The following is a 72,089-nucleotide window of genomic DNA, read 5'->3' on the forward strand; positions in this document are numbered from 1 at the left end:
ATTCCTGAAGGGTAATTATAGGAGCGAGAGGACGAGCTTCTCCGGCAGTATCCCGCGCTTCGAGACAGGTATGTTGTCTGATTTTGAGGGCAAAATCCTAAAAAGGTGGGATGAATGTAAGAACCCGCACCGTTAATTAAGGAAGTTAATTAATTAATTAATTAAGAGAAATTAGGAAATTATTCCATAATTGGCCCTAATAATAATTATGAGGCTTTAATGATTATAGTAAGTGAGTAATAATGCTGAAAGTCGTTTTTCGGACGAAAAGTGCAGATACCAGTTCTTCTACTCGGTATAAATGCGTACCGGTGAAGTATCCCAGAAAATTATGAAAAGTGTGTATATGCCACTAGATTAATATATAGGACTTGTAAAACAAGTTTCAAGTTAAAATAATGAGAACTGGTGCCAGAACTTATACTGGCTATGGAAAAGCGCGTACCAGAAAGGTGCCGCGAAAAGTAAAATAAAAATAGGATAAATCTTAGAAAATGAGTAGGTTCAGAATCCTAAGTTTGCGATTAAAATGCTAAGCATAGCTATTAGCGCTAATACAGTGTGATTAAAATTGATACCCCTATAAATTTGAGGGCACATGTCCCTAGGTCAGATTTTATTGCATGTTGCGCCTCCTTTCTGAAGCTGGTTGCCTCCCAAGCTTGTCACCTTCTCTTCTCCTCCATTTTTGTGAGCAAAGAGACCTTTTCTTCCTTTAAACCTTCACCTTTGTACTTTGAATTAGTGTGAAATGGTCTTTTGAGTGGGTGAGACTTCCCTTTTCTGAGTTCCAGCTTTTGAGTGTGAGGCGTAGGGGGCTGACTTGGTGGTTTGAGTAATGGGAAGCCTTTGTTCCTTGTTTGTTGAGCTACAAGGAGCCATCTTTGGTGAAAAAGAACCTTGCTTGCTTGTCATTTTCGTGTGCCTCGGGAGATAGAACCTTGCAGCTGTGTGGTGAGCTCCAAGAGCAACCTTTTCTAAGTTTTAAACCTTGGGTAAGCTTCCCCAACCTTGATCATGAGTTTTCTTGATGTAAAGGTGAATTTTTGGCATGTTAATGAGTTAAACAAGTAGGTAATCTGTATATGAACTTAAAATAGAATAAAAATGCATGCTTTAACGTTGGAATGGGTTAAAAACCCAACATTTGGAGTGATATCTCGAGAAATGCAGAAACTGCATTCTGTCGCGAAATATACGGATATAGATATCCGAATATTGATATACGGATATGATATCCGGATATGGGGTCTTGTGATATCCGAATATGGATATCCGGATATGATATCCGGATATGGGATACGCGGATATGGCCCCGACATATATCCGAATATTATGGGTTTTCGAAGAACAGTAGATGCACTGTTCATATAGAATGATGTTTGGGGTTTGTGGACCCTAGATTGGCTAAGTTGAACCTCTGTAATAATTAAACTAAGTCAGAATCTAAGTGATTAAGGGCTTGTGGCTTTGTGAGAAGCCTAAAGACATGAAACGTAAAATAAATGCGTTGTCTTTATGTCATGTGCGTGTAGAGTACGAATATTGATGTGATTATTGGTCCAAACATATTGTGATCTTGCTGTTTGTCGACTTTGAGCTTGTGTTGACTCTTGTTTTGGATAGCTAGCTTGCAAGGTAAGCTTTCGTGTCCTCGGATTGATCTGTTGTTTGTTCCACCGACCTCCATGGGAGGGTGGTTTATATGCATGGTGTGCTTTTATAAAAATGTTATATGCATTGATATATACCTGAGATATGTCAATATGTCTGTTGATTACTTACACAATCAGACTGCGACTCTGGTGTGTAAGGCATGTAGTATATGGAAGTGATGTTTTTTACTTACACAATCAGACAGCGACTCTGGTGTGTAAGGCATAAGACTGCGACTCTTATGTTTAGATGGGTCGCAGACGTGCATAATCCTTATCCTGTTCCCTAGCCCTTCGAACCGCATTTGCATACATCACATGATTACTGAGTTAAATGTTAGCTCGTTGAGCAAGAGATTATAATGCCATGAAATATATGCTTAACATGAACATGCATTGAAATTACTGTTTTGAACTTATATTATGCCTGTAAGTAAGCTTGGGGCGAAAGAGTCCTTAGGACCCTTTGTGTTACTGAGATTTCTTTTTAGAGATCTCACCCCACGTTTGGGACACATTTTTCAGGATCAGGTACCTCGGGGGTTAATACCTCGAGCGGCAGGAGGCTGGAGCTGAGTTGAGATTTATGCTTTTATGATGATATGCTTGGATGCTGACGTGTTTTACATTTATTATCATGTTATTGGATTTGAGACTCTGTTGGGATTTGTTGTCAAATTTGGTGAGCATGGGGATTGTCCATGCCACATTGATGTTAGTTATGCTTATAGTTTTGAGTTTTATAAACTATCGAGATGGTCCGGTCTACGTGTTGTAGTTTCGTGACTATAGATATAATTGTGTTATTTATGTTATGAGGTATTTCAGTTAGTTGTCTTTTGCAATTTACATACAGGCGATGTTTTATGAAATGAATTAAGTAATTCAACTTGGCTAATGATAATGACGTCATAATTGAACAGAAAAAGATATTTCACATTTTTAAATTAAGTGTGGCTTAATACGATGATATGATAACAACCGGATATATACGGGGTGTTACATAAAGCATTAGATAAGCCAAAAAATATAAAGAATTATCATAAGATGAAGGAGCAAGAAGGCTAGATAGAAGGAGAGAAGGTTGTTGTGGAAGATGATATTGAAGATCAACCGATTAAAGCTCAAGCTAAGAGTTTAGAATAGAATGCTACAGCAAACCAGAAACATTGTCAACCTGCTAAAAAAGTAAGTAGACTACCACCTCATTTCCCTCAAAGGCTTCAAAAGCAGCAAAATGACAAGCATATCGTATTAAGCGCAGTTACAATCACAGTTATTGAGTTAATTAAATTATGGGTAAACTTTTTCTTTTATTACATCTTTATCTTTAAACATTAACCATTTCTGTAATCAATTAAAAACAACATCGTAATTGTAAATGCAAAACTCGTGGAAGCATAAAACTTATTCCTTACAACCCCTCCAAGCAAGACCATTAACTCAGGGTTATAAAATCACTTATTTTCAAAATTTGCACAGTGAAAATTGATTACCATCCTTGAGGTAATCGATTACCAAAAGTTACTGTAGAAGTCAGTAGCTAATTTTTGGCTCCCCTGTTTTTTGTAATAGATTACCTTGCCATAGGTAATCGATTACTAAACTAGGTAATCGATTACTTATGCAAAAGTAATCGAATACTTTGATCACAGTGGCTTAATTTTTGCGTCCCCTGTTTCAGTTAATCGATTATCATCTAAAGGTAATCGATTACCCTACTGTAAAAATCATAGATGACAACTTTTTCATTTCAAAATGGACCAAGTGTTCTACTCCTAACACCTTAATACTCACTATACAACTTACACAAATACTAATGTAGGCTCTAGGTACTTCCATCATGCATAATCTTGTACCAATGCATCAATTACAATATTCATCATCTTACTTGCCAATTTGACTTCGTACGGCTCATTTACAACAAGTCTCCAAATGCCTCAAGATACCAAATGTGGCCATGGACAAGTCTCATGCTCACCAAAATAACAATATAAACAAGAGGCATGAAATATACATTCACTACAAAAGACTTAGAACATAGTCATGAACACCCAAAAGCATGGCAATATCAACATCCAATATGTTCATAACCTAAGTCCAAAATGTTAAACACTAAGCTATGTGCATCAAATGTAATCCTCCAAAATGCTATGTTCTCCATATGCTCACCATGATCGACTCCTCCACTAAGCAGGCCTCTTGCCCGAAGATCCTCCATGCTCACTATAACCTAAAATGATGTCCCCAAATGCGAGGTGAGATATACAAATATATCTCAGTAAACCAAGGGTACTAGAGGATCACTCCACCCCATGGCTCAATCAATGTGCATAAAATGATCATCATATAAAAATGAATAACATACAAAATCACATCACACTGGACTCACATCCAAGAACATCAACACAAGAATTTCGTTCAAGGACCCCATCATATAACTCCCGGGAAGCTTCCTGGTGCCTCTCCAATGGATGAGACGACCCCATGGCAAAACCCAACTGGAACTCTTCAAGAGACCTGTCCAGTGGAAGTCCCACGTTTGGATCATCCTGATACCGCTCCCAGAGACAGCCCCACGACAAAACACGACTGGAATCACCCAAAGGGATATCTCCAGCGGAAGTCCAAACCACACATATCTACTGGCCAGAGATCACAGATATGTCACACAACAATGTCCAAGCATGTCACACAATCAAGGCAATAATGCATGAACATACCATTTCACACAATTTCAAAGAGCACACAATCCAACCACTACCTTTCACTAGGTGTGGCAGAACACACAAGGGGATAAAACCCTAGTACCAAGAGTTTACCTCAAATCCGTAAGCAATACCCCCACAATGTAAGCTCCAAGCTTAATCCGCCTCTATCGAGTCCGTGAGAGGGAACCTTTAACGATCAAACAACAATGATCATCAATACAATTTCAACAATGATCAGCAATGCCCCACAATGATCATCACTTTCACAATACTAATACCCAAACCTATTCACTTAGGCCAAAGGGCTATTTTACATTTATTTTTTCTTAAACTTCCTTATAGGGAGAATTCCAACACACACATACATCCAATATTCTTCCTTCCAATTCCACTACATCACACCAACCCACCATCCATTCAAACACCATTCACAATCATACAACATCTATTATACTATTTTTATATCATCAAACCATACATAACCTCAATAGGTCGAATTTATGATGCCCACCAACCTAGGGGTATTCAATCCAATTTCACACTTCTATACATCATACAATCCTATAATTAACTCATACAATTACTCAACAACTCAATTATACAATCACCTAACCTATCAATTTCACAAAGTCTTGGATTTTCCACTTCAAATTTTCCTAAAGTTATCCATCAATTTCACCAATAATTTTTATGTTTTCTATCACATTAAATCATCATTCTAAGCCATTTTTATCTAATACATATTTTCAATTTGAGTTCTCTAACTATATCAACCCAATCATGCATCCCCTAGGTCATAATATTCAATCCAATTCAAAATCAAAGATTGAGGAAGAAAGCTTACCACCAATCAACTCCAAGGCAACCCAAGAATGAGTTTCAACCCTTGAACGGTCCAAAACCGCCACCAACCACCCCCAAACCAACCAAAATCGCCACCCCTCAAGGAAAATGATCTCCCTTTCTACTCAATTTCATGGCTCACTCAAGGAAGGAAAGATGTTCACAAGATGATTTGGAACAACTTTGATGTTTTACACTTTTGGATTTGAGTGGGTTTTGGTTGATTGAATATTTTGAACAAAACTTGCCCAAGCAACAATGGTGTCCGCGGGTTGTGTGGGAGGAAGGAGAGAGAAAGATAAAAAATTTGTGAAATTTGACTTTCTACCCACTTAAGTCATTTAAATGGGTCCCACATGTCACTTAACTTTCTTAAATCATCCATTATAACCCACAAATTCATAACCTACGTATTTTTCTCATTCACATCATATTTTTACTTCCTAAAAATACTGATCATATTTTTGCACTTATCGGTACAATTATACCGCATTATTTTTACATCGGTAAAATTACTATTCACCAAATATTCCAGAAACTTGTCTACCCACTTAATTTTTCATTTTGAATCCATTTTCAGTATTACTTTTCCCATTTGAAACCTTCTACTGAAATTTCCTTTCATAGGGTTACGTGTTTGGTAAATTACCATTTTACCCTTCTTATACAGTTTGACCATACTTTCAGGATTTTAGCTAATCCTATCCCTTAATCAATATTTTCATATATAATTATATATTTATGAAATATGAGGTGTTATACGTAACACCCCGTGTTAACCCAGTTTGTTAACATATCATCGTATTAAGCCACGCTTAATTTAAAAATGCGGAATATCTTTTTCTGTTCAATTATGACGTCATTATACTTAGCCAAGTTGATTACTTAATCATTTTCATAAAAACATCGCCTGTAGGATATTGCAAAAGACACTATCTACACTGAATAACCTCGTATCATAAAAATAGATGAGTTTCTACTCACGGATCTACAACACGTAGTCCGGAGAATATCCTGATAATTTAAACAACTCCAGCTAACCTAAAGAAAGTCAAGTCAATGTGGCATGGACAAATCCCATGCTCACCAAATAAGGCATACAAGCCCAACATAGTTGAAAGCTTTGACAAAACCCCAATTGTTGGGGTGAAGTTCGGTTGGAGCAATATGAAGGTGATTTAAGACACAGATTTGAAATTCAGATAAGGGAAACTGAATAACGAGTTTTGTGATCAAATCTCGATAAAAGAAGAAAAATGAAGGCCCATCTGAGTTTCCCCAGAGCAAACCGGTTCATTTTCCTGGGGAGGAATAATATAATAATCTTCCAGCCTGCCGACATTAAGCTCGGCTACATCCTCCTCACTCATATCGGAAGGTATTTAATACTTCATAGGTGACCAAGGATATTGAGATATTAAAGCGGCTGGAGGATGTTCAGAGTCCGGATCAACAGAGTGAGATTCCCCTATAATTTCTGAGGGAGATGAACCCATAAATACCTAAAACAAGGAAAGTCAAAATCAGAGAAAATGAATAGATATACCTGAATTAAAAGAGCTACTAGTTGAAGATTCACTAGTTGACTAACTTGAAGATTTGTCCGATATCGAAATCAAAAGATTAGCATCCCTGGGAGCTGGGTCTAATCTAGGAACATTTCTAAGGCGATAGCTTGACAAAGTGGACTCAGTTAAAGAGTCACAACCTCTTTCTCTAAATTTATGACTTAAGAACACATAAGAATAACATGGGTCACTTTGAGTACCCTTATTCGAAACTAGAGGTTTTGACATAATAGTTGAAGGAATTCCTTCATCTGAGCTTTGATGTGGAACACGGCTCAACGGAGTTAATCTCGGATTTTGAATTTGGTGGGGAATTTGTTTGTTCGGGATAGATCGACCTAAGCTCTTACTTCAAGGAAAAAATTGAGTGTTTGTGTTCAATCGACCTCGACGCTGGTTTTCGGAATTTTGTAATCTGAATCTTTTCATAGAATTTCCTCCATGATATCCATTAACCACAGCTTCACGTTTTCCTTCTTCAATTCTAGGTATTCCTCAAAACAAATACCGGAGTCTAGGGAAAATTCTTCTAAGAAACTCAACCTCATCCTCTTTCTTATCCTCATCACGGACAACATCCTGATTATTTTTCCTCCTTCTCATTTCTAACGAAGTTGAATATAACAACTAGCCTAATATTCCAGGGTAAAGGGGGAAAGGTAATATAGTGGAATACTACGAATACTATAGAAGTTCAAAGAAGTCCAACGAATAAAAGATAACATGAGGCAGAAAGCAGCAAGGGATTTAAGTTTCAGAATATGCAGGGAGCAGAGAGTATGTGAAGATTCAAGAATGCAAATTACTACAAATTCTTAAAACAGGCCAAAGACAAAGAAAGATTCAAAGGATCATGAAAGATACCTGAGTTCAAACTATTTAAAGTGTAATAAAGCACCTTGAATCGGATGACCTCTCATAAGTAAAAACGAAGAAAAACACACAAACCAGAATGAAGACTTCTCAGAAACGCAAATGAGATATCAATCTTTGAGTGGCAAAATGGGGGGGGGAATATGAATAGCAAAATGTAACCGCTGAAGTTTCGAGTAGCAAATGTCAGGGGCATAAGGGCCAATTCACCCTAAAAGTAATGATTAGATGGTTAAACGATTCTTGCATTTAATGCGCGCGAAATGAGAAGACGGCGTATGTTGGCTACAACACGCAAGCAAAATCAAAAGTCACCATATGTACGGGTCTCATCATTACTTGAACAGTATAAAGCCCTTATCTCATATTCATTATTTTCAAACAGACAAAGATTAACTCGGTTCATATGGAGTCAAAACATAAGAAATTATATAAAGACTAAGAACCGGGTTTCAAGAAAGACATTTTCTTGCATAACATAATAATGATAAGTCTTATAAGGGACAATTGAACCGGGGTTTCAATAAAGAGTTGAACCTGGGGGCAACTCATGATCAGAAAGTAAAGGTAATTCAAGGTTGACCATAACTTGGATCGAATTAATATAAATTATATCTTGGCAGTTTGGAGATTCAATTTGTTGAGATAATGAACAGATAAATTATCCCTTAGAATTAATATAACAAATCTGGAAACTCCTAAATGGGAATTCGGATAAGTATGGAAGCAGATCCGGATACTTCTTGATTAAAAAATTCGGACAATTTTTTATAAACCCGAATAGGCATAGAAACCTGTAGAAATACGGATAATTTTTAGAGCTATATACACCCGGCAGCCCGGACACCCAGACTGTCTATGTAAGAACCTACACCGTTAAATTAGAAAATTAAATTAATTAAATAAGAAATTAGGAAATAATTTCATAATTGACCCTAATAATTATTAGAAGGCTTAAATAATTATAGTAAGTCAATAATAATGTGGAAAGTCGCTTTTCTGATGAAAAGTGCAGATACCGGTTCTGCTCCACGGTATAAATGCGTCCCGATGAAGTATCCCAGAAAATTATAATAAGTGTGGGAATATTTCTAGAATAATATATAGGACTAGCATAACAAGTTTGGAGTCAAAATAATGAAAACTGGTGTCAGAACTAATACTGTCAGCGTGAAAACGCGTACCAAAAAAGTGTTACGAAAAATTAAAATTAAAATATAAAAAATCTTAGAAAAATGGCTAGGTTCAGAATATGAAGTTTGAGATTAAAATGATAAGCGTAGCTATTGACACTAATACTGCGCGATTAAACTTAAGTGCACCTATAAATAACAAGGGCACATGATCCTAGGTCAGAAAATCATAACTTGCGTGGATTTTTTCTGAGCTTCTTAAGGCCGCCCCTTCCTCCATCCTCTCCCCTCCATTGAAGCTCCAAGAGAGCACCTTTTCACTTAGTTCCTTCACCAAAGTTGCTTGTATGAGTGTGCTCTAGCCATAGGTGGGTAAAAGTCCAGTCATTTCTGAGTTGTGGGTGTTGTGGTGGTTGAGAGAGGTGCTGACTTTTAAGTTGTGAGGTGTGGGAGCCATCTCCATGCCATTTGAAGCTTCTAGGTGCCTTTTTGGTGGAGAAAAGACCAAGCTTTGGTTACCATTTTCGTGGCTTTGTAGAACCTGATTTTTGAGTCAGATTGGAGAGCTCCGAGAGCCTATTTTTCTGCTGAGTTTGAGCCTCCATAGGTATACCTTGAACATTCCCTTTGAAATTTCATGAAAATAGCTTGTTTGTGTCATGAAAAGAGATAACTTTAATCATTCAAGCTTAGGGTTGTTAATCTAGGGTTAATAAGTGATAATGAACATTTGTTTTGGGTCAAAACCGAACCTTGGATCAATGGGAGCCATTTGCACTTCGGATTATGCAGAAAAATTCTGCACAAAACAGTTCTACCCGCGTGGTAATCGATTACTTTTAGTTGGTAATTGATTACCCTGTTTTTGGTAATCGATTACCATGTTCAATAATCGATTACCATGTCCTTGGTAATCGATTACCCTCTGTGAAAATGACCAGAAACCAGTTTTATGCATGGGAAAGTCCCCAATTGGGCATGATGGCCTAGGAAGTTTGTGTTACTGTTGAGAAATAGTGATACCTTTAATAGAGGGACTTAATGCTTGATAATTATGAACTAGAAAAGATGTAAGCTTTCGTGTTATTGATGATATTTCTGATATAAACAAACTGTGATTGTGCTGTTTGGTGACCTTGGGCCAGTGTGGACTCTTGGTTTGGACGGATAGCTTGAGAGGTAAGCTTTCGTGTCCTCAGTTTAGCCATTATTGGTTCCACCATACCCCGTGGGGGAATGGTTTATACGCATGATGTGTTTTCATGTATTGATTTTGAAATACCGTTGAGCTATTATGTGCAAGTGCTTATAATATGCATGTGTTGTTCCACCTAGACGGTAAGCCTGTGTATGTAGTAGACATGCTGTAACACTCCGTGTATACCCGGTAATGTTATCATACTATCGTATTAAGCTGCGCTTAATTAAAAATGTAGAATATTCTTTTTCTTTTCAATTATGACGTCATTATCAATTACCAACTTGATTACTTAATCAATTTCATAAAATATCGCCTGAATGTAAAGTGCAATAAGACATCTACTGAAATACCTCAATATATAAATAAAGTAAGTATCTAAATCACAGATCTACATCACGTAGTCTGGAAAATATCCTGATACATTATTTCAACTCCAAATGAAACTAAGACATAACTAGTCTATGTGTCAAGGACAATCCTCATGCTCACCAAATCAACAGAGTCTCAACAAGATATTCATAAACATAAAATGAAGCTCAAAGCATAAAAGCAGCATGCATATCCAGCATCCAACAAGTCAGCATATAATATCATCAATATCTAACTCAGCTCCGGCCTCTTGCCGCCTGGGGCCTCAACCCCAACATTACCTGATTCTGAAATAAGCATTCCCCAAACGTGGGGTGAGACTACGTTCTCCAACACACAACAAATCACAATATGATTTAGGACCAGCAAGTATATCAACATACATAGCTCAAAAGCATTAACATAAAGACTATGTTCTCCTTTAACGATTTACGTCTTAAGGCTTCCAACAAAGCCACAAGCCCTTAATCACATGATTCTGACTTAATTCAATTAAAACAGAAGTTCAACTTCATCAATCTAGGGTCCACAAACCACCAGTAGCCCATAGTACTCAAAGCACAGCTACTGTTCTACAAAATTCCAGAATATCCGGATATTCCTCAGGGAGATATCCGGATATCCAATATCCGGATATCTCACTGTCAATATCTGGATATCCAATATCCGGATATCCAGATCCCCAATATCCGAATATGCATATCCGGATATCAATATCCAGATATTTCACGGGCAAATATCTAGAAATTTCGCGACAGAATGCAGTTTCTGCATTTTCGCGGAGATATCCTTCCAAGGTTGGGTTTTTACTGATTTTAGACACTTAAGCATGCATTTTAAAGTGTGTTAAGCATTTTCCAACATTAAGTTATCATCATTTAACCTTTACATGCATCAAGGTTCCATTTTTAAGCAAAAGAACTCAAGTTAAAGGATGATGATCATACCACAAGCTCAAAACAGAGAATGGAGATGCTCTTGGAGCTCTAACACAGCCCCTCAAGTCTGACTCAGAGATGTGCACGAAAATAGCACCACAAAGGTTGGTTCTTTAACACCAAAGGCCACCACTTGGACCTCCAAATGCCATGACAAGGCTTCTCTCAACCCAAAACCACCAAGTCAGAACCAAAGCTTACTCACACAGCCCCTCTAACTCGGAAAATGACCAACAATATAGTCCCCAAGGCTAACTCTCACCAAGTGTTTAGAATGATGAAATAGGAATCAAAGTTGAAGACTTGCTCAAGAAATGGTGAAGAAGGTCAAGGAGAGCATTTCTGGTTAGCTACCACAAAGAACTCACGCTCAAAGTCTGTTTTCTAGGGTTGTGTGCCCTTAAGAAGAGTATTTATAGCGGTTTAACAATAAAACACACAATATTAACTTTAATTGCTACCCTTAGAATTTTAATCCCAAACTTTGGATTCTTAACCTACTCAATTTTACAAGAATTATCATATTTTTGTTATATTTTTCGGAGCACCTTTCCAGTACGCGCTTTTCATAGCCAGTATCAGTTTCTGGCAGCAGTTCTCATTATATTGACTTGAAACTCATTTTAAAAGTCTTTCTTATTATTATAGTAATTATCATTAACTTATAATAATTTTCCAGGATAATTTTTCGGTACGCATTTATACCGACTAGCAGAGCCGGTATATGCACTTTTCTTCCGAAAAGCGACTTTCAGCATTCTTAATCACTTATCATAATTATTAAAGCCTCTTGATAATTATTAGGGTCAATTATGGAATCATTTCCTAATTTAACATAATTAATTACTTAATTTCCTTAATTAACGGTGCAGGTTCTTACATTCACCCCACATTTTTAGGATTTTGTCCTCAAAATCAGAAAACATACCTGCTCGAAACTCGAGGTACTGCCGGAGAAGCTCGTCCTCACGCTCCCAAGTACACTCCTCAGGTGTTCTTCTAGTCCATTGCACTTTGACCATCGGAATGATCTTGCTCCTCAGCTGCTTCTCGCCACGATCGAGAATCTTTAGTGGTCCGACGGGAGTTTTTAGGTTCTCCCGAACCTCCACATCATCAGGTTGCACCACGTGCGAAGGATCTGCTATGTACTTCCGAAGCTGAGACACGTGAAAAACGTCGTGGATGTTGGCCAAGTTCGGAGGCAAGGCAAGCCGGTAGGCAACAGGTCTTACTCTACCAAGAATCTAGTACGGCCCAATAAATCGCGGGCTCAGCTTCCTCACTCTGAGTGCCCGACCAACACCGGTGACAAGTGAAAGTCTCACAAACACGTGCTCACCCTCACTGAACTCCAGTGGACGATGCTTGACATCATAGTAGCTTTTCTGGCTATTCTACGCCTGCTTCAACTTTTCACGGATCATCTAGATCTGCTGGGTGGTATCTTGGACAAAGTCCAAGCTAAAAATCTCCTTGTCCCCGAACTCAGACCAACAAGTAGGAGTCTGACACCTCCTACCATACAGTGCTTCGTAGGGCGCCATGCCCAGGCTAGCATGAAAGCTGTTGTTGTAAGAAAACTCAACCAACGGAAGGTACCTATCCCATGCCAAGCCCTGCTCCAACATGCAAGCTCGCAACATGTCCTCCAAGGTCTGGATGGTCCTCTCAGTTTGTCCATCAGTCTGAGGGTGTTAGGCGGTACTCAATCTCAACTGCGTACCAAAAGCCTCCTGCAGCGCCTCCTAGAACCGAGATGTGAACTTCGGGTCCCTATCCCTAATGATACTCTCGGGCACCCCGTGAAGCCTCACAATCTCGCGAACATAAAGCTTGGCCAACTGCTCTGTAGTGAAGCTCACCTTCACAGGAAGAAAATGGGCAGACTTCGTCAGTCTGTCTACAATGACCCAGATAGAGTCACAACCCGCCTGAGTCTTCGGCAATCCCACCACGAAGTCCATGGAAATACCTTTTCACTTCCACTGTGGTACTTCAAGAGGTTGAAATTCACCAGATGGTCTCTGATGTTCGATCTTCACCTTCTGGCAAACCAAACACTTGGACACAAACACAACAACATCTTTCTTCATGCCCGGCCACTAGAAGTTCTTCTTCATGTCTTGATACATCTTAGTAGCACCAGGGTGGATAGAAAATTGGCCCTTATGGGACTCTGCCATAACCTCATCGGTCAACGGACCTCGAGGAACCACGATCTTCTGCTGAAACAAAAGAAGCCCATCATCATTGCAAGACACACCGTCTTGGTTCTTCACATAATCCAGACACTCTCTCTGAACTTGTTTCTTTTTGATCTTTTCTAACAGCTCATTCACGACATATGCTGCTTCCATCTCGAGAAGTGCACTCCCACATGGAGCGGTCACTGCCAGGTTTCGAAACTTCTCAACCACATCAAAGTTACCAAGTAACAAACTGGATGAGCTACTGGATTTCCGACTCAAAGCATCAGTTACCACATTGGCCTTGCCAGGATGATAGCTCAGCTCGAAGTCGTAGTCCTTTATGAACTCCATCCATCTCCTATGCCTCATGTTCAGCTCTTTCTGGTCGAAGAGATACTTCAAACTCTTGTGGTCGCTGAACACCACAAACTTCAAACCAAAAAGATAATGCCTCCAAATCTTGAAAGCAAACACAATAACAGCCATCTCCAAGTCATGAGTAGGGTAGTTCTCCTCATGAGGTTTCAACTGCCTCGAAGCATAGGCAATCACTTTGCCCAACTGCATCAACACACAACCTAACCCCTTCCCGTAGACGTCGGTGTAAAGCTCAATCTCAAGCGCAGGATCAGGTAGGACCAACACAGGTGCAGTAGTCAGTCTCTCCTTCAACTCCTGAAAACAATCCTCACACTCGTGAGTCCACACAAATGGAGTCTCCTTCCGGGTAAGACGAGTCAATGGCAAAACCATGGTGGAGAATCCCTTGATGAACCTCCGATAGTAACCTGCCAAACCCAGAAAGCTCCTCACTTCCGTAACTGTCTTGGGTCTCTCCCAATCTAGTTTAGCCTCGATCTTGTTCGGATCCACTGCAACTCCTTCAGTAGAAATAACATGCCCAAGGAATTCACTGACTTGAGCCAAAACTCACATTTGGAAGGCTTCGCATACAGCTTCTTCTCCTTCAGCACTTGTAGAACAATCCTCAGATGCTCTACATGCTCTTCCTCCGTCTTGGAGTAAATCAAAATATCGTAAATGAAGACGATCACAAACTAATCCAGGTACGGCTGGAAGATCCGGTTCATGTAATCCATGAACACAGCAGGTGCATTGGTCCAAACGGAATCACCAAATACTCAAAGTGACCGTATCTCGAACGAAATGCGGTCTTAGGGACATCTTCCGGCTTCACCCGAATCTGATGTTATCCGAACCGGAGATCAATCTTCGAATACACGCAAGCACCCCTGAGCTGATCCAACAGATCATCAATCCGAGGAAGGGGATACTTGTTCTTGAACGTCACCTTGTTCAACTGCCTGTAGTCGGTGCACAATCGCATTGTCCCGTCCTTCTTCTTCACAAAGATGACCGGTGCTCCCCAAGGAGACACACTCGGTCGAATGAAATCTTTCGCTGAAAGATCCTCAATATGCTTCTTCAGCTCTGCCAGCTCCGGTGGCAACATCCGGTATGGAGCTAAAGAAATAGGCCCAACACCAGGCAACAGATCAATGGAGAACTCTATCTACCTCTATGGCGGAAACTCAAAAATCTCCTCAGGAAACACCTCGAGGAATTACCTCACCACAGGAATGCCAGAGATATCCTCATGTGTCCCACTCACCAAACCTCCCAACATGATATAACCAAATGCCCCTGCTCTCAAGGCTCTCCTAACCTGCAGCAACGAAATTTATGGCGAGGAACTAGCTATGGAATCACACGGAGACATCGCCACACGCTTGGCATAACAGTCAATCAATGCACAATTTCTAGACAACCAATCCATGCCCAGAATAACCTCCAAGTTAGCCATCGGCAATCCTATCAGATCTACCGAGAACTCACGGCCCTCCCACTGAAACACGACATCTCGATGTACAGTGGTAGAATCACACTTTTCTCCGGTGGCGGTGGTCACCCGCAACGATGGAGAAAGCACAGACATGGGCAACTCAAGCCCCACAGCAATCGGGGTAGCAACAAAATAATGCGTAGCCCCATAGTCAAACAAGACATCAATAGATGATGCACCAATAGTAACAGTACCTCTGACAAAGTTCAGAGCTCGGTCCGACTGCTGACGATCCAGGGTATAAACATACCCAGTGGACGGTGGCACTGCCGGTGCCGAAGTAGGTGGAAGGGGAACCATCTGAAGTGGCACTGCCTGCACTGCAGTAGCCCTCGCCGTCGCCAACGGACAGTCTCTGGAGAAGTGACCCTCCTTGCCACACTAAAAGCAAATCAACTGGCCGGTGGAACACGGCCCAAAATGAGTCTTCCCGCATCCCGAACATGAAGGAGGTCTCGCTGCACTCCCCTGAGCAGAAGTCCTCTTGAACTGATTCGGCGCCTGCCGAGTTGCCATCTGTTTTCCTTTACCCTTGTTCCCAAACTTCATGTCTCTCCAAGAAGGGGAACTACGAGCTGCTACCTTCGTCGCCTCAGCAACCTTGGCCTTCTTGGCCTTACTCGAGTCGTAGAAGTCCTCGATATCACGACACTGCTGAACCAGTGTCCCAAAGTCTCTCGAAGCAGAACCAGCAAGGTAACCAACAATATCCTCACTAAGTCCCCTGCGGAACTTAGCAGCCAAGAATGTAGGAGTAGGCCTCGCCATCCTGAAGTGCGCAAACTTCACCAACTGGTTGAACTTGGCCCGGTACTCGTCAACAGACAACGAGCCATGAACCAACCTGTCAAACTCTCCCTGCTGCCTCTCCTGAGCGTCATACGGAAAGTACTGACCCAAGAAGAAATCCTCGAACAATGGCCACGTCATCCGATGGCCCTGCATCTCGTAAATGTGAGAAGTGTTCGTCCACCACTCGTGGGCATCGCCCTCCAGCATGTAAGTAGCGAACATCAGCTTCTGCAGATCTATGCACTGCATGACCCGAAATATCTTGTCCAACGCCTGTAGCCAATGCGCCGCGGCAACAGGATCATAAGATCCATCAAAGGTAGGTGGCTTATGCTTACGAAAAGCATTCAGCCGGCGATCGATCTCATCTCGATCCTCAACAAAAACAGGGACGGTCTGCACAGCCCCCGTAAGGTGACTGCCATCACCCATCTGACTCTGAGAGTCATCCTGCAGACTGGGTGGAGGTGGTGGTGGCGGTGGAGGTGGTGGCGGAGGAGCATGGCCAACAGTGGGGCCAGTCCTCATCTCCTCCAACATGACTCTAAACATCGTCATGTTCGCCAGACGGTTGGCCTCCAACACATCCTCAGTGGCCTTCCTATTCGCCTCTCTGACGGCGTCCAGCATGGCCTGGTTTGCCATTCTCATGGCCTCCTGGTCGGCTTATCAGGCCGCCTGCAGCTCAGCCAATGCAGCCAGGACAGGATCGGGCTGATCCTCCGAAGTCTCGCGGTTTCTCCCGGGTCTTACCATGACTCTGCACAAGTTACACAAATTATGAGTTGATCAGGCCCATGCAATGTGATCACATATGCATCATCATAATAATACTCGACGGAGCAAACACACAAAACAGACACAACCAAACATCCTAATCATTGCAATACATACAGGCTTTTCCCTTGAACCATTGCACTGATACCATAAAATGTAACACCGCGTGTATACCCGGTAATGTTATCATACTATCGTATTAAGCTGCGCTTAATTAAAAATGCGGAATATTCTTTTTCTTTTCAATTATGACGTCACTATCAATTACTAACTTGATTACTTAATCAATTTCATAAAATATCACCTGAATGTAAATTGCAATAAGACATCTACTGAAATACCTCAATATATAAATAAAGTGAGTATCTAAATCACAGATCTACATCACGTAGTCCGGACAATATCCTGATACATTATTTCAACTCCAAATGAAACTAAGACATAACTAGTCTATGTGTCATGGACAATCCCCATGCTCACCAAATCAACAGCGTCTCAACAAGATAGTCATAAACATAAAATGAAGCTCAAAGCATAAAAGAAGCATGCATATCCAGCATCCAACAAGTCAGTATATAATATCATCAATATCTAACTCAGCTCCGGCCTCCTGCCGCCTGGGGCCTCAACCCTAACATTACCTGATCCTGAAATAAGCATTCCCCAAACGTGGGGTGAGATCTCTAAACTAGAAATCTCAGTAAGACTAGGGGTCCTCAAGGATCTTCCAACCCAAGCTCACTTACATGTGCAATATAAGTTCTAAAAGCATTTATATCAATATCAGTTCCAAAACTATGCAGTGCAACAGATATTCATGCCATGTGTGTTTATCATTATTCTACTGGCCAGAGAAATGCAGGAATACGTCTATCACCTACATGTAGTACAAGGAACACCGCTTGCACCTCACCCACAGCCTCACCATGTTGTATGTACTACATACTCAGGCTTACCGTATAGGTGGAACACCACATGCATATCCAAAAGGCACTAGCATATAACAGCTCAATAGCATTTCCAAAATATCAAAAGCATGTAACACAGCATGCATATAACCATACCCCCATGGGACATGGTGGAACCACAACATGGCTAAATCGAGGACACGAAAGCTTACCTTGCAAGCTCACTGTCCAATGCAGAGAGTCCTCACAGCTCAAGTCCAACACACAGCAGATCACAATCTGATTTAGGACCAGCAAGTATATCAACATACATAGCTCAAAAGCATTAACATAAAGACTATGTTCTCCTTTAACGATTTACGTCTTAAGGCTTCCAACAAAGCCACAAGCCCTAAATCACATGATTCTGACTTAATTCAATTAAAACAGAAGTTCAACTTCATCAATCTAGGGTTCACAAACCCCCAGTAGCCCATAGTACTCATTGCACAGCTACTGTTCTACGAAATTCCAGAATATCCGGATATTCCTCGGGGACATATTCGGATATCCAATATCCGGATATCTCACTGTCAATATCCGGATATCCAATATCCGGATATCCAGATCCCCATATCCGGATATCAATATCCGGATATTTCACGGGCAAATATCCGAATATTTCGCGACAGAATGCAGTTTCTGCATTTTCGCGAAGATATCCTTCCAAGGTTGGGTTTTTACTGATTTTAGACACTTAAGCATGCATTTCAAAGTGTGTTAAGCATTTCCCAACATTAAGTTATCATCTTTTAACCTTTACATGCATCAAGGTTCCATTTTTAAGCAAAAGAACTCAAGTTAAAGGGTAATGGTCATACCACAAGCTCAAAACAGAGAATGGAGATGCTCTTGGAGCTCTAACACAGCCCCTCAAGTCTGACTCAGAGATGTACACAAAAATAGCACCACAAAGGTTGGTTCTTTAACACCAAAGGCCACCACTTGGACCTCCAAATGCCATGACAAGGCTTCTCTCAACCCAAAACCACCAAGTCAGAACCAAAGCTTCCTCACACAGCCCCTCTAACTCAGAAAACGACCAACAATACAGTCCCCAAGGCTAACTCTCACCCTCACTAAGTGTTTAGAATGATGAAACAAGCATCAAAGGTGAATACTTGCTCAAGAAATGGTGAAGTAGGTCAAGGAGAACATTTCTGGTCAGCCACCACAAAGAACTCATGCTCAAAGTCTATTTTCTAGGGTTGTGTGCCCTTAAGAAGAGTATTTATAGTGGTTTAACAATAAAACACACAGTATTAACTTTAATTGCTACGCTTATCATTTTATTCCCAAACTTTGGATTCTTAACCTACTCAATTTTACAAGAATTATTATATTTTTATTATATTTTTCGGAGCACCTTTTCGGTACACGCTTTTCATAACCAGTATCAGTTTCTGGCACCAGTTCTCATTATATTGACTTGAAACTCGTTTTACAAGTCTTTCATATTATTCTAGTAATTATCATCCACTTATAATAATTTTTCGGGATACTTTTTCGGTACGCATTTATACCGACTAGCAGAACCGGTATCTGCACTTTTCTTTCGAAAAGTGACTTTCAGCATTCTTAATCACTTATCATAATTATTAAAGCCTCTTAAAAATTATTATGGTCAATTATGGAATCATTTCCGAATTTAACATAATTAATTACTTAATTTTCTTAATTAACGGTGCGAGTTCTTACACATGCCATAGGGTGATTCTGTGGGTGGGTGTAAGTAGTACTTGCACTAAATGTGGGTAATAGACGTATGTAAATTCTGCATTTCTCTGGCCAGTAGAATAGTTGACACACATGACATGATTATTCTGCTGCATTGCACTGATTTTGGAACTTATATTATATTACTGCTTTTGAACTTATATTGCACATGTAAGTGAGCTTGGGGTGGAGAATTCCTTGAGGACCCTTTGCCTTACTGAGATTTCTGTTTAGAGATCTCACCCCACGTTTGGGGCACATATTTCAGGTTCAGGTAACTCGGGAGTAGAGACCTCGAGCGACAGGAGGTCAGAGCTTAGTTGACTGTTTTCATGCTGGTTATACTGCTGTGATTGGATGCCGTTATGTTTTATATTATTATTATGATTTTGCTATTGAGACTTTGTTGGGCCTTGTTGCCTTATTTGGTGAGCATGGGGGTTGTCCATGCCACATTGATTGACTATGTCTTATTTTAGCTTCGGGTTGTATTAATGTATTAGGATTATGGTCCGTACTACGTGTTGTAGTTCCGTGACTTAGATACTCACTTTTAATTATATATTGAGGTTATTCAGTGTATTTAGCTTTATTACAATTTACATACAAGCAGTGTTTTATGAAAAGATTAAGTAATCAACTTGGTAATTTTAATGACGTCATAATTGAAAAGAAAAGTTATTCCGCATTTTAATTAAGCGTGGCTTAATACGATGACATGTTAACAAATCAGGTATACACGGGGTGTTATAGTCTGGCTGAGGGATAACTGTTATGGACTCATATGTTTGACCCATTTATTATATGGCCCAATAAGGGGTAATCCAAATAAAATCTGATATAATTAAAGGAGGATATCCATTAAAGTTATCAATCCTAATACGACAGCTAGGGATGTGTCGAAGAGGTGAGATTTGGGAATTTGGGAGCTAGGGTTAGAAATCAGAAATTGACTAGGGTTAAAACGTAAAAACGAAAAAATGATTAAAGAAAAAAAAATAGATATGATTTGGTTATTCAATATATCCAAACTATTTAATAAATGAATAATCAAACCACATTTAAAATTAAAAAGTGGATAAATTTTTTAACCGATTATAAAAAAATTGGTTTTTTAATTTGGTTTGGATCAATTGGACATTTTGCACATCCCTGACGACAACATTAAATATGGGCTTGGGCTGCAATAAGAGGCTGAGAAGGTTTAGAATCCTAATACCCACAGGTAAACTCTATAAATTAGAGGTAAAGCCTACAAGTATGATTATTCTCTCTCTACTACTGTTATGATATCACTGTCCACACACACCACCCCTTTGACAAAAGTCATTCTTCTTATTGCTTGTGCACAATGATCTGCCATATTCAAAGGCATTTAATTCATAGATACCTTAAAGAACACTTAGATTTAAAAGAAAATTACTAATTCATTAAGCTAGATATCTCTGTCTTCAATATAGAACAATTATAAACATTTTAGTCACTTAATATGTGCATATACACACAGAAATATTCATGCAGTTAAATAGTTATACTTTATAACAAACTAACTATTTTGATATACAAATCAAAGTGAAATCATTTTCGTGCATACAATAAGACATGTTTGTTTTTACTTTCAGACGTCCTTCTTGCACGAGTAAGTTTTTAACAGTACAAACAATTGATCAATATCCATCTGAATTAAAATTTGAAGAGAGACTTGCCAATTCATATATGAATTTTATTAATCTCATGTTAAATAAGATAAATTATCTCATATCATAGAGATAAATTAACAGAGATAAATTTATGGGTTTCACCATCTGAAAAAAAAAAAATGACACAATTATCGAAGAGTGTATAGGAGAAAAAATTATCACATGTAGTATAAGAATAATTTTTTCCTTGATATTATCAAAGGTTAAGCAATAAAGTAGATTATATATTTATGCACAAATTAAGAATAAAGTACAAATTTAATTGTTCAGCAACTTATAGCCAACGAGAAGCGGAATTTAAGCCACGCATAAGAAAAAGCTGAAGAGATCCATAAAAGCAAATTGTAGAGGGCTTCATGTGCAGACTAACTTTTAAAGCTATGCATCCATAAATACTACCAAAGATTTATCCTAGTTATAGGCTAAGAATCTAACACATGGAATTGTTAGATTTTTGGAGAACAAATCAAGTACAAGATATTTCTCTCTCTGCCCAAAGTTTTCATCAAATACTTCACTTAGCCTATTATACCCATCACTTATATCGAAACATGAGTACTTTGACTTGATGTTTATTATCAAATCTACCCTTGGCAAGAAAAGAATTCTTGGTCACATACATGTAGGCCAAAGTGCCCCCATGATTGGATGGGCGCTTAATTTTGTACGACGATGAGACATATTCGTCTAGATTATATATCTATGAAGCTTCTCTTGTTTACTATAAGCTCAAATTCTTAACAGAAAATGAATTATTTTCATCATAAATAGAAATAAATTAAATGATGGTAACTCAGTTGGTGCTATGAAATTGAGTAGATGAGATAAAAGCATGTGTTTGATGTTTCACAGTTAGGGGTGAAACTGGGCCGGGCCGGGCCGGCCTACAGAGACCTATGGCTCGGCCTACGACAGGCCAGGCCAGACCAGACCTAGTATATTTCGTAACATAGGCCGAGCTTGGGCCTTGAAAAAGCTTGTTTAATAAAAAGGTCGTAGGCTCTTTTTCACAAGGCCTGGCCTATAAGCCTACAGGTCAGCCTATATTGTATTATTTATTTTAAATAAAATAAAATAGAATATGTATGCATTGAAGAAAAAACAAAAGATATAAATTTAATCAATTGCAATTATTTATAGGGAAAAATATTTATCCTTTTAAATGACACAACTTATATCTTTTCACTCTCACAAAGAGGTGGGACTCACACCTTTATTTTTTTGTCAACTCTCTCTCCTCCTTTATCTATCTCTTTCTCTCTCTTAAAATGACATAACTTTACATCTTTTAAAATGACATACACTTTACCCTTATTTATAACTTAATTATATTCGATTATATTTTAATAGAAATCTGAGTTTATTTTTTATGTAGGAGAAACCAACATCTCAACATGTTAGATTGTGTATTTGAATATATTAAAAAAAAATTGGTAGAGGTTATACTTACTACAAGCATCATGGTGTGTTTGTTGAATTCATGTAGTTATTTTAATTTACATAGTATGGATTTATTTGTTGGATCTGATAAAATATACGTTATTTAGTTTGAACATTTTGTTTTTGAAATTGACTTAAATGCAAATTGTATGAGTTTTGTTGTGATTCATGATTCTGTTTGGACGTTAAAATTACGAGTTTTGGTTTAGCAACAAAATTCGAGTATTTTGTAAAGTTGATTCATGGTTCTACTTGGAAGTTAAAAGTTAACAGGCTAATGGGCTAGAGCAGGCCATTTTTTTTTAAACGGGCCAAGACATGCTAACAATTAGACTCGTACTAGGCTTGGGCTAAGCCAAATTGAAATTTTTTGGCGTAGGCTTGGGCTTTTCGGGACGAAACTTGGCCCAGCCCAGCCCACTTTCACCCCTATTCACAGTATCATCTTTGGAAGGGATTTAAAGTCTTAATCTCGGAATCCGCCTTAAATTGAACTAATCACAAAACAATAAACGTATTGGAATATCTAAAAACAATAATAATAAAGGTGGATGCATGTTATTACGTAATTAACTCTCCTAAATGTTTAAATTCTTAGGTGGAGTAGATGATTGGTTTTGCATGTTATATTATAATTCTGACCCATGTTAAGGTTGTGTCAATTTAATCGGTTACGTCTCTAAAATTTTATCTGATTCTATATTAATATATTAATTACGATATTCCATATATAAAACAAGGTTGTGTTTTATAAAAATAAGTTAGATCCGTTTAAGATAAATTCTAGCCTAACCAAATTTATTTATTTCCATCTCTATTGTCAATGACATAGGTGCCATCTACTGAATCATGCATATGACGCGTGGGTGGGTCCTAATAGATCCGTAGTCGAGTAAACACTTTTAGCTGGATTTAATTTAACGAGAGTTGCATGGGCCGGGTCGTACGGTTCGTCTGTTTTTGGGCCGGTGAGGTCTAAAAAGAAAGACATTTGGCTGGAATTCATTCTGAAAGAATTTTAAAAGTTATGTGTGGTATGTATGATCCGGTTCGAATTGGATTTATCTAAAACAAAAAATTATATGTGGCAATGTGTATCAAAATTAATTTGATTAGAATCGGTATTATTCGAATGATCACAAAACCATGAAGCTACTACATAGGGGTGATAAACGAGCCATGGGTCTTTCAGGGGTCTTTGACTCGGCTCGTGAAGGTTCCGGCTTACATGCCTAATATTGGTTGTTGGAATCAGGCTTGGACTTGTATAAAAGCTCGTTTAGTAAAATGGTCTCAGGCTCCAATTCAAAAGCTCAACCTTGGAGCCTCTCAAGCTGGCCTAGTATATTAATTTTTATTTATATTTATATTTTTTATATTTGTAATAGCTATCTCTCTCCTCTCAATTCATTTGACCTCTATTTTATTAGTTAAACAGACTTTTTGAATAATTTTGTTCTATATTATGTTGTTTCGATATACATTGAATTTATGAATATTTATAGAATTACTAGTGTTGTTGATTGTATATTCTTTTTGGATAAATTTTTATTGTCTTATTTTTTCTAACAGGCTAAATCGGGCTTTTATTTTTTGTAAATAAGGCAGGCCACAGGCCGATAATTATATTTGTAACAGGTAACAGGCTTGGTAAGACTGACACATTTAATCACAGGCTTAGCCTTTTAAGACCAAAGCTCGGCTCGGCTCGACCCGTTAACACCCCTACTACTACATAATAGTCTTATGTTAAAGGAGATATAATAAAATTATTTGAGTTAAAGAGATATAATAAAATTATTTATATATCTTTTTTACTGGTTTAAGTTTTTGGTAGAATTATTTAGAGGGTTAAACTAATCTTATGTTAAAGGAGATATTTTCTCTTATGTTGGTAACACAAAATTAAGGTGAGTCTCATTTTAATTTGTTTTTTTTTTTTAGTGAGACCCACATTAAATTTATCTCACAATATGAGACATACTCTCTCATTTAATATGAGATTAGTTTAGCCCTTAATTATATAGTATTAGAGCTTATTATTAAATAGAATTTGATCATTATCACCCTTATTTATAAAAAAAATAAATTAATTAAATTTAAACATAAGAAGACCAAAAATTAAAAATTAATAAACATGTGCATTATCCTAAAAATATAAGATCTCGCATGAGAGAACTATTAAAAGATATAACAAAATCATTTAAAAACATTTTTCCTAATCAATGTTGTCAAAATCGAGTTTCTACATAGAAACAGAAGGAGATGATAGAAATCCAAATTGTAGAAATGACACGAAATGTAAAGTTTCTATTACTTAAGGTCAAGATACAAAATTATATACATATATATATATGAGGCAGGATCCTTTGACACCGATGTAAAATTTGAACTTTGACACCTTATCTGAGAGCCGTTAGATCAAAAAATATCAACGAATATGATTTGTAAGCATGTGATACCATTAATATTTTTTGATCTAACGGCTCTCATATGAGGTGTCAAAGGATTTTACCTCTATATATATATACATATATATATAGGGGAAGGTTATAATTACAACCTATTTTCGTTTACAACTTCTTACAATCATATCTTAACCGTTGATTTCCGTCAATCAACGGTTAAGATTTTTGCAAATTAAATTTATTAATTAATTATTAATTCACAATAAATGACAACCGTTGATTGGCGAAAATCAACGGTTAAGATATGGTTGTAAGAGTTTGTAAACTATTTGGGTTGTAAATATAACCCCTCCCATATATATATATATGAGACAGGATCAACTTACACCAGTGTAAGAATAATAACTCTTACACTCAATCTTAACCTTTGATTTTCGTCCATCAAACGACTGTAGTTAATTATATTATTCTCATTAATTAATTATTAATTATAACTGTTAGATATGCAAAAATCAACGGTTAAGATTGAGTGTAAGAGTTATTACTCTTACACCGGTGTAAAAGATCATGCCCCATATATATATATATATATATATATATATATATATATATATATATATAGGGCTTAACATTTCTGAAGCTGCCGTAGATAGTGTTATCTACAGCTGACACAAAAAGTGGGCCCCATGGCTTTTTTTAAAAAAAAAAAAACTCAGGATCCGATGCCGTATCCTAGGATCCGGACGCGGATCCTTGCTTGCTGTAGGTACAGCAGCTGCAGAAATCATTTTGCCATATATATATATATATATATATATATATATATATATATATAATATTACATAAGTCACTACTCAAAATTTAATAAACAATTATATATTTAAAAGATTGGGCAGGATATACTTACAACCAAAAAAGTTTATCACCTTTACAACCAACTTAATCACCGTTTATTTTCGTCAATCTAACGGTTATAATTTATTGGAAATTAATAATTAATTAATAAATGCAACCCAATAATTTTCAATAAATTATAACCATTAGATTGACGGAAATCAATGGTGATTAAGTTTGTTGTAAATGTGGTAAACTTTTTTTGTTGTAAGTATATCCTTTCTCTTAAAAGATATAAGTTACATAACTATATAAGACATATGTCTCAAAATACAAAAAAGATTTTAACAACTCCTATAACCAAGTTCAAAACATGAAAAGAATAAAGTTTAATAACTTCTAGATGATATCAGTTGATTCAAATCAAACACATCATTTTGCATCAGTTGTATATTCTCAATGTCCGCTTCTCTTACTCCTTTAAAAAATTCATTTGCAATAAAATATAATAAATTGATTCAAAACTCACACCGGCTTAGTACTTAAACTTTTCACTAGTGGCTTCACCCTCTTCTTTCTCTGCAACAACTACCTCGGCGAGGATTTTTTTCCCAGATAGGTAAAAGAAGATACTGTGCATTTTTATTTGGAAGAAATGAAAATAGGTTTTCTTTTTTTAAAAAAAAAATCGGGTCATGGATTAAAAGTTGACCCAATTCAGTTTTTTTATTATTATATAAGACTCGATTCAATTTTTTGGTTTAAGTTAAAACATAGAAACTTGCGTTTTTAACGTTTATACATTTTTACATGAAGCTTTTATCAGTTTTTACTAAAGAGAGTTTTTACTTCACTAATTTATACTAGCTGTTGATAACAATGCTTCTAACAACTTGATAGTGTTGATTGTGTGACGCTTAGCTCCAGACCAACTTAACTAACTTTATTACCTTTTTCTTTCCTCTCTCTCTTTGAGTATATAATTTTTTGGGGACACAATTTCTCTTCGATTCTAATGTGTAATAACGAGATATCACTTCAAATATGCAATACACGATTAGGAGGATTCAAGAAACTAATGTGAAAGAGACTTAAAATATTTCTGGGTGTTCAGTCCAGAGCAGGGTCACACCTGTTTCTGAAACATATTTGAGTAGACATGTAACAGAATAATAGAAACATCTTGCCTCATGTCATATTATAGATCAAATGAAAGCTGCTTGATAGAGAACCGAATATATCGCATAAGAGCCTTGTCTGAATTAAATTTGGCTTGAATGGAGGACCCTACCATATATAACAACATATAGCTGCAAATTGCATTCTACACTATACAATGTAGCTTCTCTGATCGGTATTCTTCCAAGATAGGGAATGCTATGAAGATTCTTTTTTGGATAAGTTTCTCTTTTTGCTCCTATTTTTAGTTTCTTTTCTATTTAAAAACAGAAGTTTAACAAATATAATTTTATAAAAAGAGTTTTTTTATAATGAAGAAAAAGACTAAAAGTTTAAAGTTCCTAAGAAAAAAAATTAAGATGTATGCCAGTTTTTTTGACTCCATTTATTTTATAATTTTTTCTTTATTCTAAACTTGTATGTATAAATTTTATCTTTTATCCCAATAATTCATTTTAATAATCAATTATTTTATCTTCCCTCCTTCAAAACCATCAGAACAATTTTATATAATCATCAAATAATTTTTAATTTTATTTTTTAAGCTTTTTTTTTTTTTAACTTTAACTTAAAGTGACTTTTAGTTATAAAAAAAATTACAAAAACATACTTAAAAACCTACAACTTCTAACGAAGCTAGTGTATGCAACAATGACAATATAAAGTGTACAAATTAGGGTAAAGAATTTATGAACAAATTTTCAATAAAATTACATTAATAAAAGTTATCTATTCATTTTTACTCCCATTTTATTCCCGCACCAAACTAACGCCTAATGGGAGAAAGAAATGAGAAAATAAAAATAAAAATAAATAAAAAATGAAGGAATATAAATTGAAAAGATATTTGCTGCTATGGAGAAATAGCATTATGAGTTTTCTCCTCTAACAACAAACGTTGTAGCAGAGTTGTTGATTAACTAATAATATTTAGATTTAACACAATGAATAATGTCAACATTTTACTTTATCATTTATTCAAAAACTCTAAAATAAGAAACTATGCACAAATTTAACTTGCATGCCAAGCACAAAAATACATACTTTAAAATAAATAATAATAATTTACAAAAAAAATAAAAATATAGAAAATAAACTATTAGGAGAATTGTGGCAATAATTTAATTCGCATGCCAATTGCAACCTCAAAATTAACTACATACTTAAAAGTAAAAAGAAGGTTGAAGGGATTGGGGCTTTGCTAGGGTTTCTGTACGATTTAATGGCAACAGCGGAGAAGGCTGAAATCTCACCGGAGGAATTTGAGAATCTCCACAGGAGTAAGAAAAAATATAAGGGAGGAGATGCTCCCTTTAGTCGAGATCAAACGATGGTGCCGAGAGAAGAAGAGTGGATGAAAGAGGGAATCTCGTTCAAAGAAATGTTAATGCGACACAATGGAGAATGGTGGGGTGAAGAGGAGGAAATACCATCGGACCACGACGAAAAGGAGGAGGAAAAAGAGGAAGATGGAAGCAAGGAAAAACAACCTGAAGTAACATGGGAAGTGGATAAAGATGGTCGTACGAATTTCAAACTCTCAGCTGACTTCAAGAAGAAGGCATGGCGACCATGGAAAAAAGAAATATATGCCAAGCTGTTAGGTAAGAAATTGTCTTTGACTTTCATGAAAAGAAGACTGGAAAATATGTGGGCAAAGGAAGGACAAGTGTATATCACTGATGTGGAAAATGGATATTCCCTAGTTCGTTTTTCATGTCAGAAGGATTTGGATCATGCTTTGACTGCTGGACCTTGGGTAATCTTATATCATTATCTTGCGATTCGATCTTAGGAGCCAAATTTTAATCCATTTCAAGTAGCAATAGCTCGAATTACAGCTTGGGTGCGGCTTCCGCATTCCCAATTGAGTATACAAACACATAATTAATTAAGGGGATTGGTAATTGGTTGGGTAAATTTATCAAGGTTGATGCAGTTACGACTTCATTGGCTAGAGGTAGATTTGCTCTCATATGTGTTGAATTAGATCTTACCAAGCTACTGAATGCTGAGTATAAACTTGAGGGAAGACTGAAGCAAGTGAAGTATGAGGGATTACACTTGGTGTGCTATTCTCGTGGTCAATATGGACATAGATCAGAGATGTGCTCAATTAAAAGTCCTACTGAAAAAGCTGAATCATCTCAAAGCCAAATTAGGGAGGAACAAGGAGAAGAAATGGTCACACATATGAATCCAAGCTACATAAGTGGAGAGATAGCACATGAAAATAAATATGGTCCTTGGATGCTAGTGAATAGGCAGAGGAGATTGAACCGAAATATTGACTTTGCTCAAAAGGGAAAGAAGGAAAACCATTTTGGCCAACCCACAGGGAGACAATTATCCAGATTTACTGCTCTTGAAAATGATGCTAAAGGTGTAGAAGATGGAAAAGTGGGGAATTTGAATGTGGAAATTAATGATGAAGAAAGCATTGATGAGCAAAGCACAAAAAATCAACCTATTCGGGTTAGATAGGAGAGGAAGAAGGATACAAATAATGCTATACAGGTAATTGAAACCAGCACCAATTACAAATTGGTAGGGGGATTTAATGAGGAACCCATTGTAGAGAAGAGCTTGAATAACAGAAAAGAAGCTGGAGTTACAAAAGAGAGGACCATTAATAAGAAAAAGACATCTGCCAATTCAAGTCAAGTTGGGAATCTTATGAACCAGAATACCACAAAGACAGATAATGCAGAGTCTCAGGCCATAGAGATCCCTTCAATCCAAATCCTATCGAGGAAAGATATTCCTCCTACCAACCTGAAGCAGAGCAAAAATATCCAAAAAATTGAAGTCCAGCAGGCACCCAAGCCACCTGATTAGAAGCGTGATGATATGGAGCATGATAATCATATCCAGGGAGTGCAGATTCGAGAAGAATTGGATGGAAAATCTTCGCCAATGGAGTTGGAGGTACAGGTACTCCAAAACCCTGTAAACAATGCTTGATTTATTTATGTCAATTCTTTTCTGGAATGTGAGAGGTGCTGCTGGGAAAGATTTTGGTCGTGTGTTGAAAAATCTAGTTATGAGTCATCATATTTGCATGATAGTTCTATTAGAACCTAGAGCTAACAATTCTTCTGGTTCAAAGATCATGAAAAAGTGTGGTTTTAATAGCTGTTATGTGGAAGAAGCCCAGAGGTTCTCTGGTGGAATCTGGATTATGTGGGATTCAAATAAGATTAATGTGGAGCCAGTTTCTCAATTTGACCAAATGATTCACTCAAAAGTCACTCTTAAGAATGGGAACAGTTTTCTTTGTACAACGGTATATGCTAGTCCAAGGGAAGCAAGGAGATTCTATTTGTGGCATGATTTGAAGAGAATTAGCAGGAACATGGCTGAGCCTTGGCTGGTTGGAGGAGATTTTAATGAAATTGCAGCTGCATCAGAAAAGAAAGGAGGATCTCCTCCAAATTATACAAAATGCCAGTTCTTCAAAGAAATTCTTGATGATTGTCAATTAGAGGATTTGGGATTCACAGGATCTAAATTCACTTGGCAAGGTCCAAAATGGGCTTAACTTGACAGAGTTTACAAAAGATTGGGTAGGATTATTTCAAATATTCATTGGAGACTCAAGTTTGATGATACAAAAGTTATTCATCTCCCTCGGGTCCAATCTGATCATAATCTCTTGCTGTTAAATCTGGATGTTAGGAAAGATACCAAAGGTAAAAAGCCTTTCTGTTTGTTAGTAGCTTGGCATCAACACCATGCTTTTCCTGACTTCTTAAATGATAACTGGGATAAGGATTTTGACATTCCATATATGCTCCAAAGATTAGTGCCTGCTCTTCAAAAGTAGAATAAAAGGGTGTTTGGTGATATTAATAGGAAAAAGGAAAAGTTATTGAAAGGCCTGGAAAATATTCAGCATCAAAGAAATGGGAATGACAGTATAAGATTGAAGAATATAAAGGATCAATGTCAAGAAAGTCCTGGAAGAAGAAGAGTTGTTGTGGTTTCAAAAGTCTAGACAACAATGGATCGTTGATGGTAATAGAAACACTAAACTCTATCACCTAAATTTATCCGGAGAAGTGCCAACAAAATTGTGAGACTCAAAGATGTTTCCAATCAATGGATTTCTGATCCAGATGAGCTTAAAAACCATGCTTGTAAATTCTTTCAAAATCAGTACTCCGAGGAGGTTCCTCATAGAAGTTGGCTTTCATCTCCAAACCTATGGCCTTCTTTATCTATTAAGGATAAGATCATGCTTAGTAAAAATCCATCAAAAGAGGAAGTTAGAAGAGCTCTGTTTAATATGGGTTCTTATAAAGCTCCAGGAGTGGATGGTTTTCTAGCTGCTTTCTTCTAAGTTAATTGAGAAAAGATGAATATAGTTTCAGCATATTCTTAGTTTATGGGAAAATCTGGATCTAGTGTAAACTATTAACTCCACTTTACTTGTTCTTATTCCTAAAGAACAACATCCATCTCAAATGGCACAATTTCGACCCATATCCTTGTGTCCAATAATTTATAAAGTCCTGAGTAAGATTGTGGTTCAAAAGATGTTTGGTATAAAGGATAAAATCATATCCCTTGTCCAGGCAAGCTTTGTTCCGGGAAGACATATCCAAGATAATATAATTATAGTGCAGGAATTGATTCATTCAATGCATAGAATGAGAGGGAGGAAGACTTTCATGGCCATCAAGGTGGATTTAGAAAAAGCTTATGATAGATTAAATTGGGGTTTTATTAAAAATATTCTTCAGGATATGCAAATTTCGGACAATTTAATTAGTATTATTATGGTTGCAATTTCTACTGCTAAATTCAATGTCCTCTGGAATGGAGGGATGTCTGATGAATTTCAACCTTCAAGAGGAGTCCGACAAGGGGATCCTCTCTCTCCTTATATTTTTGTTATTGTAATGGAAAAGCTCAGCCATATTATCAACACTGCAGTTCAAGGTAATCTTTGGAAGCCAATTCAGGCTAGAAAAGGAGGACCTGATGTATCCCATTTGATGTTTGCTGATGATTTAATACTCTTTGCTGAAGCTTCTATGGATCAAATCCAAATTATTCTCAAGTTTTTGCATCTGTTTGGTGATATTTCGGGACAGAGAGTGAATCAACAGAAGACTAGTATTTTCTTCTCTAGAAACACTGCAGACAATGTAGCAGTTGAGATTACAAATGCTTGTGGGTTTAAAAGGTTGCGCAATGTAGGGAGACATTTGGGGGTGTGGATGAAGCATGGTAGAGCATCTAAGGAAGCATATGCTACAATTGTTGAAGAGGTTCAAAATAAGTTGAATGGTTGGCAATCAAAGTGCCTATCACAAGCAGGAAGGATCACCCTTGCTCAGTCTGCTTTGTCCACGATTCCATTCTTTCAAATGAAATGTGATAAAATCCCAAAATCAATCTGTCATGAAATTGAAATGTTGCAGAGAGGTTTCATCTGGGGAGACATAGAGGAGAAAAAAGATGTATTTTGTGAGCTGGGAGATAATTACAAAATCGAAAGCAGAGGGAGGTTTGGGTTTGAAAAAGTTAATTGTCATGAATGATGCTTTCGTAGGGAAGCTGGCCTGGGATATTTTTGCTCATCTGGATAAGTTCTGGGTGCATCTTCTCAGGGCTAAATATAGTGGTCAGAAAAGAGGGAATTCTTTATTCAGCTGCAAAGATGGAGATTCAAGATTGTGGAAGTACATTTGTTCAATCTAGAAAAAATTAGAAAATCACCTCAGTTGGGAGATTGGGAATGGAGCTGATATTTCATTTTGGAAAGATAAATGGATTCAAGAAGGAAAAAGGCTTATGGACATGACTGCAGCCCCAATTCCATGGGAGGAAAGTAATAAAAAGCTAAATGAGTATGTTAATGATCAGGACAATTGGGATATACAGTTACTAGCTCGTTGGCTTCCTGCTGATGTTGTGTTATTAATTAGAAGCATTTTACCTCCCAATGAACAGGATGAAGCTGATTACATGCGTTGGAGTTTAAATAACTTATACCAGATTTCAGTTAAAAGCATCTACCAGACACTTGCAGGTAATGTTACTGATCCTCATGGTAATTCAGTGATTTGGAAAAAGATTTGGAAATGGGAAGGTCCTCAAGTGATTAAATTGTTCTTGTGGAAGGTACTTCATAACAGATTGCCATCAAAGGTTAGATTGAGCTCTTTTAATATAGGCCATCCTTCCTGTCCAAGAAACAAGTAACGGTGTCTCGCTCTTCTGCAGAAGCAGAGTATAGATCAATGGTTGCAGCTACAGCAGAGATTGTGTGGCTCAAGTCGTTTCTTACCTCTCTTGGGGTCACTCACTCAAGTCCTATGGAATTGTTTTGTGATAACCAAGCTGCTTTACACATTGCAGCGAATCCGGTGTTTCACGAGCGTACCAAGCATATTGAGTTAGATTGCCACTTTGTACGTGAACATATTCTAGCCAAGCATATTACAACAGCTCATGTGCCTTCTCGTTCCCAACTTGCTGATTTGTTTACTAAAGCCTTGGGACAACGCGAGCTTCTTAGTTTTCTTCCCAAGTTGGGCATTTCATCCTTACATACTCCAACTTGAGGGGGAGTGTTGGAGATTGTATGTAACCGTAGGTTTGAATTCTTTGTAACGTATATTGTTTGAATTCAATTCTTTGTAACCGTAGGTTTGAATTCTTTGTAATGTATATTGTTTGAATTCTTTGTAACCATAGGACTGTTTAGATAGAGTATTTATTTGTTTTAGTCTGTTACGTTGTTACCATTTATTGTATGTTCGCCTATTTGAAGGCTACCAATGAATGAGATAAACACACAGTTGAAATATCAAGTTTATCTACATTATTCGAGGTCCCCATTATTACAACAGCCATACTGGTTGTAGATTATAACATAAATTTGTAGGCTGCTTTAAGAGAACTTTGCCTTGATGTCTTAGAGCATACTACATTATTCGTCTACATAAAATAGTTCACATGTTCACCAACAAATGTGATCATTGATTAACTAGTTTTTTTTTATTCTATTACTCTAATTACCCATGGATGAATCAGGTTCCCAATATTCCATAGGTATGAGACTAATTATCCAGCTCAGCAGACCTTAAATATTTTCCTCAAAATTTGAACCTTGCTCTTTTGATAATTCGTCAATCCCTAAAAATCATATTATCACTTGAGTCAACTATATTGAGATTTTGTTGACCAAGATTCTAGTGTTCCCCGAAGCATAAAATAACAGATAATTCAAGAAGTCCCAGCTAAGATAAAATGTTGTTTTTCCTTGACACTTTCTACCACATATGATAAAGGGGTATCTGGTTCAAAATCATTTTCGTAAGAAGGCATATAATACATAATGCACAATCTTTTGTTATCTGCTAAGATTCCTGGTCTCCCACCTTACTAGCTTGGTATCAGCCGTCATAAAAGGATGAGTGAGAGCCAACTTGGTAAACATTTTAGAAACTCAATGTAGCTTCTCCCTCAAAATTCATCTTTCTCTGACTATTTGCCACAAAAAGCAAAGTAACTGAAGATTATCTTCGTGACAGTACGTAGTATCAGGTGCTCTGCTTGTTGCTCTTTCCATACCCATCACACAATTTAATCAGCTATAGCCCGTAGGGCTCCATTTCCCACTTGCATGTAACAAAATGTTCCACCTTGGGTAACAAATATTTCTGTTCCCAATGTAGATTTATGTCAAAAGATCTTGACAAAACATGTATAGTAAAATAACAATTAATTACCTACTAAAAATAATAATTAATTAATGAAAAAGTGTGTGCTTTTTAAAAGACACAAATTTAAATTTTTTTAAGATAGAGATAAACACAAAGAGGTAAGATTTACATCTTTATTTTTTTCAGTGGTATCCATATTTCTTTGTGCCCATCTTTCTCTTAAAATAACTTAAGCTTGTGTCATTTACAAGGACACACATTTTTTCCATTAATTAATCAGGTAGTTGGCTTTGCTTAATTAATAATCTGTTTTGATAATTGCATGATTAGCTTATGATGTAACAAAAGTGCATTGTAACATGTCTTTCTTTGCTCTTTTTGACCGAATCATTTAAATTGACACCCTGCTATGATGCCAAATGCTAATCTTTCATCAAGCCCTTTGTCTTCCATGGAGGAATTTGAGGAAAATTTAGAGGATTACTTCTTTTTATTTTTTTAGAATTGTATAATATTTAAAAAAAATGAATAAGGGATTGTTAAAATGTTAATAAAAATATTATTTTATTAATCTAACTTTAAAGAAATTAAATAAAAAATATTTACTTAAAGGCAAACCCGATATATAAAGTTTCCTAATTTGTGATGAGAAGGATTAAGGTCAATTGTACGCATTTTTTTCAAAGAGACTTTTTTCGTACTCAAACTATAATGACCTTCCCGTCACAGACAACAAACTTACTGTTACTCCAAGACTTAGCTCTCAAAATGGTGGTAGCATAGTTGGCGCATAGGAGTTAAGCAGGTGGGGATGAGAGCATGTGTTCGAATCTCTCCAGTACCACCTTTGGGAGGGATTTAAAGCCTTAATCATGGACCCGCCCCGAATCGGATTAGTTGCGAAGCAATGAATCGATTGGAATATTTCCAAAAAAACAAATAAAAAAAAATAGTTAAAATAAAAAATTTCTTTTCACTTTTTTTTGGTCTATCAGTGCAAGCTTGCCCTTAATGACCAATTGAAAACCTTGAAAGGACTATCTTGTACTTGCTTTGAAACCAAGCAACTTTTTGTTCTGAGTAACAAAATATTTTTGGTTACATGAGAGCATGTGTTTGAATCTCTCCAGTATCATCTTTGGGAGGAATTTAAAGTCTTAATCATGGACCCGTCCCGAATCGGATTAGTTGCGAAGCAATGAACCGATTGAAATATTTCCAAAAAACAACTAAAAAAAAAATAGTTAAAATAAAAAATTTCTTTTCACTTTTTTTTTTTTTTTTGTCTATCAGTCCAAGCTTGCCCTTAATGACCAATTGAAAACCTTGAAAGGACTATCTTGTACTTGCTTTGAAACCAAGCAACTTTTTGTTCTGAGTAACAAAATATTTTTGGTTACATGATACCTTTTGATCATTGAAAGAATCTAATGATTAACAAAATAACTTACAAGCTATCTTTAAGGTTAAGATGTAAGAACAAAATTAAACCAAAACAATGTTTAATGAACACATAAAATCCAAATATGCAATTAGCTAGGTGACACATGTCTACCTTTCACATCTACTTTTATATCCCCAAGTGGTTGAGGACCCAACAAGCTCATGTTGGGGCAATGGTGGATGTTGCACGGAAGTGAATCTAGAGCTGATTTTGGGGCATAAGATCACTACGGTATTTTTCTTGTTTTTCTATAATTTATCAATACAACATTATTCTTTTCCATAGTACACTTATTTTGCATCTCTTTGGAACCAGAGAACCTTTGCTCAAAGATTTGTCATGCTTTTTATCTACAAATCAGTTTTCCATAAGCAATTCAAGTCAGGCATGCACCCTTTGTCTAAACGCCATCATCTACTTTTATTGTTCTAACTCTTTTGAAGATACTCAAAATGGAGAAGAAAAAGTTATTAGAAGAATCAGAGAGTCAGTAGCCTGTGGTAGGGACTAGGAAGTCTCTTATCAGTTTCGTATCATGCAAGCTCTTAAATCTTAATGAAGTAAATTTAAGCAAACAAGAACAGATCATGAAATTATAAATATAGTATCACGATACCTTTTTGCTTTTAACTCTGGATTATAAGCATTTATGTTGCTCAATTTTTATCTACACTTCTGATTTCCAAGGCTTTGTGTTGGTTATTTTGTTGAAAACATATTTATGCCTTAATCCCTAAAAATAAAAAATAAAAATAAATAAAAACCTTTAAAGGCCTCGCATTCATAGAACAAAATATAAAATAATTTCACCACATTACTGTGACACATTCAGACCCATATGCATGAAAGCCAAAAGGGTGATAAATATGGAGAGTAGCAAAAACTCAACATAGTCGATATTATTGTACATTCAGAATCATCCATGATATGAAGGCAGCATTATCTGAATTTGCACATTATATTGACTACAAGAGAGTTGCCAGGTTAATCTAAAAGAATTTCCATCACGTGTTCAAGAAACCAAATCTTCCACCATCGAACACTAATCAACTGAAACAGTATTGTTTATATGTTAATAAGTAGTCTTGAGTTTGAGTTTTTTTTTTTTTATTCAATAGTAGGAGTTGAACGCATAAACTAATACAATCTACTCAAATTTCTCATCACTGGATAAGTCATAATGGCTTAGTCTTGAGTTTGAGTTCTTGGTACGTAGTTGTGTTAAAAATTTAATAGGAAGAGTTTTACTGCCCTTGTTTTTCTGTCTAACTTGACTGAATTAGTCGAGTAATAGATAAACAAGTAGAGAAATCTTAATAAATAAATAAAATCTTGCAAAAGTCCGGGAATAATCAAGAGTATTATTTATTTACTTAGGCATGCAGCAACAGGGAATAATAAAAAAAAAAATGCGTAGCTGAAGCCTATATTCATCACAAATCCACTGACTCAGATTAACGCACAATTGAATTTGGTTCAAGTATTCAAGAGAAAAGAGTTAAAAAAACATCCATGCAAAGAAGTTCACTTTGATCCATGGCGTGCAAATAAATTGTCAAATAAACAACAGTTAATCTCTGAAGTTAAATAAAGAATTAAGTTGATTGCAAAAAAGAATTAGAATTGACTATTAAATAAATGTGACTGATAACTCAATAGAAAGGAAAGTGCAATATTATATCAGTGGAAATTTTTCCTTTTTGTGTTTTCTTTCCCTTCACACTTGAAAATGGGCTTTCGGTCTCAGATCTCAGAAAGTTTTACATAGCCCAATGCAAAACAATGCTGGATTGTTTTTTTCAAAAAAAATAAAAATAAGGAAACACTACATTTGTAAAATGAGGGAGAAATTTTTTTAAAAGTGGTTGGCATTGGCATAAATGACTGCGCACAAAGGAAGAAGCAATTTTCTTTCTGAATAAAATTCAGTTTTATAATCTCATTCTCATAGAAAAAAAATTCATATAATGCCTTAGCAGTGTTTCTTCTATTTTGTATAGAGAAATATTTATTCTCCTATATCAAAAGAGAGTATAATTATTCTCCCTTTTCGTATGAGTTTTCCGTTAATGAAAATTCTTCTACTTTTCTCCATCGTTTTTCCTTACCGAAGATTTTTCACGTGTCAGTTCTTTTTGAGAAACTATTTTTAAGCTAATGTGTTTCCATAACTTTGGCACCCCAATAGTTACATGAATTCTTCTGTACTATATTGAATTCCAAACAATTTATCATACAAATGCTTTATGTAATTGTTCAAATCATAGAACCAAATTGTGTAAAAATATTGAGCAAACACTGATTATGCCTCCTTAAAATACAAATGTTATTAGTCATTCTTTAAAAATAAATACATCAAAATGCTTTTTGAGTATCAAATTTCAACATCAAATTAGGGTTTTCACAAAGACCAATTTAATGTAAAAAATAATATTTAAAGACAAATTTAACGTCAAAAAAAAAAAAAAAAACCATATATTTATTATTTTAAGATGACGACACGTACAAGACACTAGAGACAAACAAAAGAGAAGAGAGAGAGAGGAGGGGGAACGCGTACAATCGGTGCCGTTCAAAACCAGAAATTATGATGACACTTAACAATGTTTTTTTATGATTTGTAAAAGAATCAATAAACATACGTAAATATCATTACTTCACTATCAAACAAACTAAAAATACACTATTGTTCACCAATATATACATATATATATACACACATATACTATTCATTCATCCAATCATACACCAGCATAGAGAGTAAAGGCTTGGCATTCTTAAGAAAACTATATTTTCTAGCACATAACATCGGAAAGTAGTTAGAATGAAGGGACCAATAATCATAAAAGGTAATCAAGTCAAAGCACGATTTCATCAACTCCACTATTGTGCAACACCAAAAAATTGAAAGGCTGTAAATAATCAATTTCACCACCTATATCGAAGTTATAAAATCAAATATTCACTTCCAAGTGTAATCGAAACATACGAGACAAGCCCTCCCAAGTCCTAAACGACAGGATAGTACACTAACAATCATCCCTCTTATAATTTCTCACAGTTTATCATCATAACTACTGTTATTTCACAGGGATAATCAACAAAAACATGGTTGATCTTGTATGAAAATCAACCTTCCATTACTAGTCCAACTATAATCTATATAAAATTCAACTTCCTATCATACAACTTTTCCCATTTGCCTATAAATTGAGGACATGAAATTGGTCCTTCCAACCAAATTGAACTTTGTTTAAAGTCAAGTAAAATTCCTGTGACCTGGGGGATTTAATGATAGCTAAGGAAGCTGAATCATAATAGAATTGAGAGCATTCCTGGATCTTTGCTAAGAAGCAGGTGTATGCCCAGAAAATATTTCAGAACAATTGAGTCCACACACAGCCATGGTAAACACTGTTTCAAACATGGTTTTCCTGTGCATGCTTTTTGCTGTCCCTCTCAGTATGGCCTAGCCGACTGATCTTGTTTCGATCTTCCATGTAATCAAAACGATTATTGTGGTGGGGTCCAGGCCCATGATTATGCCGTTGCTTCCCCTCCACCGCTCTCTCCGGTGAGCTCCCTGGTTTTCTCCTTCGATTGCTTGACTTGGGTGATGGAAGCCCTACACCAATGTCATCAAGTGCTGATAACTCACCTTCTTCCACAGCACTTAGATCTGGTTCATATGATGACAGACCCTTCACCCCATGAAGTTGCTCGTCTGCATGATCATGATGCCTTCCATGAATGTTCTCATAATCTGATCTATCTGAGGGCTTAGACCAGCTTTGCCTCCTTTCTTGTTTATTCTTCTCATTCTGAGGAGCCAGTTCAATATCTTCTAGTTCCCTTTCAATGAGATCATCATCATCCATGAAATCTGTTTTTTTAGTCATATGACCAGCTGCTTTCCTTCTTTTCTCCAACGCAGCCTTCACCTTGTCTCTATCAATCTTTTTAATGGCTTCCTGAGGAGGCCGGCCAAAAATGCCATCTCTGTGATCTAGGTTCCTGATATTATGTTTATCCTTCGATTCGGTAGTTTCTTTCATTTCATTTTTCCCAACATTGTTTTCTTGCTCTTTGTCACCTTCATCGGATCGAGATCTCACCATGTCTTGAGCTTCTTGTAAGTCTTCCTTATATGGCAGAGGTTCCCACTCAGGATTATGATTTCCTTTGGCATCATCTTCCACCCTGTGTTTCATTTCTGTGCTCCCATAATCACCACTTCTGCCATGATTTGATATAGGGCGCCCAACATGATTAGCAACTGATGAATCAACCAGAGTCTTAGAAGATGCAGGTTTTGACGTTTCGAGTCTTGAACTCGTGGCTCCAGTCTGGGAATTACTGTTTGCAGTTGCAGTTTCATCATTACTAGCTGGAGCCTTTGCAGTGTTACGATTGGAAGTCCCGCCTCCAGTAGTTCCTTCAATATCATTGGATGGCATTCGATTTTGTTCATACAGCTCCAACATTTGATTACTCACTTCTGCAGAAAGTAAGTAAACATTGGGTCTTGCATTACAATAAAAAAGTATAAATAACTATATGACATTCACTGTTAGGATGATTGCACCCTTCTACTCAAATAGTTGAATCCTAAGATACCATCACATTCAAAAGAAGAAATAACAGGAATTAGAGGAAAGACAGAAAAGAGAAATGATGATGAGTTGGTATTTTTGTTTCTCATTTCTTTATACCACTAGTACTGAAAAAGAAAGACACCAACCCTCCAATTGGCGTGGGGTGACATCAAACTCTTGCCACCAGACCTTCTCCCCATCTGATGGGAGCTTCACCTTGAGAAACTTGGCAGCAAGGAATATGGCTCCGGCTGCAATGTGATGGGGCTTAAATTGCAAGCAAAGAGATGTCCGAAGTCTGCATATCACATCCTAATTTCAGGAAAGGAAAATCAAAGGCCAATGGCCTTAATAAAAATGGTGTAATCTTCATACCCATCATTCACAAAATTCCACGCAACTTGAGCGAGGGCATTTTGAGCAACTTTGAATTTCTTTATTGCCTCAACAAGAGGTTTATAAGGATGGTGCACATTAAGATCAAAACCAAGAGTTGCAAGAACAACCCTCTCTCCAAGTAAAATTAATTCTTTCTGCTGTTCATACACTTCCTGTGCCATAACAGCAAGTAAAAAATAATTGCATGAGAAAAAATTATATTACAAGAAATAGGAACAAAATGAAAACTTCAAAAGAAATTTGTTTTTGAAATTAATCCACGAGGTTAAACAAAACAAAAAAAAAAACAATAAATTCAATACAGATATAATTTTCAGGTCAATTTTTGCATGCACTGGCCTAGTTGCAGCAGGGAGTAATATGTTCCATGAGAGAAATGTAAATATTTCCACTAGAATGGAAGTTAGGAGAAAGATAAGAAAAAAGAATTACATTGAACAGAGTGACCTAAATCAAACCACTGCAAATCAAACAATTTATTAACACGTAGTTCAGCACTGGGAGCAGTGGGATGAGGGCATATGGTATACCTTTTGTTTGATTCTCTGAACTGCTGCTGGATCCTTCTTATGTATAATTTCATATGAAACAAGAATTACATCTTTTAGTGGCCGAGGAGTTTCTTCAACCTTCCCAGCAAGAAACATGCACACTGTTGCAATGGTCTGCAAAACGTATTAAGTTACTAATTATCACCATGTGTCTAATTAAATATTTCATCCTATGTATCATAAACCGTTCATCATGTGAAAAATATAAAAATAATTTATGAACTTGCACGTAAAGACATATATTGACAGAAGAATATGTGCAAGAACTCAAACAAATGCTGCGAAAGAGAGAAACATGTAGGCAAGGCAGCCAGCCAGTCAGACAGACAGACAAAGAAACGTAACATTAAATCCATAAGTTTTCCAAACAAAGAAAAAGACAATACCATAAATAAAAACTAGGAATCAGCCATACTTCAAAGCTCAATAATGGGATAACTAAAGCATAAAACTAAACATTCTAAATGGCACAGCCAAGACTCAAACAACTGACAAGGTAAGCAACTGGTTGATGACTGGCATAGAACAATTCTACAAAAACAATTTATGTCCAAATAACAATAGTTAATTCTAACCTGATGAGAGTACAAGCTAATAAAATAAATAAGCATCAATCCACTGGTTTAACAGGATAATAATTAATAATCTTCATCACCAAGGAAGCTGGTAAAATATTAGTCAGGCATGAATATAAATAACTTTACATATACATATCAGGTCACAGAATCAATCTTACAACCATAATATGTAAGACTATAGTTTTAATACATAAAATAACCAAATATTCATCACACTTCAATCATCAGTAGCTACAGATTATCCAAGTATGACGGAAGAAGGAAAAAAAATCAAACAAAATATGATGTTGCTATTTTATCAGTGGCATAATAATAACCATCATAAACCATCACATTTCATTATGGAGAAAACCTTTTCTTTTTCTATATCAGGCTATTAGCATGATAAAAGATCACCCAAAATATATTTTTTCCCTGCATCCTTTTAAGGAAAGGCGGCATGATACCCATAAGGTGGGGTGGACAGTGATTAGGCCACTAGAGAAAGGTCAAGATCAACCCAGTAAGTTGGATAATGAAAGAAAGAAAATATGATATTCTCTCAATAATGTCTCCAGACAATCATTCAATAAATAATTTTCTGCATGTGGAATACAATAAAGATCAAATCTAAGTCCCACACTGATATAAAAACAAGCTGAAGACCCACTAAAAAACTGGCTGATGGCGTAACCACCATACCCAACTGCCGGCTACACAACTACCAATAGATTGGCCTAATTGCTTTGCTAATATTATGCCAACCATAGTATAACATCCATCCTTCAATTTCACTTTCTTCTATATTTCACAAGGAGAACAATTCATGGTACAATTGACAATAATTTATATTTTCCTTCAATCAGGAGAAGGAGGGGGGGGGGGGGGGGGGGGGGCAGTACATGTGACCGACCAAGTTTAAATACTAGCTATTTTAGCCTTGCATTTAATTCCTTTTAGAAAAACTAATTATGATCAGCCTCAATTATGGCCTCCTAAATTAAGCTCTACTCAAAGATATAGTTTTTATGTTGTCAATTGTCATCTACATCTATTCCTGAGTTCTTCGAATCTGTTAACCAATGACACTGATCATTTTTTCATTTTCACGACATTGAACATGATAAGCTACCTCAAGCAACCTTCCCTTATCTGGCACTCACAATTATTGAATGAATTTGGTAGCTTGCTCTTTTTTCATGGTCCTCATGCATGATACATGTATAACAGCTTTCTTAATGTGCAGATATAACATATATTTACATAACAGTATCCACCATATGTATCGAAATAGTGCACTAGTCTATCAGTACTATATTTTGATAAGCACAAGCACACAAAGTAAATAAATAAATCTTCAGCAATAAGCCATTTGTTTTAACAACTTCCGATATAAATAACAGAAGCATTTATTCTTTTCTCTTCTTTTTTTCTAGGATATTCCCAAGAATACAAAAATGTCCACACTCTCTTACCTTATTTTAATTGTCATTGTAAATCCTAAATTCTATAAACTGTTGAACATACCTGATTTGGAGTTAATTTTGATTAACCTTGCCATTCATCATAAATAAATCATATTGAACTAGAGTCATCAAAACAGAAGAACTTAAATACAATACCCACAAACCTATAGTACCCAGTCCAAAAAAGGATTTGCTAACACTACTCAGAAAATTTGAAATACATACATCAACATCAATAAAACCTATAGCCCAAACCAGTTGAGGTCAGCAATCGATGGACCCAAAAAAATTAATAAAAAATAAAGGATTGAGGAAAAAGAAAAAATAAATAAATAATAGTAGTAAATAAAAAATAAAAATAAAATGAAAAAAGTAAATTAGATAAGAGGATAAATAACTAAATAAGAAGAAAAAAGTAAATTAGAAAGAAAGATAAATAAATAATTAAATAAATAAATATAAGGAACAAGGAATTAAAAGGATCATCTAGAACACAAGAACAAAAAACAGATCTAATCCTCCACTGTTAATCATTTTTCTTCACTGTGTCTGAAGACATCATTCTCCAATCTAGATCTCATTCCATTAAGTCTTGTTTTACTACTTTCTCACAAGAAAATTTCAGCTGACCTCTTACTCTCTATGTCATGTTCTTGATAACAAATTTTTGTTCTTACACGAACATCTAGGGGACTTCAAACAAATTTGAAATTCATAAAAAGCATAAATTTATTCACACTTCAAACACAGAATAGTTATCCGACAATAACAGTATGCATGTTGTCTAAACAAAATACAGACTCACCCTCCTGTCATTCTTTGCATGGGACTGCCGAAGAAAGAATCGATGACAAAAAATTATTGCTGTTGCAATAGTTACCTGAGGTCTGCATCACAGTTAAACCAGCACCAACATCATGATAAATGAAGCTAAGTGTCTTCATTGCCATTTATTAGTAATTTTAATATGATTAGAGATAAAAAAAAATCCCGAAATCGCCAGCAGTATAAATATATAAACATCTTCAAGCCATTAAGATACTCCTAATGAGATCCTCCAAAGAAACAAACCACAGTTAACACAACCTTCTGTATAATTTATAAAAAAGCCAAAAAAAAAAAAAAATTCCACCAGAAACACATTTAAATCGGTAGAAAAAAGTGGAACAACGGATACTAGCAATAAATTGCATGTCTTAAACTGGCAAATGATAATAAGGGGCCTAACGCAGCTAAGACAGTTGACTAAGGCTACCAATAAAGACTCACACTTTAAGTCTCATGCCTAAATCTTGCAGAAATGTACAGTATGATTTGCGTAGGTAAGTTTCTTTCTTCAAATCTATGCCATCTTGTTTGGATGGTGAATTTTCTTCAATCTCCTTCCTAGAGAAGTACCATCTTGAACCATCCTCTGGCTTCTCTTCAGAGTATCGTTGAGAACCACCTTGATGTGCTCCATGATGAGAGATATCAGCAAGCAACAATCCAGCCATGAGGTTGAAAGCTGATTAAACTTAGTTGATGTATATGTATATAAATTTTGCAATGTAAAGATCGTGTCACAAATATCCAATTGTTCCCTGTCCATTAAATACAATAATGAGAAACAAAAAATTAATGAACTAATGTGTAAAATAAATAAAATATAATCCCTAATGATGTCAACAACATATGCTTATCCCTTCAATTTTTTCACTTTCTTTAATTACCAGAAATCTGATATAAATAATTGATTATGTCTCCAAGATTTTCTGTAACATATCTGCCAAAATCAAATTTGATCAATTCTATGCCCTCTACGAAATTGGCCACAAATATCATATCATCTTATAACATCACCATTGACATTAACTCCTATTAAGTCTCCACATGCAATTTTCTCCATACTAAGATATGTACATGTACATGTATATATTACATATTAAGAAACTTCACATCAGCACCAGCATCCATCACCACATGATAATCCGCACCAAATGTCTCTAGAAATGTAGTTCTATATGCCACTACCTAGATGATCTATCATCAAAAAATAAGTAAAATCCATATAAATAATTTTTCAGTCCAGCGTAATTTGCATATTTTACAGCTTAAAGGACTCCAAAGTAAAAATTGAGAAAAAAAAAAAACCGATAAGGGCACACTGTATCAATTATCGAAAATTAAAAAAACATAAACAAAAAAGAAAAAACAAAAACAATTTTGCAAGCTGAAAATTACAGGAACCAAAGCCGTTCAAAGGGCACACTATTTCATTTATAGAAAAATTAAAAAAAAAAACAAGTTTGCAAGCTGAAAATTACAGGAACCAAAGCCGTTCAGCTCATGGGCACCACAAAAGATTTCAAATTTAACCTTTACCTGTAGTGAAAGAGCAAAACTGAAGTTCGATTTCAGTGTCCAAGAAGAATTCGATGAGAGCGACACGAATTTTCTCTGCAGGCAGTTAGAACTCGAATCCAAAATTAGGGCAACGCGTTTAGAGAGAGAGAGAGAGAGAGAGGTACTCTGTACGAGTGTGAGCAAAGAAACAACGAAGAAGAAAGAAGATATTTTTGGATTTTGCAAACTAGGGTTTACAGTGGAAAATGAGAGAGATGAAAAAGACTACGCCGTATCAGCGACCAGATTCATCAACCCTGATATTTTTCCTATTCTTTATGTTTTATGTTGTATGCTTTTTTTCTTTTCTTTTTTAATATTCACATATTGACTCATTCACCTTATGATATATAAGATATTTTTCTTATGACTAGGAAAAATATATATTATTTTACTTTTGTTGATTGAAATTCAAAAAGAAAAATACAACCAGGGGTTTTGTAAGCGAGTGAAGACAAAAAGTCCAAAATCTAGAGAAAGACACCTCCGTCTAAGAAAAATTTAAGAGTATTTATACCTCCTCGTGTAGGAAAATTTAAGGGCATTCATTTTGGGAGAGTACGACATGCTATTTTTTTTTTTTTGAGTAAATATTTTTTTTGGTCTTTAACAAAAAAATACGGTCCCCACTTTAGTTCTTTACAAAAATAAATTAGTTAGTTAGTTCTTAACAAATTCAAAGTGGACCCATTTAGTTGAAATCGTGGTCCCTCACAAATTCATAAAAGACTCATATTAGTCCCTCAAAAGGACTAAAATGGGTCCACTTTGAATTTGTCAGGGATTAACTGACTAATTTATTTTTTGTATGAGACTAAAGTGGGGACCGTGTTTTTTGTTAGGGACCAAAAAGGGTGTTGAAAGTTCGAATTGGCCTTGAAGGCCGTAGCATGTTAGAGGGAAAAACAAAAAAAATTCCGCAAGCGGAATACACATGCATGTCAAGATACATACTTTAAGACGTATGTCATACCTTGTTCGTGAAAACTCAAGATGATCAAGGTAGGTCTGAAAGGTTCAGACCCTCTAACGTTGATCCACACCACCCGCGTCTAGATACAGGAACTCCTTCCAGTAAAGCCGCCGATTGATCACCACAATAAGGCTTGTTATGCGCTCAATGTGTGATGAAAGGAGACTATGTAAAAGTGTTTAGAAGAGTGAATTTTTCTGAGAGAAAACCTCACAAAAGTGGCGCAGGAATAAGGAGAGAATGGCTTAGCTTTTCACAAAACCCTAGGAGGAACTTATATGCTATTAGGCGCACAAGAAGTGATCAAGAGAGTCATGATGCAATCAGATTTTTAATCCTCTAAAATCCCTTCAAAAGGGCGTACCAACAAGGAGAAATAAGAGGATTTGTTGCAAATCAAATCTTATCAAATCTTGCCAACAGCATCCTATCATATCTTTATGATATTAGGTTCAAAGCTAATCAAATATCTGATCATAAATCATCATATAATCAGCTATATGGTGCGCCCCATATAGCCTAAATAATGACCAGATACATTTGAGTAGTTGCATTCAAACTTGAATCAAATCACTCAAATATTCTCCCAACATATCGTATCTTCTGGAGCTGATTCTGATGACTAACCAACAGCCAAATCAGCGCCCCAAATCTTCTTAGATTATGTCCAAAAGATTTCCTCTTGATATGTTCCAACAAGATCTAATCTTGTTATGTTCCAACAAGATCTCATCTTGTCCCTTTCCAACAAGATCTCATCTTGTCCTTTTGTAATGAAACAATTTTTCATAGCCAATTCAAATTCGAATTTAATCATTTAAATTCAAATATTCAAATTCAAATTCAAAATTCAAAATTCAAAATTCAAATTTCAAATTTCAAAATTCAAAATTCCAAATTCGAATTCAAAATTCAAATTTCAAATTTCAAATTTCAAATTTCAAATTTCAAATTTCAAATTTCAAATTCAAAATTCGAATTTCAAAATTCAAATTCAAATTTCAAATTCCAAAATTCAAATTCCAAAATTCAAAATTTAAATGTTTGATAATTAATTTAACTAATTAAATTAATTAGTAATGACTTGGACTATCCAAGCCCATTACAATTATCCATGCGCCCTCCACCCCTTTAGGTGGAGTTCCAAACAACTTCTTGGGCTAATAACTATTATTAGGCCCAATACCTTTAATGCTAGAGCATCTAGACAATTAGGTGTTTGCGTGTGACCCATTAGGTCCAACATAGCCACTGACATAAATGAGCCTGGGCCCAATAAGCCCACAACCCACCTAATGACAACACAGAGCACTAGCAATGCTTTGTTGCCCCAGAACTAGTTAGATTAATGATTTGATCATCCTATTAAACATAATTGGTTGCCGTATGTTTGTCCCTTCGTCTCGGTTACCTTCCCATAAAACCTAGGGTAGAGAAACGTATCATCCCTTGCGGTTTAGGGTTAGCTTTTTATGAAATAGGGAGTCTTCAATTTACTGACTCTAAAGGCAGATCATCTTATGATCTCTTTTACTGTGCTTAGATTCCCGAGTCACTGTAAATGTCATCCCGATTTCTCCGGTTTAAGGATAACCTAATCTCTCACAGAGATTTGACGAATTCCTTCAGCTTATTACCCAAACCCTGTGCCCTATCAGGACAAGCCCAAGAGCATACCTATGAGTCTCCATGTTTCAGGCAGACGAGGTATACAATCAAGGCATGCCTTCTAGAACACAGTCTAAGTGATAACTTCTGGTCTAAGGAAATACATACCCAAATATATAGAGACTACTCTAATGATACTATCTGTGAGATTTCCTCATAGAGTCTCTTTGTGGGTCCGTTCAGTGCGAGCTATACCCTTATAGGTCCACCCACGACTTTAGCTAAGACATCTCCATATCTGTAGCACATGAGGTCTATACCTTGTATCCATATACAAGTAGATAAGTCGTGCTAGTCTTACCCGAGATTACTGACCGCATTCTCAGTATCTCTAGACTAGGAACATAAATTAGGAATAAACATCTGGTATTCTTGAATCCTCATGATTGTGATCTTATCACAGATACTCAAGAGATACCTATTTTATTCCACGGGGTTTATCAAGTTATTCATAATATATTAACATTAATATCGAGACAAAATTATGAAACAAGATAAAGAGTGCTTTTATTTATTTGCGACAATATTAAAAAGGTCTACATCTATGTCCTTATTTAATCATAAGATTGTCTCTAGGACACCCAAATACTAACAGGTGTTTACTCTTTTCTTTTTTTGGTAGGACGACATGCTATTTCTTTTTTTTTAGTAAGCGACGACATGCTATTTCTACTCAAATATCATTTCATCTCTTAAAAAAATATTAATGTTATATAATGATAAATAAAATCCTAACTATTTACATTATTTATGTACCCAACATAGTTAAATATTCTATTGACCTATTTATACATTCTAAGTTATAATAAGATCATTCAAAATACAATAAAAATTTTAAATAATGAATAATATATAGTCAAAATTCCTAATTACGAAATTAAAATCATAAATAAATGATAAAATTAATAGTTTAATTTATATTATTCTTCACATGAAAGAAAAATTCTTCTCCGTAGAGTTAGAAGATACAAAAAATAGATTCATGTGATTGATCTAATTTCTACTTGGCTTTTTTTCCCCTTTTGATGTGGTGCTGCATATTCGTAATGTGATACCACTTTCGAATTTGGAGCCCCTGGTTAAAAATAGTGAACTCTGGGAAATAGTGATCTGATCTCGGTTAGGGTGCTATATAATCTGATTAGTGGTACTCAAGAGTTAAAGCAGATTATTTAGAAGGAGAGATGTTGGTCCAAGATATGGAAATGGAATGGCCCTCATCATTTAAAGCTTCTTTTATGGAAGATTTCTCACGGTAAACTACCTACTAGAAATTAGGTTGCTTTTTGGTCTTATGGAGATAGTACTTGTTCTGTTTGCAAGAAAGAAGATGAGACAATTCTTCATGCTTTGCGCGATTGTTCAGTGATTTGTGAATTATGGTGTGCCTTTATTCCTTTAGCTCTTCATGATGAATTTTTTCAAGGCGATTTATTCTATTGGTCGCGTGAATTTTAGTTCCTTGAGAAGCTTGATATTCGTAATTGGTCTTCCTTTTTCGTTAATTTCCTATATCAAATTTGGTATTGGCGAAATCAAGTTGCTCATTCTCATATGGTGGCTGCTCCATTACCACATTTTTATTGCCTTTATTCAGCGTCAATTTGTGGACATGACGGGTATTTTTACATCTGATAATTCCTTATCCAGCTGATATTTTAGTCCATTAGGAATTTTCAACGTTTGGGTTCATTAAGCTTAATACGGACGATGCGGCAAGAGGATTTCCAGGTGCAGCTGCTTGTGGGGGTTTATTCCACAACCCTTATGGATCTTGGCTCGTGGGGTTTTTGTCTCTCATTAGAATCTGCAATGCCCTTACATCAGAATTATAAGGGGTTTGGAATGGTCTTAATATTGATTGGCAGAAAGGTTAGCGTCGTCTAATTATTGAGAGTGATTCTACTTCGACGGTCGCTTTGTGTAACACCCCGTTCTAGAACTAGTTTGTTAACATTACGTATGACATTAAGCGCAGTTACAATCACAACAATTGAATTATAAAACAGATAAACTTTTTTCTTTTGCATTAATAATATGGTTGTTTAAAATCAATTTCAAAAGTTATAACCAAAACTTAAACAATATACGAAACACTTAAGGTTTATTTAACTATGCCACACATTGCTCCCACAAAGTGTCAAGTAGTCCCTTTAAACCAACAAGGCTTAAAACTCCTTTTTATTCATATTCAACACTAAACACCTTCATTTTTTATTTACACAGTGGATTCTATACTTCCTCTATGGTCCTCATCTCCTACTATGATATATATCTCTTCATTAGCTACGCGTGGGTTCAAACCGCGCCCAATTTAGAGCACCGTAGCTCAAGTTATGAACTTTTGAAGAAAAGGGTGTTGAATTCGCAAGACCCGGCGCTGATAGCGCTCGAACGGCGCTCATAGCGCCAAAACACTAACTTCCCACTGTCTTACGGTGCCATCAACGCCATCCCACTGTTTGGTGGTGCCAATAGCGCCATCTTGACGCCAACAACGCCACGGTTCTGGAGATTACACTCTACTTTAGTATTTCGCCCATAACTTAAGTTATACTTATATGAATGACTCAATTTTAGTCTCATTGGAAAGCTAAGAAAAAGCTCTATAACTTCCAAGAAGATCAAAGGATCCAAATCTATCATATAGGATATGAAAAATGGATAACAAGACATGATATCTTTATATTTACATTGATTCTTAACCTAAATATCTTATTTCACTAAATTGGCATTGTATAACTACTAAGAGACATAATCCTTACAATTTTAAGGTGCATATTTATCACAATAGGCATCCATGCTCTTCCATCATATATACAATAAGTACAATATTACACAATATCCAAATGTCTTAATACATAACCATGAGACTTAGCTACAAAACACTATGATCAAATCCTTGGCTCCCATCAACAACATAAGACACCAAAAGAGGTGAGCATAGGCTAAGTCCACCAAAATAAAGCACGGTGTACATATATCGAATGGCTATCAAATGTAAATCTTATACATGTGAACTACCAAATGACATGCATAACCAAAATAATGCAAAATTATCATGTATCAATCTAGCCAAGTATGGCCACTTGCGACGAGAGGCTCCTGCGGCATCTATACCTGAAAGGGGGTCCCTATAACACAAGGTGAGATATACGAATATACCTCAGTAAACCAGGGGTCTTTGGAGCATTTCTCCACCCCATAGTTCACTCACAGTATAATAGCAATAACAGTAAATAATGCAATAAATGCATATCCATGCAGTGTGTCAAACATCTCCAGGAGACATCCATCGAGCTCTCATACTGTCCTAAGGATACTCATATGCAAATAGTCCTACTGATCAAAGAATCTACCAAATATAAATTACGCATCGTCATGTAAAATACAAACATAGGAAAACACCATCACATGACACACCCAGTGTATACACATACGTATAACAAAGCATTAAACTACTTTATTGCAATTACATACACTATCAACAACCACTACCCATTCAGGGGCTTGGCGGAACAATAAAAGGATCAATTCCTAACGTTCGAAGGCTTACCTTAATTTGCTTCCCAATTCAACCTTTGTTCTTCACCAACTCAAACAATCAAGCTTTACAATTATTATAAACAATCTCACAAACAAACACCTACACAAAGGTGAAATACATTCAATCTATTGCATCCAAGAATATATCAATATTCATCAACCAACAACCACATTCACACTACAATTAAGGCATGAACTTACCAATCCAAATGAGCTAATCAAGTTCCATAGCTTCCTCTAATGGTTGGTCTTTTAATATTGGTCCACAAGGCTCAATCCTAGCACTATAATGGACACAATCAATTATCCAATTCACTAATTGCTCAAAATGCTAGAAACTCACAAATCCAATCATGAATTTCCCAATCTATTGTATAATAACCAAATGACTATTTAAGTTCATTTCGACCGTTTAATTATTATTTCTAACAATATTTACAAAGGGTTTAAATCTCAATCACCCTCTAACATACCCCATTTTTCATGCATTTCTCAAAGCAAAACCCTAAACATGCACCTCTTTCAAACTAACCAAAATGGATAGAAAGCTTACCACAATCCAGCCACAATGGTCCAAGGTGAGGGTTCCAAACCATAAGAATGGAAGACTCCACCTCAAGCTTCACCAATGTCAAATTTGTGTCCCCTCCACAAGCAATATCTTACTCCACAACGGTTCCCACTCAAAACTAAGTTAGGGTTAAGAAGGAGGAGAATATTTTAAGCAAGATTGGCTTTGGAATGGATGGAAAAGGTGAAGAAATGAGGGATTTATGATTTGGAGATTTCTGTAACACCTCGATTTCCCTAACCGGAATGCTACGCAGAACGATACAGATGCACACTTAATTTATTAAGAATAACATAAGACTTCCTATAAGTATCAACATAGTTCTCTTGAAACTATGTGATCAATTAAAAATTTTCCTTTGTATCCTTTATGTTCACAGCATTAAAATAAACTATACAGCCCCATAACTACATAGAATTAAAACTTAACTTCAATTTAGAATAATTATTAATTAAGTAGAAATGGACAGCATAACCTCTATTTATCGGACTATCCAAGTTTTTAAACTTGATATCCAGGCATAACCAATACATGTATATTCATATTAACGTCTTCAGAATCTATCTATAGATTCCTTATTACTCTCAACGAACTTAAAACATACAGACATACTTTATTGTACGTAGCATATCCAAACCTTTAACTACGAAACCTTCTATGAATTATATATAGTTGTACCAGCAATATCTTCAACTCAAATACATAATTTATCCGAAACATAAACATACACGTGTAAATCCCAAACGTTAGTCTATCATGTTGCTCTTGCTGTGTCTGCTAACCATCCTTTTCACGTTCCGTATACACAAATTATATATAGTTGCTCCTGCTACCTTCACAGTTTTTAGTGACCACAAAAGCTTGAAGTACCTGTTCAATTTAAAAGAGCTTAATATAAAGCAAAGGAGATGGATGGAATTTCTGAAGGATTATGAGTTTGATCTTCAGTATCACCCTAGAAAGGCAAATGTAGTGGCTGATGCCTTGAGCAGAAAGACCACGGGTGTGGCTAGCATGATGATTGCAGAGTATGACCTGATTGAGGAGTTCAGGGATTTGAGAATTCCATGACACCACTTGAGACTTCATATTTCATGACTACGGTTAAAGTTCAAAATTCATTAATGGAGAAAGTTAAAGTGGCCCAAGTGCTTGATGAAGGGATTCAAATGATGAAAGGGCAAGATTTTGTGTTTACTGATGCTTCTAATGTGAAATACTACAAAGATCGGTTAATTGTACCGAAGGGGCCAATGGTGGAAGAAGTGTTAACAGAGGGCCATATGGGTAAGTACACCATCCATCCAGGCACAACCAAGATGTATCAAGATTTGAAACGAAATTTTTGGTGGTCTGGGATGAAGAAAGACATAGCCTAGTTAGTTAATAAATACCTTATTTGTCAGAAGGTGAAAATTGAGCATCAGAAGCCTTCTGGTTTGTTATAGCCATTAGATATTCCAGAGTGGATTAGATATTTCGGAGTGGAAATGGACGAGTATATCCATGGACTTTGTTGTCGGATTACCGAGAAGCCATGCTGGATTTTATTCTATATGGGTTGTGGTTGATAGATTGACTATATCCGCCCACTTTATTCCAATCAAGACGACCTTCTCCACAGATCAGCTAGCCAGACTATATGTCAGATAGATTGTAAAGCTTCATGGCATTCCCGAAAGCATAGTCAGTGATCGAGATTCGAAGTTTAATTCACGCTTCTGGGAAGCGTTACATGAGGCCTTTGGTACTCAATTGAGATTGAGTACTGAATACCACCCGCAGACAGATGGTTAGATAGATAGGACCATTCAGACACTAGAGGACATGCTGAGAGCTTGTGTGCTAAAGCAGGGTAATGCTTGGGACAAGTTCCTGCCACTGGTTGAGTTCTCATACAACAACAGTTATCATGCCAGTTTGGGCATGGCTCCTTATGAGGCCTTGTATGGCCGTAGGTGTAGAGCACCTACTTGTTGGACGGAGATTGGAGAAAGACAGTTAATGGGGCCGGACTTGGTCTAAGAGACTATAGAGCAGATTGAGATGATCAGAGATAGGCTGAAGAAAGCCCAAAGCCGTCAGAAGAGTTACTATGATGCCAAACTCAGACCCCTTGAGTTCTCTGAAGGGGATCATGTATTCATCCAATTATCACCCACTACAGGTGTTGGGCGTGCCTTGGGGGTGAGGAAGTCGAGTCCATGGTTCATTGGGCCCTACCATATAATAAAGATGATCGGACCTGTGACGTATCAACTTGCTCTACCTCCCAACTTGGCGAATTTACATGACGTCTTCCATGCGAGCCAGCTCTGCATATATATATATCTGATGATTCACACATTGTACAGCCTGATGACATAGAGGTTATGAAGGATTTGAAGTTCGTTGATGGACCTTCTAAGGTTCTTGCTCGAGATGAGAAACGACTTCGAAACAGAGTCATTCCTATGATCAAGATTCAATGGGAAGGATTGACACCTGAGGACGCCACATGGGAGCGGGAGGATGATATTCTCCGGCGATATACCGATTTTGATATCAGGTATGATTTGATTTTGAGGAAAATTTTTTTTTTTAAAAGATGTGATGAATATAATAACCCTAATTATATGACTTTTAAATTAGAGGGTTATGATGAAGACCTTATGGTCATAAATAGAATGAGGATGAAATTCTAAGAATTTTGATACCCATATTGAGGGTATTTTGCACAGATGAATTTCATCTGTTAATTTTGACTGCCGACGTATTAACAATCAGTAGAATAGCTCCAAGTTAGTAAATTATAGTTAGAGAGCTAATCTAATGATATAAAACATCATGAATGAGGTTAGGATAAGATTTGATGAAGTTTGATACCCATATTGGGATATTTTGGAAAAGTCATTTCTGCTGGGTATTTTGCATTGCTATAGAAGCAGCCGGTAGAATCCCGGAACGGGAAAAAGATGATAAAATGGAAATAAAGACCAATTTATGCCTAACAAGTCATAATTAGACCAATAATGTTAAAGTTAAGAAGATTATGGAATTCGTGTACAGTTAAGAACACCGGTAAAGACTACAGTGCAATTAAACAACTGTCAGTGGATCTGTGATCTACTAATCAAATTTTTAAGTTATGAACATGATAATTAGACAAAATTAATGTTGAGTACTTAAAGTTAGAGTATTGGGAGTTTTCAGGTAAGATTTTGACGACGGTTCAGATAAAAATTACATCGGGTCTCACTAAAGGACAAAGTGTCACTGAAGTGACATGGCAACCCTAATTAGGGCACCATCCCTTCCTTCTCCCTTCATATTTCTGAGCCTCCAACCTCTCTCTCTCTCTAAAATTTAAAATTCAAACCTTGCTCTCACTTCTCTCTAAGATTTCTCCTCCAAAATCTCTCCAAATCACTAAACCTCCTTCACAAATATTGTTCCCCTCACTCTCCTCTTCACAACCATACCATTTTCATGGTGTGAATCAAATTTTCGTGGCCATTTCCTTCATGTACGACCATAGTTTTTGAAGCTCATGGAGTCGTGTTCTTGAGTTCTCTTGAAGAACAACACTTGTGTGCTTGGTTCTCTTCATTTTTAGTGTAAGTTTCCTAAACTTTTCATGAAAAATCTCATTTTTTTCTCGTGTTCATGATCTCTAACTCTTGAACATGTTCTTGAAGGTGTGTTCTTGTTTAAAGGAGAATTCTTGGTGGTAAAAGATGAAGCTTGGAGCCAAAGGTGTGAACTTGCAAATGTAAGCTTCACCTTGGGAAAAGATGACCCAAAAGCCTTCCTTTCTCCTTTTGATGCCACGGGTTTTGTCTTGTGGGTGGGGAAATATTGTTGACAAATTTGTAAAGTAATGGTTTTGATGATTGTTCTTGAGGGTGTATGAGTTTTGAACCATGAAATGGGTGGTTTGATGAGTAAAGGTGCAACATTTGGATCCTTGAGTGGATTTTGTTAGTACACAGGTGTCCTACAGACAATCTGAGAGTCAGATGGATCCATGTACTTCTTTATTAGTTATGAATAAATTTTATGAATAAAAGCATTATTTATCTTGTTTCATATTGCATGTCTCAAATATTGAATATGAGTAACTGGATAAAGCCCTTGGAATGGAACGGCTGTCACATTGAGGATCTGTGATAGAGATCACGATCATGAGGGCTCAATGACACCACACGTCCATTGCCAGAAATATGTTCCAGGTCTAGAGATACCGATAATGTGCATTGGTTATCTCGGGTAAGACTAGCACGACTCAGCTACTTGCATAGAGATGCAAGGTAGAGTCCTCGTAAGCTACAGACATGGAGATGTCTTAGCTGACTCGTGGGTGGACCTATTGGAGAATAGCTCGCATTGAACTGACCCACAAAGAGACACTACAAGGAAATCTCACAGATAGTATCAATAGGTAATGTCTCTTATTATTTGGGTGTGTCTTTCTTTAGACCTGACGTTGTCATATAGACCTGTGCTCTGGAAGGCTTGCTTTGATTGTATATCTTGTCTGCCTGAAAAATGGAGACTCGTAGGTATACTCTTGGGCATGCCCTAAGGTCTGTGACAAGCTAAAGGAATTCGTCAATCTATGTGAGAGATTAGGTTATCCGTAAATCGGTGAAACCGGGATGACATTTATGGGACTCGGGAATCTATGCATAGTAAAGGAGTCATGAGATGGCCCGCTCTTTAGAGTCCGTAAATGAAGATTCCCTGTTTCGGCAAAAGCTAACCTTAGACCATAGGGGTTGATACATTTTCCTTGACATAGGTCAATAGGATGGATAACCGAGACGAAAGGACAATTCACACGGTAACCAAATAGGTATAACAGGTTGATCATTCGATGAACTCAACTAGCTCTGGGACAACAAAGCATTGCTAGTGCTCTGTGTTGTCATAGATGGATTGGGCCTAATGGGCCCAAGCCCATTTATGTCAGTAATTTAAATGTTAAATTAATAAAATTAATTTGAATTCTAATTTCGAATTTCGAATTGGAAATTTGAATTTAAATAAAATTAATTTAAATTCTAATTTTGAATTTCGAATTTGAAATTGAAATTTAAATATAGTAATTAAATTAGTTTATTGAAGATGGAAAAAATAAAGGAAACCAATCAATTAGATTGATTGGAAACAAATCAATTGGATTGATTGACCAAAATTAAGGAAACCAATTAATTAAATTAATTGGATGAAATTAGAGAAACAAATCAATTGCATTGATTGACCAAAATTAAGAAAACCAATTAATTAGATCAATTGGCTGAAATTTGGGAAAGCAATCAATTGGATTGATTGAGTAAAATTAAGGAAACCAATTAATTATATTAATTGGCTGAAATTGGGGAAACCAATCAATCAGATTGATTGGATAAAATTAAGGAAATTACCCAATAAGATTGCGATTTGATGAGGGCGCTGATTTGACCTAGTCTTAGGTTAATGAGTCGCCACATCTATAAATAGCCCCTCTTCTTCCTTAATTTGGTATCTCTTATTCTTCTCTAATTTTCTCCACTGAAACCTTAGCTAACACACACATCAGTGTGGCGGCTATCTCTCTCTTGGAATAACCAAAGACACTACCCAATATCTATTCTTCTCTTGAGTCTAGCAACCTCAATTGAAAGAGATTGGGCATTCGAAGAGTGTTCTTCTCTTACAAGACAACAAGGTGGTGTGGATTTCCATCGGAGGACTTGTGTTCTTCAAGTCTGAAGAATTGATCGAGAACGCATTTAATCAGGAATAATAATCCGAATAAAGGTATCTACTTTAAACCTTAACATGTCTATTGCATGATTCATGGGTTAAAAATGATTGAGGGTGGGCAAAGGTTGCTTCTTCCACATAATTTTTTTTTTTAACTTTTTTCTCTTTTATGTTCATGGCCTACAAAAGGCAACTTACAGATTTCATGAAAAAGAATGAACTTGAACCCTAAAGGAGGCACATGATATTTCATCCATCTCATGATGAACAAGGGTTTGATGACTAAAAAATATTAACAAGTGTTTAAGTGTGGAAATATTCCAAGAGAAACTAAGAAAGACTAATTAAGTTGATTAGCTTTAAGTGAAACCTATTAATTTTGATTAAGGATAGCTAAAAAATCTAATGAACATTACTAATCAAATATGCCCTCTCTTTTTTTTGGTGAAAAAATATGCCCTCTTTGATATAATGTGGATTAGTTGTGTTAAAAATAAGGAAACATGGATTGGTAGATTAATTAAGTGTAGGTATTAATGAACTAAAGAAATGACTAAGAAATAAGCTTAAAAATACTTATTTGAACATTTATGCAATTAGGCCATGTAGGTTTAATTTAGGTTCTCTATGTTAAAATTAGAGTAAGCACCATTTTTAGTCCCTGTCAATATCTACGAAGTCCTTTTTAGTCACTGACAATAAAAAAGGACCAAATTGGTCCCTGAAATTACAAAAAAGGGTCATGTTAGTCCTTATGTCAACTCCCAAATATGTAGAGTGGCCCTTTTCTTGTACTTTCAGGGACCAATTTGGTCTTTTTTTATTGCCAGGGACTGAAAAGGACTTCGTAGATATTGCCAGGGACTAAAAAGGGTATTTACTCTTAAAATTAATATTAAGACCTAATTAGGGCATTAATCTAGTGGTTAAGTAAGGTGGACTATGCATAATACACTAATTAAATCTTAAACCCTAAAATTGGACTTAATTAGAGTTTAGGAGCACTAATCAAGCAATTAGTGAACTTGAGGTACGATGACATAATGTGACTAAGTGAGATTTCATAATATGACCTAATAATAGAAAATTCTAAGAATTAAGGTGACTTAGAGTTTCTAACCAAAAGTAATTAAGGTTTGATAATTAAACACTTAGGGTTAAATGACCAGTTTTTACGTTAACTTGGGGAGAGCATATCTCTCTCCACAGAGGTCCTATAGGGATGTGCCTTATATCATTTTGCATCTTGAGATGTTAGATATATGGTATCAAAATTTGGTACCATTTGAAGATGTATAGCATTTTGTAGGTTCAATTGAGTGGAGACTGCCCTGGGAGGCCATGTGCAGGGGCTGTACATGTCTGCATCTTACACGAATTTTTTCTCCCTCTTTTCTTACTCAAATTAGGCTCATAATATGTCTAATTAAAGATGAAGGTGTCTAGGTTTTTGCATAAAAACTTTAGAGAAATTGGTTTAGTAGATTTTCTATAATCGCAGTAATGGTAAAAGATGTTTAAGGCTCTGTTTGGAGTTGGCAAGCAGCTTTGCTTGTCCAACTTCAAATGGTGATAACCGGAGCTAAAAAACTCCAAATGAGTCATGTGATACCTTGTTGGAAAGATAATTGAGTCTAGATTACCATACTAAAAGATTAGGATTTTATAAGAAGTGAGTTGCGCATAGTGACTTGAAAACCGAAACATGTACAGTTGTGGGAAAATCGTAAAAGTGATTTTTAGGCTAAGTGGGCTTATGGGAACCCTTAGTAACTTATAATAGTTATATATATGGCTTGAATGAGTTGAAAATAATCTAAGTTATCGTTGTGATCCTAGAGTGTGATTCTAAGATTATGTAAAGTGCTAGAACTACATGGTTGATTGTGTAATAAGTGAACACTTCATAATGCACTAAAATACGTAGTTATGTAATAATTGGCCTAGACTTGTAATGGGCATATTATTGGCATGTAAGAATGAAATTTGGAATCATTAAGTGATTTCGTATTAATGATGTAAATGATTCTTGCTCTAGGTTTGCCTAGAGGATTTGGCACTTGAGGGTTTGTTGAAGCATACGTAATTTACAGTTGGAGTTGGGCTTGTGATAAGCTCAGTGAGGTAAGCTCCTAGTTCTAGTTGCATCCTCTCCCTCGTGGCCCCACTATGATGGTGGGCATTATGGTTGTATTGTATGAAAGTATGTAGTATGACGTATATGTGCATTCATTCACATTCATATAGATGTTATATGATTCTTGATGTTATGATGATGCACTGATGATATATGTTATAAGAATCCTGGCCAGTGATTATGGTATGTAGGCTGCCTAGGGTTGGCAAAATGGGCCAACCCGGTCCGACCTGACCCAACCCGCATTCAAGCCGAAAAAAACGAGCCGGATTAGGGTTGGCTCGAAAAAAAAACGAGCCAGAAAACCCAACCCAACCCGACCCGAGTCGGGTTAGGGTTGGCTCGCGGGTTGGCTCAAAAATTGCTCACGGGTTGGCTTGTTTACAGCCTATTTAAATGACCCTGTAGTATTAATGCACCAGTTATGTGGCTTCCATTAGCTTAAACAAAAGGGTTACAAAATGAGAAATAAAAGCAAAATATTTTAGTTTCGAATTTTCTTCACAACAAATTTACATCAACATCCAGAAACAATCAGAACCACTTGTTACCAAGTGGGTAAGATATTTGAACCAAACAGAGCCAGCACAGCCTAACAATATAAAAATGGCAGGGATGTGAGAAGAATAGGGACTTAGGTTTAGAGAAGGAAGAAAAATGATGCCAACATGTGTGAATTTTGTCCATTTTTGTATATTACATTTTGTATTTTTTTTATAAAAAATAATAATAAAAATAAATAATAAAAAAACTCAACCCGCGAGCTGGCTCGTTTGACCCGCAGGTTGGCTCATTTTTTCACGGGTTGAAACGAGCCGGGTTTGCTCGGGTTGACAGCTCATTTTTGCCAACCCAACCCGGCTCATTTTTGGCGGGTTACGAGCCAACCCGATGGGTTGGCTCGTTTTGCCAACCCTAAGGCTGCCTATGACTTGACTCTGGGAGCTATTTCATACAGAGGTTGTGTTGACTGTCTATGACTTGACCCTAGAGTCACACATGTGTAACCGTCTATGGCTTTGACCCTGGGGTTACACAAGGATGATATGATGATGCTATGTTTATGTTGTATGCCTGTATTATATGCTTTATATCTGACTTGTCATGCAGGAATTGGGCTCAGGGAATTAGAGGATTCTCTATGAACCTTGAGCTTAGTGAGATTTTGTTATCTTACCCCGTTTGGGGACATCATGTCAGGTACCCAGAGTAGTGGAGATGCTTCTAGAGGCAAGGCCCCCGCATTGGAGTAGTGGATGACGCAGCTGATTATTTTATATTCTGTTTAGACTTTGTGATGGCATGTATGATTATTAACATGCCTAATTATCCTATGTTGAGATTAAGTTATGTATTTATTTAGGCTCATGATTGTATCCTTAGAGCCATGGATTATTTACTGATGCTTTTATATTTTAGAATTAATATAGACTTGATGTATGCATTCAGTTATTTTGGGCATGGAGCCTTATTGTTTGTATTGACCCAAGAGGGGATCGCAGTCCATGTGAGACTTGCGAGTTGTCTGTTTAAATTATTGTACCTATCAGGTTATGGTATATGTGGGACCCAAGTTTCCCCATTATCTGAAAAACAGCCTTTATGCTGTCCGTGAGACTCTGGAAGGAATGACACTTGTTGTCATATCCGGTTAGTCAACGGCCACTAATACTGGCTAATGGGATTAATTAGTAGTTGTATATTTAGATTTACGTTTTCGCAGTATTTCATGTGAACGTTTTTAGAAATATTTTCAGAAAATGTTTTGGAAAAATGTTTACTCGTATTTTTATAAGACACTTTATTATTCTTTTAAAACAAAGTCTTTCGCTATGTACGCTAAATATCATGGATGTTAACAACCGGAGTACTACAAGGTGTTAAATCCTCTCTCACTCCCTATCCATCGAAGAAGAAGAAGAAGAAAATAGGGGAAGGGTCTTGTGATTTTTACACTTAGCATAGTTAAGTTACTTCTTCCGGGTAAAAGCTTATCTATCTATTTAACTCCGTTCACTTCCAAACTTTACCCTATGGTCTGAAATATTTTTCTAGGAACATTTCTAATTTTACTTTTATATTTTATGTACTTTTACCTACACATATTTTTACCCCATAGTGTTATTCCAGACGAGTCTCAAATCAGACAAATTTCCGTTTGTTTCTTGGATAAACAGGGATATAATCCAACTCTCATAATGTCCTAATAAGCACATGCATCATAATATATCATATATATCACATATGACTATAAAACCCATCCATTAGCGCATGCATACAAGGCTCCGTGCCTCTAAATCTAACAGCATGCAATAATCACATATCAGAATATACCTCATCTCATAATAATGCTTGAATATTAAAATGTACATGCATCAAAAGCGGAAAGCATGTACAACACATATGCAGGCCATATACATAACTCTGGATCAGACATCATGATCCCTAAATAAATAGAGCACAAGTACAATAGTACATGCTCTCCAAAAATAACATATATAATAAATAGTAGCCTCCGGTACCCAATACTCCATATCCTCATGCTAACATATCTAGCCACGGGTATGGTCCTTGCCCCATGAGGGCTCTTAATCTAACCTGTACCTGAACTCATATCCCCAAACGGGGTGAGAGATAAATCTCCAGTAAGCTTCAAGTTTATAGAGAACTCTCCATACCCTAGGCCCACTTGCTGCATGACAATCAGATACATAATATACAAAATATCATACACATCATATATCATACTGTACTGAACATATCTCATATAACATCTCTGAAGTACGCAATCATTCTCCAAGGACATCTCTCCAAGTGAAAATCAACGTACTTATTCCCAAGGGTCTCTCCCCTACATAGAATATCTCATATCTCATTGATGTACACCGTTATTCCCAAGAGTTTCTCCCCTACATGGAGTTGATGCACACTGATTCAATGGCCAAGAATCATCATACAAGTTATATAAAACATGTCATATCACATCATCACATAGCTCTATATGAATGTATCTATATCATATATCTCATATATATCATACCACCCGACCATAGTCCGTACACTATGGTGGAACACAAAGTAAGAGCGAATCCCTTAAACATAGAGCTTACCTCTCGAAGCTGTATCAATGGCCTACCCAAAATACGAGTTACCTATAACATCCTGAGCTCTAATGAGGGCTGAGAGTGATTACCGATGCGAAAGGGCATGGTGCGAAAGGGCACAGACAAAGAGCGGCTCCTGACAGGCTTCCAGCGGGGGGTTACATAAATGAATCGAATCGACACTCGAAAGAGAGAGATTTCAAAAACTGTGCAGGTATAAGACTGCACAGTTGGGGATAACTCATAAGAATTAAGTAGTACTACCTATAACAACAAGATGCATCTACTTTTCGGTAGCCCATAACGAAAGAATTTCATAGTTAAGGACTTGAGCAATTCTGGGATGGGTGACCTCCTGAGAAGTTTTCCCAGGAAGTGTGAGTGAGGATATGCATACTGAAAAGTTTCGTGTTTATATGGGGATAGTCATTGATTTTTGAAGTGGCCGGGTGTTGCTTTACCTAGCCTCCTCTGATGTAGGATCCTCAACAAGACTCCTAGGCGCACCTAGAATAAGGAATCCACACAAATATCAATAAAATGGTTCAAAGCCAAGTAATTAACCTGACACACCATTTATTGATTTTATTTTTTACTTATCAATTCTTATGCCATACACAAGTTATAACCAATTTTCTTTTAACTTAATCATATTAGACCATGGGTGGGTGGTTCTTTGTTCAATAGATCCCCCACCTAATTCCACACATTTACCTAGTCTTAGGATAGTCTCAAAAAGTCTTCAGAACACTCATTACTCCTCTTAGCACCTTAAGGCCTATTTTTTCTAATTTAAGGCAGAGCGCCCATTACATAGGAGCTATAAGATTTGTCTTTGTCTAGTGTCTAAACCCAATCTTAGACACCTATATAAATTATTTTACGCATAAAAGTTTTCTCACTTTGCGAAATAGTATCTCCGAACGTATACCTCCTTTGAAAATAGCCCAAAATCATTTTAAGGCCATACAAAGGAGCTACCTTAGTTTCTTTTGTCTTTCACTAGAGCGAAGGTTCACACACCTAAGAACATTATTCTACGCATAAAAGTGTGCTCGTTTTGCAAAACAATAACTCCTAGAACATACCTCCTTTGAAAATAACCATATTCACAAATAAGACCCAAAGAAGGAACTTATTTATTTTTCTTTTTATTTAACCCAACCAAAGGTTTAAACATCTAATCATATAGTCCTTAGATCGTATAAGTGGTCACTAGCACAAACAGTCACTCTTAAAACATACTTTCTTTGTAAATGGCTAAGAGGCACATAAAGAAAACCATGCCAATTTCATGATTCCAATGCTTTAGTCCATCAAATTCAAGCTTATCATACACATCTAATCCAATGTTCATTACACATTCATGACTTCCAAAGGTTCCACATTCAAGCACATAGACCTCAAAATGGCATTTTCACAACTAAGCAATTCTTCAACCATTTAATTCTTACACTCTCTTATACATACATACATATATTCCAAAGCCTACACACATGTTCAAAATTTAATTTGCATTTCAAACTCCTATTTTCTCCCTTAGGGTCGAACATGCATAGGAGAGGAGCCATAAGATTTTTCTTTTTATTTACATAACTACATACACAGTTCCAACTCTTAACATATATTCTTCCCTACTCACAACTCAAAACTCCAAAGACAAGGCATAATCATTAAATCCTAACATGATCTTAAACATTCAAGACCTGGGAATCAAAATTGAAACCGTAGGAATAAAGATTTCTTACCTGTGATCAACAATCCAAGGCCCCAAGATCATCCACAAGCTTGGCTCATCAAAACCCCCCACTTTATTGACCTTATGAATAGTGCCAGGAATTTGGAGAGGGGAGGAAACCTTCACACACTCAATTTCAGCCCAAACCAAGTAGTGGAATGGATTCCTTGGGTGTTTTACTATCAAAATCATGTAATGCACTTTTGTATTTGGTTGAGTGAGGATGGAGAAATCAAGAGAAGAAGAAACTTGAAAACCTAGCTCTAATGGAGAGGGATGGGGTCGGCCAAGAGGAGAGATAAGGGGAAGAAGTTGAGTGAATAGTGTTTCACTTAAGCCACTTGCTCTTTTAAGACATGTGGTCATTTAACAAATATTTTCTTCTCAATAAAATTCACTTAACTTGACTTGATATTCACTAAAGCTACGGATATAATTTTATTTTTCTGAGTTTAGTTACATTCATGTATTTTAAGCTATTCACAAATGAATTCAGACACTGTTTCCGAAATGATGCACTGTAACTATGCAATTTTGCACGCAAAATCATAAAACTTCTGAACTGAATACTTTTGGTCTACAAATGACTTGTATGACATATTTGACTTGAACATACTTTTACTGAACTTTTTCAGATTTCTGGACTCTACTGCTTGCCTAAACGGCGGTACAAAATACTTGACAGAAACACGTTCTACGAGATTTTTGCAAAAAGTGCCAAACTACACAATTTTTCGTTCTGAACTCATATTTGGCATCAAATTGCCAAATTATTTCTCTTACATCATTCTGCTCATTTCCGAGCTCTACTGGTTGCTACACAGCAATGCAAAATACCCGACAGAAGTCACTGTTCATGACCTAGCCATGATTACAGTCAAAATACTCGAAATCACATTCTGAATCTAATTACGGTATTTAAATCCTTAAATTAAATCTCTAACTAAGATTTATCAGTTGAGGTCATTATATTTTTCTAGACTATAGGTGTAAATTGGGTTGAGTTGGACTCCAAGCCCAATATCATAATGCGCCCCATTTGGACTATTAGTGAAATATTAGTTTTTCTACTAATAGGCTCGAATGTGTTAGTGGGCCCAATAGGGTATTGGGCCATGATTCTTAGAAAGTCAAATAATTGACTTGGCCAAAATAAGTTTTGGCACAATTCGAAATTTGAATTTGAATTCAAATTTAAATTACGAGTTAGGATAAAATTGAATTTAAATTTAAGTTTGAAATTTAAATTTAAATTTTAAAATCAAGAGGTTAGGTTGTTAAGGATAATTTTAAATTATCCAAATCGATATCTAATGAGATTAAATAGAGATTTATTATTACTATTTTATTTGAATTATGAATTTAAATAAAATTGCATTTTGCAACAATCAAGAGATTTGATGAAGATTCTAAGAGATTATAAATGGATATGATTCATTCAAGTCTATTCTTAATGGAAATGGATCCTCTAATGTGCCAAAAAAACATGATATGGTCATGTGGGAAGTTCACAACCATACAAAGGTAAATCAACAGTTATGATTTCGTAACTACCTATTTTATCATTTTTTCTCTCTCCTCCTTTTTTACCATTGATCCACCTTTGTATGGTTATGATTTCCCACATTACATGGTCATGTGAATTTTCACATTAGAGGATCCAGATCCATTCTTAATTGGAAGTCAAATCATGAGGTGTCTATCTTCATGATTAAAATAATATCCTAAGAAATTATACCATATCTTGGTGGATATGGGCCTAAGTAATGTTATTCACTTAGGATTAAAAAACCTTAATTAGATAACATTAAAATGAGTTCCCCTCTTGACTAAAATCCTTAGTCTTGACCGCCCCTCTCTCATAATCTCTTCTTTTATTGTTGCTCTTCTCACCTAACCTCAAGACAACATTACAGTCTTGATAAAAATAATATAAACACTTGAAAGCCTCCACCTTGCCACAACCTAGCAAGCTTCCAAGGAAAGGATAACTCAAGGAGAAAGTGTTTCTCAGAAGCAACCAAGAGGTAGCCGTGTGGATTACCGTTAGAGGGAGTCATCTTCTTTGACGCCTTTAAGTGAAAAAGGTATGAACTTTAAACCCTACATGTTTTTAACGGGAAGATCCTATTACATTTGACACATAGATTGTCTATGCTTTCGCATCAAAGACAATTTTTTTAATCCTCATGTAGGCGCACCAAGGTTTGACCAAGGTGCAACCTTTCTTGACCTTTGATAGTGTTGGAATACCAATCATGTTTTGAGAAACTTGTGAGTTAAGTCCCTGGAATCTCTGCTACACTATTGTGTAGCATCTTTATCTCTGGTTTGAAACCCCAGATCCAGCACCTCATCCTCACTTTATGATCCTAGGATTATCATGAAGTTTATTCATTAGCTCGGGTCTATGAAGACCAATCAACTGACTGTAAAGCTTCATGACCCTGGCAAAATTCCACTAAAATAACCAATTTACCCCAAGTATCGACCCACCATGTTACCCACCAACACCAACCTTTCCACTCCCAACCTTAGCTATACACATTTGACGACTTCCCCCAGCTGAAATACAAGTAGGGAGAGATAAGAACTTGTGCTACAATTGTGACGAGAAATACTCATATGGACACCGATGTAAAAGGCGAGCAACATTACTATATTTGGAGGGCACAGAGGATGATCCTGGCCCATAAATACTAGACACTAATGATGAGCCCATTAATTGTGATGTTCCTCTAGAAATTAGTTTTAATGCCTTGTTTGGCCATCGTAGCTCACAGTCTTTTCGCCTTACAGGAACAATCAGGGGCAAAATCGTTCGAATTCTGGTTAATGAGGGTAGAACCCACAACTTTATTATAGAGAGAATGGCTATGTTTGTTGGTTTAACTATGCAGCATATTAATCCTTTTCAAGTGCAGGTCAAAAATGGCGATGCACTACAGTGCACGACATCATGCCTTGTTGTGCCTTTGACTCTTCAGTCAAATACATTTATTATGGACTTGTTTCTGCTAGACCTCAAAAAGGCTGATATGGCGTTAGGGGTTCAATGGCTAGCAACACTAGGACCTATTATCACAGAATATTCAAAGATGACCATGAATTTTGACCACTGCGATACAACTATGATTTTTAGATGGTGATCATACCATTTTTCTCGCACAAATTTCTAACTCTCAACTTCAAAAACTCATGGCGCAAGATTCAGGTTCATCTTGTTTTATGTGTCTCACTAGCACTTATGTTCCCCCTCTATTACCTAAATTACCTCCCCAACTACCACTAATTATACAAAATATTTTGATTCAATTTCAAGATGTGTTTGATACTCCAAAATCCCTACCTCCGGACAGTTCCTACAATCATCGTATTACTCTTATTCCTAATTCTAAACATGTACAAGTTCGCCCATACAAGTATCCTCATTTCTAGAAAACAGAAATTAAAAAATGGGTGGGAGAAATGTCAAAGATCGAAATAATTCAACCTAGTCAATCCCCCTTTAGTTCTCTAGTACTATTAATCCAGAAAAAAGATGATACTTGGCGAATCTATGTAGATTATTGCTCCCTCAATGCAATTACCATTCCGGATAAATTTTCAATTCCAACTATTGATGAGCTGCTAGACGAATTGCATGGGGCACAAATATTCTCCAAGCTTGATCTATGATTTGGGTATCACCAAATTAAGATGAATCTGAGTGACGTGCATAAGACTTCTTTCAGAACCCATAATGGTAACTTTGAAATCCTTATATGCCTTTTGGTCTTTCTAACACTCCATCTATATTCTAGGCAACAATGAATCAAATCTTCACACAGTTCTTGAGGTGATTTGGTGTAATATTCTTTGATGATATTCTTGTCTACAGTCAATCTCTTTAGGCGCATGAAGACCATTTAACACAAGTGCTCTAGACACTTCGCCATCACCGTTTCTTTGCTAAACTAACAAAATGTTCCTTTGTTGTGCAGGAAATTTAGTTTCTTAGTCATGTTATTTCTGTTGCAAGTGTTTCGCCTGGCCCATCCTAGGTACAAGTAGTAAGAGATTGGCCCATTCCTCAATCTGCTACTCAAATTCGGGCTTTTGTAGGATTGACAGGCTGTTATCGAAGCTTTATTAAGGGATATACAATGGTAGCATCACAGTTAACAAATTTGTTGTCCAAATATGCTTTTGTTTGGACAGAACTAGCATACCAAGATTTTGCTTATCTAAAAAATTTACTTACTAATGCCCTAATTTTAGCTTTGCCGAATTTCACGGTGCCATATGTTCTGGAAACTGATGCTTCGGGAGTGGGCGTAGGGGCAGTATTGTTGCAAGCAGATAATCCAATTGCTTTTTTCAGTAATAAACTATCGAAGCTCATGCAATCTAAATCCACCTACTTTAGGGACATGTATGCCATTACTTCTGCCATGGCAAAGTTGAGGAAATATCTTTTGGATACATTTTTCATTATAAAGGCTGACCGCCAAAATTTGCATCACTTGATGCCTCAAGTGATCCAAACTTCGGAGTGGCAATAATTTCTTGCAAAATTGTTGGGATTCATTTATTCAATTCAATATAAATTTGGTAAGCCTAATTCTGCAGCCGATGCCTTATCACGTCAACCAGAGGCGAACTCCGAGAGTTTCATCCCTCAATTAACGGCTATTAGTGGTCTCACTTCAGAGTATAGTACCATGATAGAGTCTGAGTTACAAAAAGACACCTATGCTACTCAAATTTTACAAGATTTACAATCAGATCCTTCTTAATCTCTGATTGGCAATTGCACAATAGTTTGTTATTCCACCGTAACCTATTGTACATCCCTGCTGAATTTTCATTAATAACAATCCTTCTTCATGAAATCCACTCTTCCAAGGTTGGAGGTCACGTTGGCGTTCAACGAACACTTTTATGGATTGATGCCAAGATACCTAGAGAAAAGTAAAAAAGCGATGTTCAACAATTTGTCCAAAAATGTGAAATTTGTCAGAAAACTAAGGCCCCGAATCACACACCATATGGTCTCCTACAACCCCTCCCTATACCTGAGTCCATTTGGTTTAAATTATCTATGGATTTTATTACTTATTTGCCCCTCTGTGCTGGATTTACGACTATATTAGTTGTGGTGGACAGACTCACCAAAGGAGCCCATTTTGCAGCCTTACCTCCCAAATGCTCTACAGTAAAAGTCGCCCAAATATTTTGGGATACTGTAGGAAAGCTATGTGGTCTTCTAAAGTCGATTGTATCATCCCGTGACCTTATTTTTTCAATGACTTATGGAAAACTTTGTTCAAATTATAGGGCTCAAATTTACAGTTTAGCTCAGCATATCACCCTAAGTTGGACGGCCAGACAGAGAGGGTAAATCGCAGTTTAGAGCAGTACCTGAGATGGTTTGAACATGATAACCCTTTGATGTGCCTTCGGCATATAGGTATTTCAGAGTAAAAAGAATAAGGATTTGACAGTAATTCAGTGATAAAGTTAGTATTTTTTGGAATTATTGATGATCCATCTTCAGACACACTTTCACGTTGAATTCAATGCTTTTGTAGGAGGAAAGCATGGAAATAAGCTATGTTGCAAACAACTAACTCATGCGAATAGCATGAGAATTGCGCGGATCGCGCCAGATTAAGGAAGAAAGAGTCAACACCACTGTAATTTCACGCTAATAGCGTGATTTTCACGCTAGTCGCGCCAAGCACAAGGTTCTCCAATGCTTGCCTGCGCGAATCGCGCAGATTTGGCGCTGATTGCGCGGGCGTCGTGATTGCAGCTTTCTGATTTGCAGATTTGGATAGAAACAGAAAGAAAAATCAAATCTCTTGGGAGATTATGACATGATTGGGTAATTGGGTATAAAAGGGAGTCAGAAACCGTAAGAAAAAAATAACTTTTGCACAGAGAGAATTACAAAGGCAGAACTCGGAGCAAGCTCTTGGATTGAAGATTCAAGTTTTCTTCTTCCCAAATTTTCTGGTTATTATTTATTCATGAATTCTTTTTCATACATTGAATTGTCAGACATGAATATGTCTGGCTAGTCTTTTATTATTGTGATAAGGGTCACAATTCTTGATGTGAACCCCTTGTAGTTTGATTAATTTTTATATTTAATTATTCCAATTGCATTTGTTTTATCTTGTTCTTCATCTTATAATTCTTCTAGAACCGATCACTCTATTAGGATTGCGAGGGTTAGGGTTTTCAATAGGGATATTGTGATTCTAGTTCCTGACAAAGGGTAAAATAACAATTCATGTATGCACTAGGGATAGGCTACATGAATTGCAAACGTGAAAGATTCACTGATTTAAAAGGCTTAACTTGAAAAGGAATTTCTAAGGGATTAAGATTCTAATAGAGTTAATAAAGTTAAGATCACTAA

The 72,089-nt window shown here is 36.3% G+C and overlaps 2 protein-coding genes across 2 annotated transcripts; one reads left to right on the forward strand and one right to left on the reverse strand.

The window, feature by feature from the left end:
* The first annotated feature begins 30,096 nt into the window (after positions 1-30,096).
* On the forward strand, positions 30,097-30,681 carry LOC133299452 (uncharacterized). Its single transcript, XM_061498910.1, has one exon. It carries the CDS (start codon positions 30,097-30,099, stop codon positions 30,679-30,681), a length of 585 nt encoding a protein of 194 aa, XP_061354894.1.
* Positions 30,682-39,200: 8,519 nt separating this feature from the next.
* On the reverse strand, positions 39,201-46,479 carry LOC133299449 (cyclin-T1-5-like). Its single transcript, XM_061498907.1, has 7 exons — positions 46,196-46,479; positions 45,101-45,414; positions 44,637-44,718; positions 41,788-41,922; positions 41,234-41,409; positions 41,005-41,156; positions 39,201-40,761 (listed from the first exon to the last, which is right to left on the reverse strand). Exons 2-7 carry the CDS (start codon positions 45,325-45,327, stop codon positions 39,683-39,685), a joined length of 1,851 nt encoding a protein of 616 aa, XP_061354891.1. The 5' UTR covers positions 45,328-45,414; positions 46,196-46,479; the 3' UTR covers positions 39,201-39,682.
* Between the last annotated feature and the right edge of the window lie 25,610 nt (positions 46,480-72,089).

This window comes from Gastrolobium bilobum, unplaced genomic scaffold (genome assembly GCF_033153095.1).
Source record: "Gastrolobium bilobum isolate Gb01-03AN ecotype WA unplaced genomic scaffold, APGP_CSIRO_Gbil_v1 utg16275, whole genome shotgun sequence".
NCBI classification, from domain to species: domain Eukaryota; kingdom Viridiplantae; phylum Streptophyta; class Magnoliopsida; order Fabales; family Fabaceae; genus Gastrolobium; species Gastrolobium bilobum.

What these genes read in the sequence shown, in the direction of transcription:
- LOC133299452 (XM_061498910.1), top strand. Translation starts at nt 30,097, where the DNA reads ATGCTTGATTTATTTATGTCAATTCTTTTCTGGAATGTGAGAGGTGCT.
- LOC133299449 (XM_061498907.1), bottom strand. Translation starts at nt 45,327, where the DNA reads ATGGCTGGATTGTTGCTTGCTGATATCTCTCATCATGGAGCACATCAA. An exon ending in TTAGGCATGAGACTTAAAGT is followed by an intron (nt 44,719 to 45,100) that starts GTGAGTCTTTAT and finishes ACTGTGATGCAG; the next exon opens with ACCTCAGGTAACTATTGCAA. An exon ending in ATGCAAAGAATGACAGGAGG is followed by an intron (nt 41,923 to 44,636) that starts GTGAGTCTGTAT and finishes TACGTTTTGCAG; the next exon opens with ACCATTGCAACAGTGTGCAT.